The sequence below is a fragment of the Macaca mulatta genome, chromosome 5, assembly GCF_049350105.2.
Source record: "Macaca mulatta isolate MMU2019108-1 chromosome 5, T2T-MMU8v2.0, whole genome shotgun sequence".
Taxonomy (NCBI): domain Eukaryota; kingdom Metazoa; phylum Chordata; class Mammalia; order Primates; family Cercopithecidae; genus Macaca; species Macaca mulatta.
In genome coordinates, this window is record NC_133410.1 from 65,168,649 (window position 1) to 65,229,596 (window position 60,948).

Consider the following 60,948-nt stretch of genomic DNA (forward strand, 5'->3'; position numbering starts at 1 on the left):
TTTCTCTGAATATGAAATTAGTTTGCCAGTTTGTCTTCATGTCATAAACTTACTTAGTTACCTTTTTGCAGATTTTTCTTACCCTTATAATTCAGTTATAGTTCAGGGAAGCAAAATTAGATTTTCTTTCCATTGGATAATGAATCTTAAGCAAGTTTCTCTTGCAGATTTTACCACACTATGTAGTTATGTATCTACTGGTCATTTCTTCTGTAGTTTCGATTCCTGGATGGTCTGCTTTAATCAATTTTGTGCCCCAGGGCCTTGATACATGTTTAAATTAGTTGTTAATTACAAAGACATATTACGATACAATTCTTTCCCCAATTAAAAACAAACCTAGGACGGGCGTGGCGGCTCACGCCTGTGAGCCCAGCACTTTGGGAAGCCGAGGTGGGTGGATCATGAAGTCAAGAGATCGAGACCATCCTGGCCAACATGGTGAAACTCCGTCTCTACTATAAATAAAAAAAATTAGTTGGGCATGGTGGCGGGCGCCTGTAATCCCAGGTACTTGGGAGTCAGAGCCAGGAGAATCGCTTGAACCTGGGAGGCAGAGGTTGCAGTGAGCGGAGATGGAGCCGCTACACTCCAGCCTAGCGACAGAGCGAGAATCCGTCTCACAACAAACAAAAACTAGTAGGCTTTTGTGACTACAAAGGAGCTGGTTGCATGCTGCATTGCCTTTGGGTAAGAGTGGAACCCCAACTAAGAAAGCACATCTGGTAAACATAAAGGATTCACCCAGACTTGTCCTAAATAAGACTCCGATTTCCCGAACTGAATCAGGAGTCCTTTAGAGAGACTCTAGCTAAAAAGGCCTGGCAGGCATCCCACTAAGAGTTTCAGGTTGGAAAATTACGCCATCCGGGTATAGCCAGCACAGCCGGAACTCCATGAACAGCCTGGGCAACCTAATCTCTGCATAAGACTCCTTCCAGGTACCAGCGGGCTGAGAGCAGCGGGGTGACGCGCTGACGTCACGTCACGTTCTTTTGCACGTCCCGCCTCCCCGCCCCTCTCCGTACTGTGACGTTCCCAGAGAGGAACGAAGCGTAAACAGCGCACGGCATTTCGGGAGCGGGATTGTTTCGCGCAGGAAGCAGGCTCCATTTTAGCGCCGCCCGCCGTCGCCATCTGTTTCCCTTCCCTCCCCCATACCCTCGCTCGAGTCTGAGCCCTAACGAGAAGGCTGGGCCTAGGCGGCTGGAAGCTGGAGTGAAAGGAAGGGAGAAAGGGAAAAAGAGGGAAGAGTCGAGAAGGCTGAGTGTTAAAGAGGCCAAGTGCGACTCGCGCAGCCGGGCGGACGGACTGACGGACGGGCCCGTGCTTCTGCCGCGGCTGCGGCACCCGCGCGAGTCGCGTCTAAGCGGCGGCGGCGGCGGCGGCGGCGGCAGCGGCGGAAACCGAAGGGGAGCAATGGCGGCCGACAGTCGGGAGGAGAAAGGTTAGTGCGGAGAAAGGTGACGGGCGGAGGCGAGGCTGGGGCTCGGGAGTGGAGTGATGGAGCAGTGGTCGTCGTTGCGGGGCGGGAGTGGGGGTTGGGGAGGTTAGCTTGCCTCGTGAGGAGCCGGTCGCCCCCACCGAGACACTTGGACTCATTGGCGGAGACCAGGCCTGCCCTTTCGTCCTCGGTCTCCATATGGCCTAACACTTCATCTCGGTAGGGTTTTTCTTTGATCCGGATTTCAGGCTTGATTTTCCGTTTAGCTGTCTTGGGCTGAGAGGGGGCCCTTCTGAGTTGCAAGCTCCTAGGTTTATTTCCTGGTAGGATCATGCGGATGTAATGCGTATTTTCAGGACAACCATTTCTGTTAGACTACAATTTGAGAACCCCAAATGCCGCGATCAACACTAGTAGTGTGGTAAGTGAGCATGTTTAAGAAGTGGCACTGGCAGATTATTAATCTTGAGAAATATCTGCAAATAACTTCTGGCTGTTCCTGTTCAGTAGGCAAAGGGAACTAGCCGTTTTGTTCCTCGAATACTCATTTTGGAAAAACATAGTACTTGGAAAAATGAATACTTAGTTTGGAAAGATAACTATGTAACTTAGGCTGACAAAGAAATCCTGGGTCTATTATGCTAGAAAAACGTGTGTAGGTCCCAGAGGGTACAGTCAGAAACAGATGGATGCAAGTTATAGAGAGTTGGAGGGATAAATTTCAGTGACATGTAGGGAGAAGTGATGTTGCTATAATGGAAAGATATACTAAGTTCCCAAGCCCTAGAGATGTTAATGTAGGTCCTACATCAATATCTGTCTGGAGAGTGGTTTAGATTAAATGCTGCTTTAAGATCTTCTTCAACCCTAAGATTAACATAATAGTCTTGGAAAGATTTTAGTTAATAATATGACACGGTCGCTGCTCTGTGTCTCACACATCTCTTCTGTGTGCCTAACTGATTTGGGAGATTTTTGTGGGGGTTTGTTAAGTGGGCTCTAGAGTCAAGTTACTTAGGCCTGTGATCCTTTTTTCTTAATTTTTCTGGTTTCTACATCAGGAGAGTCTTCATGGTTCAGTGAACTGCCCTAGGATAGGGACAAGCTTGGAAAGTGGAGTGGGTGGGAATATGTTTAAGATACTGCCCTTATCCTAAAGCAGTTCTTTGATTAGGTTATAGCAGTTTGATGTTCCATCCTTAAACTAAATGCTAAAAAATCTCCCTGGGTTTGTGTTTTTTTGTTTTTTTCTGAGAAATCGAGAAGGAATGTGAACATAGGATTGCATGGTGTTAGTGAGTAAAAGAAACTGCTTTTACTTAGTTAACTCAGTTATTAAAAATACGTACTCTTAATTAGTAAGTATTCAGCAAACATCTGATTGTAATTTATGAGCTGTGGATATGGGAGTCTGTAGTGGTTGTGGTGGGCGAAATGAACCAAACACAAACATAAGTGAAATTCAGTACTTCTCAAGAATTCGTTGTCTAATGTGAAAATATTTACAAGTCATTGATAGAGTAGACGCAGTAATGCACATTGAAGAAGAAAAGTAGATGATTTTAAAAGTTTTGCTTTAGAAATGATTTAGTGGTGATAATGCAATACAAATACATAAACTGTATAGCTATTATTGGGAAGTAGTGATGTCACCTGTTGTCTATACATAGGATGCGTTTCCCCACTTTTGAGAAGGTTCTTTGCCTCACATTTGCTTAGTTTTTTTTTTTAATTTAATTTTCATAACTTTATTTAAAAAGTTTATATAAGTGCTTTATCTTTATAGTTTAGAACAAAGATTGTTTCTGGGCTACATGGAGAACTAGCACCTACCTACTGGAATTGTTTATTTGTTTTTGGGAGAGTTTTAGGTAACCTACAGGTTGTATCATTTACTTGATCATCATTGCATGCTGCCTAGCTTTATAGTTAGAATCAATACTTGGCTCTTCCTCTCTTAAGGAAAAATGGTACTCTAAGTGCTTTATTGCCTAACATGAAACAGGAAATTATGAGGATAAACCCTCTAAAAATCTCAGTCATGTCACAAACGTTAAGTTCCTTCTCAAATGATTCCATAAATGGTTTAAGATCTTGATAACGAATGAGTCTAAGTTGCAGAAATTGGCAATTATATTAATCACAGAACAGTGAAAAGACTCCTGTTCGTAGAGTTCTTGAATTAAGGGTTTTGCACCTATCTGGGTAATAAAAACATTAATTTCTTTTTTTTTTTTTTTTTTTTTGAGACGGAGTCTCGCTCATTCGCCCAGGCTGGAGTGCAGTGGCGCGATCTCGGCTCACTGCAAGCTCCGCCTCCCGGGTTCATGCCATTCTCCTGCCTCAGCCTCCCGAGTAGCTGGGACTACAGGCGCCCACAACCGCGCCCGGCTAATTTTTTGTATTTTTAGTAGAGACGGGGTTTCACCGTGGTCTCGATCTCCTGACCTTGTGATCCGCCCGCCTCGGCCTCCCAAAGCGCTGGGATTACAGGCGTGAGCCACCGCGCCCGGCAGACATTAATTTCTATAATCTATAATTATGCTTCTATAATACTCATACCTAGAAGCTGAAACCCATATAACTGGGCAGATTGCTAGCTCCCTGTCATTCCTGTGGTGATAATTTGCCCAATAAACTGGATTTGAAAAGTGTTACAATGTTGGTGTTAACTAATATTAAATGCTATTTTTCTATATAAGGAGGAAATACGCATCTTTTCTGTTATCGCAGACACCTTGTATAAATTTTATTAAGCTTTTACAAAGTTTCCTACAAAGAACAGTTAAAAAATAATCTATCCAAAACGTGTATGAGTAATGTGTAATGAGTTACTGCATTAAAAATAACATGTTTTCTACATTACCCAACTGGAAGCTCCCTGAGGGCTCAGAGTACATCTGTCTTGTTCACTGGGTTCCTTGTATACAGTAATTGTGTTTCAGTACCTTGAAGATTTACCAGGTTGGACTTCGTTAACTGATTGGTTATATGACATGTGCAGTGTGATAACCAAAGCTAAGAGTTTCTCAGTTTAAGTTATACAACACTTTTCCCCCCACCCCCAACCTCTACTAGCTTTATTCCTGATAAATATGTTCTAAGACTCACAGTGAATACCTGAAACAATGGATATTACTAAATCCGGTATATACTGTGTTTTTTTCTATATGTACATGTCTATGATGAAGTTTAATTTATAAGTTAGGGACTGTAAGAGATCAACCACAACAATAATAAAGTAGAACAGTCATTACAATATGCCACCATCACTACTCTTGTGCTTTGGGCCTCTTATTAAGTAAAATAAGGGTTACTTTGAACACTGGCACTGCCATATGTGGACAGTTGATCTACTACCCGAGACAGTTAGCTAAATGACTAATGGCAGGTAACATATGTAATGCAAATATTTGTTGACCAAAGGGATGATTCACTTCCCAGGTAGTACAGAGTGGGACGGTGCATAACTTCATCACACTACTTAGCGCACAGTTTAAAACTTATAAATTATTTATTTCTGGAATTTTCCATTTTTGTATTTTTGGACAGTGATTGACTCAGTTGACTGGGGGTAACAAACCCTCAAAAGCAAAACCTTGGGTAAGTGAGGGACTACTGTATATATACACACAGTTGTTGTTTTCAGACAGCCTCTATCGCCTAGGCCACAGTGCAATGGGGGGCAGTCATGGCTCACTGCAGCCTCAACCTCCCAGGGCTCAAGTGATCCTCCCATCTCAGCCTCTCTAGTAGCTGGGACTATAGGTGTGTACCAGCATGCCCAGCTAATTTTTTATTTTTAGTGGAGACGAGGTCTTCCTATGTTGCCCAGGATTATCTTGAACTCCTAGGCTTAAGCAATCTGCCCGCCTTAGCCTTCCAAAGTGCTGGAATTACAGGCGTGAGCCACCATGCCTAGCTGTTATACACATGGTTACATTCAGGCGTATACAAATCTGTATACACACACACAGAGTCTTGTGCACACACATAGTTATGTGTCATTTATCAGTGAAGGTGGGCATTGTTAGGTGGTTTCGTTGTGTTATCATAGTGTGTTTACACAAACTTCGGTGGTATATCTAGGCTGTATGGTATAGCCTATTGTCCCTAGGCAACAAATCTGTACAGCATGCTACTGTAGGCGGTAGTAACACAATGGGAAGTATTTGTGTATCTGAACATCAAAATGGTAAAGATGAGGCATTATAATCTTAAGGGAACCACTGTCGTTTGTATATGCATTTCATCATTGATCAAAATGTTGTGGCACATGACTGTGTAAATACTATGGCTCTCGCTATAGTAATTTCTTAGGATAAAATTGCCTTTCCTGGTTCACTTTAGTTTGGGCTGTGTAAAGCATAGAGTATGTAATTGATATTCCAATATATTCATTTTATCTATAGGAGAAGTAAGGTAGAACATTTTAAGTGCTTTCTTTGCACTTAAATTGTATATTTTTTAGAAGACAGCAATTTTGGATGGGAAATCCAAGTTTTTAAACTTCATTTGGAGGAATGAGAATTTTGAATGACAAAAACTGAGAAACTAGTCTAAACGTACAATGTACATTACAAGATATAGAAGGGGGAGGTTCTAGTAATCTTACTTCATTGCCAAATCCCACTAAAATTATATTAAATGAGTTAAAATATAATTTATTTTGGTACCTTGTGTTAGAAAAAAAATGTGTAATATATTTAATATTTAACTTTCTTTAAATACTAAATCTTAGTCTGATGCTGGAACCTCACATCTTAATAAATAGTGCAGTCCTCTGACCCAGAAGCTTCTGCAGTAAAAAATGACTGTCCCAGATAAAGGTTAATTTTCTACCCTGGTATCCCTGGAGTTAAGGTTTGTGACCTTCCTGGACAAGAATGTAAAGATTATGGTAAATTTTAAGTTTCCATGTTTACCTAAAACAAAAATCTCCCAGCCAAGCAACAAACAGCTAGCTTTGTTATTTCTAACATCTTGTCAGTTTTTGAACAGGCTTTAAAAATAATGATTTTTTTTTTAGTTGTAGGGGGACAGAGTCTTACTCTGTTGTCCAGGCTGAAGTATAGTAGTGCGATCAGGGCTCACTGCATCCGCGACCTCCCGGACTCTGGTGATTCTCCCACTTCAGCTTCCTGAGTAGCTGATAGTACAGGTGCGGTGCGCACCAGTAATTTTTGTGCTTTTTGTAGAGATGGGGTTTCGTCATGTTGCCCAAGCTGATTTCATGCTCCTGAGCTCAAGCTATACACCTGCCTTGGCCTCCCAGAATGCTGGGATTACAAGTGTGAACCACCATGCCCGACCTGTTACTCTTTTTATGTCCTTGTTTACTTCCTATATCCTGGGAATCTATACCTTTACCTCAAAACTCATTTTGCTAATAGTTTCTGATTATAATATTAATACAAAACATTCACACATGATTATACTTTCACAGAGGAATCTAGCAGCCAACTATGGAATCTAGCAGCCAACTGTTTCGTTTTTAATTGAGGCAGCACTTAAAAGTCATGCAATTCCAAATAAAAATCTGGGTTTCAGAGTCCTCTTGAAAATGTGGAAGATCTGACAACACAGTGCTTGCAACTGTCAGGGAAGTTAATCTGCAGTTGAGTAGGATTGTCCCTTTAGCTTTCCTCCTCTTTCCCAAAGTATTATATACTGTATACTAAAACTAGTTTGATGTTCCTGTGCCTTAGTATATTAAACTGAGCCTTGAGTTTTTTTGAAGTTTAAGATCAGTGTTATGCAGGGTTTGCAGATATGTGTGCATACCAGAATCTGGCAGATAAAGTACTTGCTTAATACATTAGGTAATGTATCATGGGTTTTTTGTTTTGTCTTTTTTTAAAGAGCCAGCATGCTCTTTGTTCAGGTAGTGATAGTAAATACACTGATTCACCAGATACAAACCCAGATTGTCTCATGCAAATCTTTGACATATGTTACCTTCTCTGTGTCTTAACAGAAGACTAGACTACTCCAGCTGGTTGTTTTCAGGTGAGAATCTGGGCCCCTAATAATCAAGTAGTATATTTTTAAGTGGGTTTTCATATTAAATCCTTAGAATTTTTTAAAACAGCATTGAAGAGCTGAGTTTATTCTATAGACTGCTAGTATAAAACTTTTGGATGGATTTGAATTTTAGCTCTAAATGTAAATACTGTTTAATGTAGGATTGTTTTATTAAGCTTATTTGTTGCACTGGCACATTATTAAAAAAATCCATCTTTTTGTGACATCTTAATTTTGGAACAAAATTTTATAGATTTTAACCTGAGGTCGGGAGTTCGAGACCAGCCTGGCCAACATGGCAAAAACCCTTCTCTACTAAAAATACAGAAATTTGGCTGGGCCTGGTGGCGGTTCCTGTAATCCCAGCTACTTGGGAGGCTGAGGCAGGGAGAATTGATTGAACCTGGGAGGTGGAGGTTGCAGTGAGTTGAGATCATATCACTGCACTCCAGCCTAGGCAACAGAGCAAGTCTGTCTCAAAAAAAAATTTTTTTTTTAAGAGATTTAAAGTGATTTTTTTTAAAGGCCAGGCGCGGTGGCTCATGCCTATAATCCCAACTTTGGGAAGCCAAGGCAAGTGGATCACCTGAGGTCAGGAGTTCGAGACCAGCCTGGACAACATGGCAAAACCCTGTCTCTACTAAAAATAACAAAAATTAGCTGGGCATGGTGTGGTGGGCGCCTGTAATCCTAGCTACTCGGGAGACTGAGGCAGGAGAATCACTTGAACCTGGGAGGTGGAGGTTGCAGTGATCCCAGATTGTGCCATTGCACTCTAGCCTGGGTGACAGAGCGAGACTCCGTCTACAAAAAAAAAAAAAGTTATTTTTAATGTCTGTATAGTTCTCTATATAGACCTCCAAAAAAAACTTTCAATGTGAAGTGCTTTGTGTCATAGAAATTAGGATTTTTGTAGTGCATGAATTGTATGTTTATAGACCTTTTCGTAACCTGGCATTTCTAATCTTTGTTTACTGTTATTATTCTTGGGTTGGGATGCTACTGTCAAACTATTGTGAAGTAATTGAAAGCATACATATTTCTATTTATATAGAATATCAATAATGTTAAATTTCAGGACAAAGGAAATGGTTAAAAACATTTGTTCAAGTAGGTTAAAGAAAGTCAACCTAGAACTAGTGGGTATTACTTTATATCTTAAAGAGATAATTCTTCTTAAAAATGGATATGCCAGTGATGATTATAGTCTTTAATAGCAGTAACTTGTGAGAGTATTAAAATGTTTCTGCTTTTGTAATTAATTCTACATTAAAAAAAATAATTAAAATGTATGGAAAGTGTACTTTTTCAAGTCAGTGAAGGTTATGGCCAGAGACTATAAGCTTTAACACTGACCTATTTAAACGAATTTTTTTGTTACTAAAAATGCACTTCACGTATATAATTAAAATATTTATCCTTAAAACTATTGTCATTTTGGAAACATCTGTCATGTATTATATATGACACTTCTGTCAACAGTGATTAGAGTATGTGTCCCCTCCCTTTGAACCTAGGTAAGCTTTTGTGATGAATAAATACTGTGATAGTGTTGCTGGATTTCTCCCTGGTCCTTTCTCTATTGGGACACGAATGTCCTAAACCACCATGTAAGAGGTCTGCCTACTTGTGGCTGCCATAGTAATGAGTAATCACACAGAGAGAATTGGAGAGGCTCCAGCTTTGAATCTTCCCAGCCTAGACATCAGCCAGACTTGTCAATGAACAAGGCTTCAGATGATTTCAGCCCCAGCCCTAGCCCCATTTAACAGCAGCCACATGGGAGACCCAGGTCGAGCCCCGGAACCATGAGCCATAATGAAAAATGTTACTGTTTTAAGTCAAGTTTTAGGGTGATCATCTTACACAGCAGTAGATAATTGGAACATGTATGTATATACCATACCTGTTTTGTTGAAGAAGGGATTTTGTTTTGTGTTCTGGACCAGGTTTTATATATATCATGTAGCCCATTAGCAAGAGGATTGGGGCAGGCAACCTCTTAAAGTCCGATAGTGATAAGGAAGGAGAGTCTTAAAGGTTGAAAACTCATAGAAGATTCAAATGTCCTCCTTTTCTTGTCCCCAAAACTGATCTTTTTTAAGTGCCTCTTATCAGAGGTGAAGAATCTTGAACTCAGAAAGACTGGGAATTTCCTGATACCTAAATGTAAGCTATAACCTGTATTTTCTTAACCTCCAAGACTTTTTCCCTTGTATATCATATTCCAGTATATATATAAGGAGTTTCAATGATGGAGAAAAGTAACTTAAAATTTGGTCATTTGTATTTTGTCAGGGGTTGGCAAAACTCTTTGTAAAGGGCCAGATAGGCTTTGTGGGCTGTAAGTGTTTTCTGACATATTCTTTGCTTTTTTTTTTTTTTTTTTCCTTGTTAATAAGCACCTTAAAAATGTAAAAACCATTCTTGCAGACCATTCTAAACAGGCAGTGGGCCACGTTTATCCTGTAGGTTTTAGTTTGCCAGTTTGTGGTAAAACCACACAGTTTATTGATGTTATGGACTGTAATATGGATAAAAGTGTGTACATCATTTAAGTGAGGATGTTATAGTTGATTTTGAATATTTCAGTAGATTTTAAATGTTGTAATGTTAAAGATATAGAGCTTTCTGGTGCACTAATTTGAAATTTATGTTCTAGTATATATATCCTTTTAATATTTTGCATTTGTGTTCTTTATACTTTGGTTAAAGGTGCTTTTATTGTTCCCCATCTAATTTAACTGTAGATTTGTAAAGCCAGAACTTCATACTAATCTGTTTGTTATTAGACAAGTGTATTTGGTGAACTAGAACATTTGCGCTTCTGTTTCTTTATCTGCTAAGTAATGAATGATTAAACATGCCTTACTTTATATGATTTGTATATATATTTTAAAAACGATAAGATTTTAAAGTGACAAAATATTTTTAAAAAGTAGTAAGGATTGGTTAATATTTGTTGTCTTGAAAAAGGTTACAGGTGCTTTGTAAAACTGCAACCAATGTCTGAATTTGAATTCATTAAAACTTTTTAAAACAGTAATACCCCCTTTTATAGGAAAACCAGGCTTTAAGTGTCTTTGAAACTTAAATTTATTTAAATTAACATTCTGCAGAATTCATTATTAAATTTAGCATGTCTAAAGTGTATAATATATAAATGTTCAGGGTTCGGGGGTGATATTTCCAAATAAGATCTAGTGATTTTATGAAAAGATTTGTATAGCATTATATTTGCCTATTTCATTTGATAGTCTTAAATTTTTTCTTTTTGTTTTCTGCAAATGTATTTGATTCTGTGAAGACCTGTTGGATCTACTTTTTTATTGATTAGTGAACTTTGACCCAGTACTTATTAAACATCTGTAAAACGTGGATTTACTTCTGTCAAACTATTTTTTTTTATTTATGATGTAGAGTCCAAAAATGGTGTTTGCCACCGTTCAGATCTTGAAGGAATTTTGTCTTAGCAAAAACATGAGTCTAGATGATGAGAGAAGCTTTTTTGTTTGACATGTCTGGATTTTAAATAAGATTTTTAAAAAGTAAACAAAAATGAAAACCCATGTAACCTGTTTTCATTTTAGAAAAATGATAGAAAGTACATATCAGCATTGGTACCACCCAAAATAATCAATTTTGCTATTCCAGACATAGTAGTTTACAGATATCTTTAGACTGTGTCTGTCCTCAAATATAAAGGAAAATGTTATCTTTTCCATTTCCCGTGTAACCTTCTTATCATTTGTATTAACTATTCTCTTCAGTCACTGATTTCTTTCCCACTTTGGGGAAAATTTGAATCCCCTTTAACCTGTTTATAGCCCCCAGGTTAATTAATAGACTTTGCTGTAATTCAAGTGGGCTTTGTTTTTTCCCTGAAGCCACAAATATAATTGTTCTGTCTCATCCGTTTTCATTGCTTTATACTTCCTCTTTGGCACAACTTAAATTTGGAAAAATTTTTTTGGTATTGGAATAATGTTTAAACATTTACTATTAGCATTAGCACATTATTTTAAAATTTAAAATGGTATTTGTGTGTATTTCTAAGGTTTGTCTTGTTGGACAAGGTGGAAGTGGGGACAAAACTGAGTTTTATGCTCTCATGATCGTTGAATATGTCAATATAGTCATAGTTCCCTTGTCTGAGTAAGTTTTATGCTTTTACAGTCCACACCAGCAGGCTCTAAACTTTTTTTATTATATAGCGCATTGATAATTTTTTCGTTTAACTTCCTTTTTGACATAATTTCACATAAACATAATAGCTACAAGTGCAGTGTGAAGAATTTTCTTTTAGTCTCCAGCCACATTCTGCGAATATTAGCATTTTGTCACGTTTGTCTCATTCTGTGTGTCTGTGTGTGTGTGTACGTGCGTATGTGCACATTTTTTCCTGAACCATTTGTAAGTTTTAGACATAATACAGCTTTGTCCCTGAATGCTTAAGTATGTCTTATAAGGACTTTCTTTGACTTAACCGTAGTACAGTCAAAATTAGAAAAATAACGTTGATATTTACAACCTTTTTCAAGACAACGAATATTAACTAATGCTTACTACTTCTTAAAAATATTTTGTCACTTTAAAATTTTATTATTTTAAAAATATATATACAAATCATATAGAATAAGACATGTTTAATCATTCATTACTTAGTAGATGAAGAAATAGACGTGCAGATGTTCGAGTTCACCAAATAACGTTGATAAACACGTTAAATGGGATACATTTACGTTGATATAAACTATTCAGATTTCACCAGTTTTTCCAGTTATCCAATATTGTGGGCTGTGTTCAGTTTTCATGCTTCTCTAGTCTGCTTTGATGTGTAATAGTTCTTACTCTTTGTTTCATGACAGTGACATATTTGGATACGCTTTAATTTGGGTTTGTCTGATTTTTCCTCATGTAGGTTCAGCTTTTCCATTTTGCATAGAACATTACAAAAGCATAGTTCTGTTCTCAGAGCATTGTAACAGGAGGTCCATGATATTGATTTGTCTCATTACTGGTGATGTTAATTAACTTTAATTATCTGGTTAATTTGGCCTGTGCGACATTTCTCCCCTGTAAAGTTGTTTTCCCTTTGTAATTGTGGAGTGCACATTTTTGGTAAATGTGTATTTATAGGTTGTACATATGTATTTCTATACTAATTTATTGTATACATTTTAAAGCCATCAGAAATTTTAGAAATTTAAGAATGAGGTAAAAATAGAGACATTCTTATATTTTCTTTTTATGCTCCAATATATCTTTTCATGCCTTCTGAGATGTATACTCCTGGCTTTGTAGACCAGATAGCCTAGACTTCTCTCTGTCTCTCTGTGTGTGTGTGTATGTGTGTGTGTGTGTGTGTATATATATGTATGTATATATATTTTGAGACACTCACTCTTACCGTCCAGGCTGGAGTGCAGTGGCGCGATCTTGGCTTACTGCAGCCTCTGCCTCCCAGGTTCAAGTGATTCTTGTGCCTCAGCCTTCCAAGTAACCGGGGTTAAAGGCATGTACTACCACGCCCTGCTAATTTTTATATTTTTAGCAAAGCAGAGTTTTACCATGTTGGCCAGGCTGGTCTCGAGCTCCTGGCCTCAAGTGATTGGCCTGCCTCAGCCTCCCAAAGTGCTGGGATTACAGGCATGAGCCACCATGACTGGCCAATTCTTTACCCTCTATTGTTTTATAGAAATTAATCTTGTGTCTTGATTCTGAAATGTAATGCTTTTTTGTGTAAAAGTGAAGTAAAAGCTCCCTGGGCACTTGTGACCTCACACTTAGTAAGTACTCAAAAGTACGTGCTTAATGATAGTGATTTTTCCCTATTAATTTTTTATTTGCAGATGGAGAACTTAATGTTCTAGATGATATTTTGACTGAAGTACCAGAACAAGATGATGAACTGTATAATCCAGAGAGTGAACAAGATAAAAACGAGAAAAAGGGTATGTAAGAGTTCTATTATTTTTGAAATAACAGTATAAATGAGGAGATTCAGTTTCTTAAGAAAATGACTTAAGTGCTTTTTTGTACTTGTTCCTAGAGGCAGTTAACACTAAATGTACATAACAAACTGATATCCATATGAATGGGGATAATCTGTTTTTTTTCTAATATGTGAAACTTTTCAAATATATGGATTTATTCCTGTAGTTGAAAGCTATGTTTTCTTTTAGATTAACTCTGGAGCAGAAATCTTTCAGAAGACTTTTAAAGAAATGAGGCCTTTTCCCCCCTTCCTGATGTATATTATTGTCAATCTTTGGTGAAATAAATGGAATACTACAAATACTACTACTACTTTTTTTTTTTTTTTTTTTTTGTATTTTAAAGGATCAAAAAGAAAAAGTGATCGAATGGAATCTACTGATACCAAACGACAAAAGCCTTCTGTCCATTCAAGACAACTGGTTTCTAAGCCACTGAGCTCATCTGTTAGCAATAACAAAAGAATAGTTAGTACAAAAGGAAAGTCAGTCACAGAGTATAAAAATGAGGAATATCAAAGATCTGAAAGAAACAAGCGTCTAGATGCTGATCGGAAAATTCGTCTATCAAGTAGTGCCTCCAGAGAACCTTACAAGAATCAACCTGAAAAAACCTGTGTCCGGAAAAGGGATCCTGAAAGGAGGGCCAAATCTCCTACGCCAGACGGTTCTGAGGTAGTAAATATTATTGCAGATATAAAACAGAAAGCCATTCTTTTTGAGGCTTTAGAACTGTTTATTCACCCTGACCTTGTCTTTTATATGACTGCTGATTCCCTTTTTCTTTAAACATCAGAGAATTGGGCTTGAAGTGGATAGACGTGCAAGCAGATCCAGCCAGTCTTCTAAGGAAGAAGTGAACTCTGAAGAATATGGCTCTGACCATGAGACTGGCAGCAGTGGTTCTTCTGATGAGCAAGGCAACAACACTGAGAATGAGGAGGAAGGAGTGGAAGAAGATGTGGAGGAAGATGAAGAGGTAGAAGAAGATGCAGAAGAAGATGAAGAGGTAGATGAAGATGGAGAGGAGGAGGAGGAAGAGGAGGAGGAAGAGGAAGAAGAGGAGGAGGAGGAGGAAGAAGAAGAATATGAACAGGATGAGAGAGACCAGAAAGAGGAGGGAAATGATTATGACACTCGAAGTGAGGCCAGTGACTCTGGTTCTGAATCTGTTTCCTTCACAGATGGGTCCGTCAGATCTGGTTCAGGCACAGATGGATCAGGTACTACTTTTTATTTGTAAAAGTTCATCTTTAAAAAAACTTGATAGGTTTCGGTCTTGAAAATGTTTAAATTATAAAATTGTTGAGGAGATGGGGGATATTAATAGGATTGTCTTGTGATCTTTTATAATTATATGCCATTGAATGTTATAAATACATTTGAATAATCTTGGATAAGATTTGCATATTTTAGTAAAGGCATTTCCTAGCTACAGATTGGTTGTGTTGTAAATGAGCACAAGTCCATTTGATTCAGTATAAGGAAATGTATTTCAGATTTCTGTAAATTCTTAGATTTTCATACCAGTCAGCAGTTTATTTAAACACTGATGTACTTGAAGTATATTCATATGAAACCTGTCCACTGGGTATTACAGTATTTCCTTGGTAAAATATCCCTGGATTTCCATCTTATGGCTTCAGAATCAAAACAAATTATTTCTTTTTTCCCTGGGAGCACAGACTTTTCTTCTAATTCTGTGTCTGTCAGTTGACTGGCTGAGACAGGGTCGACAGGAGGGCTGGGGTGTAAGGTATAAGATGGAGACGAAGACTATAAATAAAATTCTTGTGGAAAAATCAGGTAAGAGCTGTCTTGAGTCATTTCTTCAATGCTGTCTATCCTGCCTCTCTATACCTATGAGACAAAAATGTATGACTGTTAGGTAGTTGGAGGCACTAGGCTTAGGGGAACCTTTCCTGGGGGGAGGGTACAGCAAGGAGAGGTCAGGGTACTTACAGAGCACTGTATGACTCTCTTATGTAAAGATGCTACCAGATTGCTACATAAGCAAAATGTACTAAACATAAGAAAATTCCTATTTTTTGAAATACATTTACAGTTTCATTATTATAGAATTTGATCATTTATAATAGTACATTTTATATATATATAGTATAGAAAAGTACTTCAATTGCCAATCACTAGAAGATAACTGGCCATCTGCTCTACTTATACTACATATAGATAGTACATATCTATACTATATATATTACATATTTATACTATATAGATGGTTTATATCTATACTATATACAGTATAGGTAGAACAGATGGCCAGTTATTTTCTAGTGATTGGCAACTGAAGTGCTTTCAACCTTTTGTTCGCTAGAATTCTGGGTTTCGGAGTTAAGATAGGCTTTTCAAGGGAGGTAGAGATAAACGGAATGGATGAGTAGTTGGATTTGTTGTAAAAACTTGTGGAATCTTTAATTCTGTGCTTCCATCATGCCTTTTGCAAACTGATAGGATGTATTTTTTATAATTTAAGATAATAAGAAAAATTTCATTAGCATTATGTGTTGAATGTTCATTTATTGTGGAGAATGTGTGAAACCACTCCCGTGGGTAGGGAACATTTTGTTGTAGGAATCTTTTTTGTATCTGTGTTATTTCTTAGACTTTAATGTTTTTATTGTTTACATTAAACAAAGGGAACTTACTTAAATGGTAGGACCAGAAATCTGCAATTGTAACAGGCTCCTAGGTGATACCATAGTAAGGTAACTTGATTGATATACTTTGTTTTTGTGGAGAAGACATTTCAAATTAAATGGTAACTATAGTTTTATAACAAATCTTGATATCAAAACTCTGTTACTAGATTAGGTTTATTCTAAAAGAGATACCTGAAATTTTTATTTTCCTTATTAAAGGAAAATCCCTTATGTGGAACATGCATTAGGTACTATATTAATAAGCAGGAAATTTTTTTTTATACAATGGTTTATGAAAGAGAATGGAGTGGTTTTGGAACTTCTTCATTAGGAGACATCAGTTTTTAGATAAAAGTGATCACAATTTAGTTTCTGTGTCATGAATTTTCTAGATTCCAGTTCATTTTACCTTATTCTCAGAATGTTTGGTAAGTTTATAAAAGCAACAGGCTGATGGATAATGCTTTATTTATTAGATGATTTTCATTGTTCTTTTGACCTAAGAGTAACAGTTGGGGGAGAGAGCCATAAACTTAAGAGCATTGGGAGTTATTCATACAAAAATGATGAAAATTCCTTGGAGATTTCTAATGCTAATGCTAGATTTAGCATTATATAAAAACAATTGAGTAGGATCTTCTTCTGTTATTTTCCCTGCATTATCTCAGATCTTTTTAGTAATTTTTTTATTATTGTTTTGTCTTTATATAAAGAGGGTCTTGCTATGTTGCCGAGGCTGGGCTCAAACTCTTGAGGTCAAGTGATCCGTCTGCCTAGACCAAAGTGCTGGGATTATAGGCATGCGCCAGGCAGGCCCTTTTTGGTACTTTGGACCATAAAGTAATTCTTTTTTAACAGCAACAAGAGATAAATTACACTAAATCTGATCCATTCATAATGCTTAGACTGCTGAAAGAAATATCCATGGAGGAAAAATTAGAACATATCAGAACTTTTGAAAGGAACAATGAAAAAAGCCCCCCAGACCGGGTAAACCTGTAATCCCCTTTCAGAAATAGTTATAAAACATCCTTTCTACTTGCTCAAGCCAGAAGACCTGCCCTTGAGTCTAGGTTCTGCCACCCAGGAACTGTGGGACCCTAGTCTAGTTGCCTAACCACTTGTCTAATCCAAGGTTTCTTCATCTGTAATGAGAATATCTTGTAAACTTGATCTGAGAATTAAAGGAGATAAGTATTTAAAGCTTTTTAAATAGCTGTCATTATATAGTGGGTTATTGTATACATGGGCACTGATTATTCTTTTTCAGCTCTCCATTGTTTGTATAAAAATAAACATGCATTTTTTTTCTTCTTATTCCCTTATCTCTAAGCTGAAAAGTAAAAGGAGCTTATCATGGTAAAATTAAAATAAAAATAAACAGATAGGAGAGCTGTATTCCATTTCAACTCCTCATGTATATGCTTATAAAGTTCCAAACTAAGCTTGGGACTGGTTCTTAACATGACAGGTAATCCAAAACTTTTCTATTTACTGAAGATTTTCAGCTCTGTTACAGAAGTACACAGGCTACCATTAAAATTGTAGGGGTAAATTTTAAAATGAATTTGAAAATAAGAGCAGTAATCCAGGGAGGAAATGGCTAAGGAGAATGAAATAGAAGACACAGAAACAAGCAGTGACAACCAGAAGGGAATCACTAATTATGGTATATATATTTTTTCCATTTGTAAAGCTTTGGGTTCAGGGGTTTATCACATCTCTTAAGATAGAATCAGAATTGTAATTGTGATGAAGAATGGTAGTGGAGTTTTAAAAAATAAGGACTTAAGACAGTGTTACTTGGTGTGTAGAAAGGACACAGTTTTGAAAGAAATTGTTTTTGCTTTGCAAATTTTTCCCCCTCTTGGAAAACTGTATTCACGGTCACCTATATATGCCAGTTAAGGCCCTGACTTTGTAGTTATTTCATTTGTTTTTATTTGCTTGAAACTAATGAGAGAAATAAGATGCCTGTACTTTTAAAACAGTATTTTTAAAATAAAACATTCTTAGGAAATTGAGGGATCAGGAGAGGAGCACAGACTAATATAAGAGCTATGCAAAAACTAGACATGTAATGATACATTCTTGTTTGATTACTTCGTTTCTATATTGTGATTTAAAAAAAAAAAAACTCTTGTTCTTTTTAGATGAGAAAAAGAAGGAAAGGAAGAGAGCTAGAGGCATATCTCCAATTGTTTTTGATAGAAGTGGAAGCTCTGCATCAGAGTCATATGCAGGTATTCTCATTTTGTGATCATATCTGACTTGATTCTAATGTAATCTGCTTTAGAAAGCGTGTGGAGGCTGTAGTTTAGTGTGAACTTGTTGATGTCCATTAGTACTGATTTTTGGCATGTTCAGTGTAATAATTCTAGAGAAAAACTAAGCTTTTTCTTATTATTTTAATCCTGTTCTGTTACTGCTTAAGTGGAATTTTCACTTTTTTTTTCTTGGAAGATGATGATTCAGTGACTAGTTTTCTGAGTGGGAAACTGTTCAAACACATACTTTTAAAAAAATCCAAACAACCCAAAAAGCAAAACACTCGTACACATTGAGAAGTTTTTTTGTGTGTGTGGGTGCGCCAGGAAGAATAATTTGTCTTGAATGAGAATTTTATGTGACAAGACTGTAGAAATTTTGTCTTATCTCTATTAAAGCTCAATCTGAACAAATGTACTTTGGCTAAATACAGGTTCAGAAAAGAAGCATGAGAAATTATCATCTTCCGTTCGTGCTGTCCGAAAAGGTATCATTTAAATTTGAAATTGTTTTCATTGCATGCTGCACAGTTATTATTTTGCCTTATTGGTTCTCCATTAATAGCTGCTTTTAATGTAGTAATGTTCCGATATATTACATGAAGCAAAAAATAATATCTTACATTGAAAGCTCTCTGTCTGCTTCTTACTGCGTATCTTTTAGAATAATGCCAAACATTTCAGGATATTTTAGTTTTTGGACAAAATGGGATGGGTGTATATGTGTATATGTGTGTATGTGTTATATATAGATGCGTGTGTATATTTATGTATGTATATAATGGTCTATTATCACTGTTGAATCTGAGTAAGAAAATCTGTAAAACTTGGTAACCATTTTCATACTTAAATATGGATTTGATATATCGGAACATCACTAGGTTAGGTTTACTTTCTTGCAGTATGCTGGTTGTCTTTTCTTAGCTTTGCTTTATTACATGTCGTGGCTTAGCTTTCCAGGTTGAATGGGTGATTGTTTTAAAAGTTTAGCTGGGTTGTGGAGGGCTAATTTCAATTAGTACAGTTTTGATCCCTTTGTGTGATAATGGCCTGTGGTTAATTGATTTGGGTTTCTTTTTTTCAGATCAAACCAGTAAACTCAAATATGTGCTTCAGGATGCAAGATTTTTCCTCATAAAGAGTAACAACCATGAGAATGTGTCTCTTGCCAAAGCTAAGGTATTAGCATCAGTTCTGTTGAAACTATCCTAATATTAAAATTTTTAAATGGGAAAGTAGACTTGTATCAAGTAGCATAGGTATTACGGTTTTCATTACGGCTTTAAAGGTCTACATTGCAATTACCACTTAGGATCTGGGTTGTAGTCAGGATCTGGGTTGTAGTTAGGCAGCCTACTTGTAATTTTAGTTTTCTTTTTTTTTAAGATGATTTTAGGAGTCAGAATATTAAATGTTGAAGGCTATACAGTTTAACTTTTTGCTGTAAAAGATCCTGTTTCTGTTGATTTTTGTTTTTGTACTTCCTCAGTGGCTTGTTTATTGTGCTAACACTTCTAAAAGTACCTCGAGTTAACCAATTACTGTTTTATGTTGATGGTTGATGAATACTTTGAAGTTCTTTTGAAATCATTCTTTTATGGAGAGTTTTATTTTTTTAAATTAAGATCATTGGTGTTTAGAAGAAAAAGGAAGAATTAGTTTAAAGGCCCACTCCAGACTTTGCAAAAAGGATATGCATAGTTGCTGTAGGATGTTGTAAGATAGTAATTTTCTTTTTATATTTGGCTGCAAAAATACATTTGTGTGTTATACTAGCTATTATAATGTTTTGCTATTCTTGGTTTAAATTGAGTAACTGTACAGTTTCAACTGATTTTCAGAAACTTTAAAGTTAGACATTTTTCTAACGATATTTTTGTCAATATTCTGTATTTCTAACTTAAGGACTACCCATAAAACTTTACAAACAGAAGGAAACAGTACACCAAATAGCCTTATTCTGCTCTCTAGCTTAAGTGGATTTAGGCAGAAGTACACTTAGCCCTCAGTATCCACAGGATTCCCCATCTTTCGATTTAACTAACTGGATTGAAATAATAGGAGAAAAAGGAATGAGAAATAACACAACAGAAAATACAAACTTAAACACAGTATAACAACTGTTCACATAGCATTTACATTGTATTAGGTATAAGTATTCTAGAGGTGATTTAAAGTATATGGGAGTGTATGCATAGGTTATATGCAAATACTATGCCATTTTATATAAGGGACTTGAGCATCCTCAGATTTTGGTATCTGCATGGGTCCTGGAACCAGTCCCCAACAGAGACTGAGGAACAACTGTAAGCACTTAGTTTGAATGAGATGTCATTTGTATGAGCAGATTAGTGTGAGCTGAATGATAGCATCTGCCTTATTATTCCATTTCTTTTTATCTTTTATGAATGAAGAATTGGTTAAAATGCTTTAGAAATTAACAAATATCTTCCAGCTCTAGGTAGAACATAGGCCTTTTCAGTCAAACTATTGATACATAAAAATTTGAACTTAAAAACTGCTTTGAAAAAACGAAGTTAAATAGAAAAATGCTAGATTCTTGACTAATACAGTAATTTTTAATTATTTGATTAGGCACAGTTTTTCAAGAAGACAAACTTCTAAGTTGCAGTTCACCTTCAAACAGGATGTATTTACCACAGTAAATCGTTGTAATATTAAAATAATTGTAGGTGGTTGGTTTCAGTATGTAGAATTCTAGTCCCTTAGATTTGAACCTCGTCTCCATGTGTTTATTAGTTGCTTTAATAATTTTGTAAAATTGGTAATTGTCTACATTTTTTCCCTTAGGTTTTTATTATTTTGACAGCTGATAAATCTTCATTATAGCTTACTTAAATTGAAAGCACACCAAAATATATAGTTTTTTGTTGCAAACATAACTGGAAACACAAAAGAGTTGTAATTAATTTCACTTTGTGGTCTTTATGTTATTTATATAGGGTGTATGGTCCACGCTCCCTGTAAATGAGAAGAAATTAAATCTTGCATTTAGATCTGCAAGGAGTGTTATCTTAATATTTTCTGTCAGAGAGAGTGGAAAATTTCAAGGTAAGAATAAAAATAATTTGGACATATAAAAACATTAATTATATTAGCATCTACATATTATTATATGATTCTCTTAGGGTTTGCAAGACTTTCTTCAGAATCACATCACGGAGGATCTCCTATACACTGGGTGCTACCAGCAGGAATGAGTGCTAAAATGCTGGGAGGTGTCTTTAAAATTGACTGGATTTGCAGGTAAATTAACACTTGAGTATAGATAACTGAAGTTTTGAAAACGCTGCCAGTTTAGAATAATGTGTTAAAGTAAAAACATCATCATATGCATATCTTACCTTATTCAGTATCTTTATCTAATGTGGGACCCAACAAAGGTGTATTAAGTCTGAAGTTTTATGTATTTGATTTGTTTTGTATATTAGTAATACAGCAGTAAATGAATTGGACAATTGCTTGAAATGTTGTCAGGCATATCTGTATAATTTTAGTGATTTAACATGTCACTTAGCTATTGTGGAATAAGTACTCTGACTTGGCTAACAATTTCGGAGGTAACTAGTTTAGTTGTGGACAGTATTTTTTAAGGAGGTTAGCAAATGATGTTTAGTTGCCATTGTGATCTTTTAAAACTGAATTAAGATTTAACTATATTTATTAGAAAAATAATCAGGCTTATTTTGAACACTGAGTTGTCACTGTTTTTAGGTCCTTACTGCATACTGAATTATTGTACACAAGAAGCTCATTATTTAAGTGATCTTTATGTGGCATACACAAATCTGTTACCTATAAAATTAATTTTAGTTAAAAAGTGTCTGAAAGGAGATGGTTACTTTGTGAGTTTTAAGTTGTTTTTGGGTATTAGATCTTGATGAGCATGAAGGAGTTGGATGAAAAAAAAGAAAACTGCTATGCATATGAAAGAAAGCAGCCTAAGTCAAGAAAAGCATGGAAACAAACTATGGGCGGGGCGGGTGGGGAGGGCATGTGGTTGTGTGAGTGGGATAGGGAGCTACCTTTTTTTATGAAGGAGATGGTTAGGAAAAGAGAAGGACAAAGGGCAAAGATGGATAAGAATGAATGAATGTGAGTCAGCCTAAACGTTTATTGTAGGATAGTGAGGAGCTGTGAAGATAGAGGGGTGATATATTACAAATAGCATACAGTCACTTGCTGCGTAGTGACATATCCATCAAGAAAGAATCTTGTCCCATAAGACTGTAGGATTCGTAAGAGGTACCTATAATACCATATTTTACTGTACCTTTTCTGTGTTTAGATACACAAGTATTTTCATTGTGTTACAGTTACGTACGCTATTAAATACAGTAACATGCTGTGCAGATTTGTAGGCTAGGAGAAATAGGTCATACCATATATCCTAGGTATGTAGTAGACTATACCATTTAGGTTTGTGTACGTACATTCTGTGATGTTCACACAATGAAATCACCTGATGAGTGTATCCCTGTCATTAAGTGACACATAATTGTATTAGGTTGATAATAGCATAGCAAAAAGCTATGTGCAGAAAAAATACTCATCCCATTATTACTTTCTGTGGGGAAGAGTTGGAAATCATCTAAATTCTTTGAAATAGAAAATTAGTTAAACAGATTATAGTTTGTCTGTTAAATATATGTGGAAGTAATCTTGCACATATCAGCATAGAAAGGTATAACATGAAAAAATCCATAATTACGGTATTGGAATGCAGTGTTAGGTGGTGAGACTGTTAGTACTATGTCCCACCTCTCTATTACCCCCAGGGATTTTAAAATATAAATTTAATAGTTTTTTTGAAATCAAAATTAAAGTTGAAAATCTGGTGACAATTTATAGGGAAAGGGAGTGATTATTTTTCAGCAGAGAGATGCACATTTTTATTTATTTTTATTTTGTGAGTGTATGTGACTGCTCTGTAAAGGCTAGAGAAGCATTGTAATGTAACATATTTGCAGGTGTTGCTTTCTTGAGAACAGGAGAGAAAATAATTGCCCATTTTTATGTGGGTTGCAGCAGATTTTTGTTTTGAATGTTATTCTGTTAACTTTCATTTTTACATTATTGATAAGGAAATTTGTTTCTTAAGATGAATTTAATTTTTCATGGATTATTCATTCTGCATATTCTTCATTGACTTACTGACTATTCTACTGACTTGTTTGAAATGTATCAAGCAACTGAAGAGGTAGACAGACTCATGGAGCTACATGGGAGGCTAAGGCATTAGAATCGCTTGAACGCAGGAGGTGGAAGTTGCAGCAAGCCGAGATCATGCTGCTGCACTCCAGCCTGGGTAACAGAGTGAGACTGTCTCAAAACAAAAAACTGTGCACAATTTTACATTGTTTTGTTAAATTTGCTGTATTTGCAGAACCACTTAGGTCAGAGAGTCCCTTACATGTTCTCAAAGAACTCACAGTAAAGATAAGTTGTATCTGTATGCTTCATAACATAGCTGCTCAGAAGGTAACTGTTTGGTTGTTCTATGATTGCGATCTGAGAAGAAAGGATAAAGTAAGAAGGATACATGGATCACAGACCCTTCCATTTTCTTAATTCTGAGCCCTGTTTTGCCTCAGACTTCACAGTTTTCTGTGATGTTCTGGCTGAGATTAACTGTGTTGAAACAGTGCACAGATGTCTCTTGAATATAGTTGGAACCAGTGCCACCAAAGAATCTCAATCCCAAATGATACATCTAGCTTGGCCTATGCTTTTACTTCTACTTGGATCATGGGTATTTACTTGCTGATATTTAAATAACAGTGATAATCCCATTAATTTATAACCTTCTTATATTTTGTTGGCTGTAGATTTTCATTTATTCCTTTCCTATAACTGTTTTAAACTGGCAATTAGAAGAAAAATTTAAATTATTGAACATAATACAAAGAAAACTAGATATCTGCCTCTGGATATTCAAGCTTTGGTGTGGACTTGTTCTAGTCTTTCTGCTTCTGACATCCTGAAAAGGGGAAAAAAAAATTCAGTATTTTTGACTCACTCTTGATGGGTGAAGTAAGGTGTATATTAGAAAAAGAAACCAAGCTTTTAAGTGATACTTAGTGGGTATTTTCATTACTCACTGATCACTCTTCCATGTATATATATATCACTACCATCACAGAACATACCACCTTGTTAGTTTAACTCTAAAATACTTCTGTTTCCCTGGAAAATGTCAAAGTTTTTCCTGAGGTTTAAAAAAAGTTATATAAGATCTGAGCATTCAGGCCAGGTGTGGTGGCTCACACCTGTAATCCTAGCATTTTGGGAGGCTGAGGTGGGAGGATTGCTTGAGCCCATTTGTTCGCAACCAGCCAAGGCAAAATAGTGAGATCCAATCTCTAAAAAATTAAATTTAAAGAAAGATCTGAGCACTCAGTATTCACTTTCAAGAAAATTCATGTAAGGTTATGTGGCATATTCACTGGGTAAAGTTACTTATGTTTTCGTTTTTCCATTATACCTCTGTTCTAGCAGTTCTCTTTGTTTCAGATGTATTCCTGCCTTAGTTCTCTACATAAGGCTTTACCTGGGTTATTTTTCTTTCAAGCTTAACTCATGTACCACTTCTTTCATGAAGCATTTTGTGATTATTTTTCTTTCTTTGAAAATAGATATGACCACTCTTATTAAAAACAAAACAGATCTTCTGTATTGTGCACATAGTACCCATTCTCTTTGAAAATTGTGTGTGCTTGTTTTTTTTTTTTTTCTTTGATGGCTATGGAAGAAAGGTTAGGGATACAAACTCTTTTATCTTTCTTGTCTTTGTATGTCCTTTGGCTGAACAGTTTCATTTGTGTTGTAGGTACAGTGAATAGTTCTTTAAAGTATTTATTTATTTTGGCATTATTGTTTTATGCACAGGCAGATAAAACCTTAAATACTGTTAATTTACAATTATATCTTGGCAGCTAACAACTGTTGATTTTGTGTCATCTTTGTATTCATGTGACATTGTGTTAGGTTGACAAAGCACTATAAAAATACAAGGTATCCTTTTAAGTTTGGTGAGACCATTTTGTCCTATGGCTCAGAGATCTTAAAACCAGGTTTTTAATATTTAAATTATGTAGATACTGCCTTTGAGTTTCAGTAAAGGGCATAATTAATATAAATATACGCATTTATAAATAATTTATTGCACAACTCAAGCCATTCTATGGGTGGTGAAGAATATTGCCATATTGAATGAGGGAGTACACTTGAACAGGGAAAGCAGCCTCCATCCTCCAACTGAGAATAGGGGACACTTCTATTTTCATTTGGTTTTAATAGCTGGGTTAAGGTACAGCTTCTTTTTGGTCAGTTTTAAGTTTTTTGAGGTCGTAGAGGAAAGGGATATGCTGAATATTTTATGTGTCATTTCATTTGCAAACTGCGTAAAACAACTATAAAGTAGATGGTAATATTCTTTCTTATCAAAGGAATAGATTCAGGCTCAGAGAAGAGAGCAGGCTGGGGTTTAAGCCCCGAGTTATCTTGGTTCTCAAGCCCTTGCTCTTAAGTTTTTTTTAGAAAACCGGAGAATATGGAAAAAGTCTCTGAAGAGGCTTTCTGTAGGGAATAAACTCAACCACTGTAAGTGATTTTTAAAATTTTAGTCATATTTAAGTTACAATTAATACAGGAATTCACTGCTAGAAGTAGTATAAGGTCCTTAAAGGATTCTGCAGAAGAATGTAATTGATATTACTTTGTGTTTAGGCGTGAATTACCCTTCACTAAGTCGGCTCATCTCACCAATCCTTGGAATGAACATAAACCAGTAAAGATCGGACGTGATGGACAGGTTTGTGGTTTTAATTGATTCTTTAAGAAGCACATTTAATCGACCCTTTTAGAGGTCTTCCTTGATGTATTTGTTTTAACCATCTGAGATCATATGAGAATTTGAAAAAATAGTCTTATCTGAAGTTTATAATAACTGATTAAGACTAATAAGACATCCATTAATGTTGAAATATAGGCAGCTTTGTATGGTACTTTCATTTGATATAATTGAAGAAATATTTCTAAAGAGAATTTGCCAGATTAAAAAAATGTTTTAACTATATTATCACTGTTTAACAGATTCTTCAGTTTCTGTAATACATTTTAGAATTGCCATTTAGTATATGTGCTAAAGTTTTCTGAGTAGAAAGCAGCTTTCTGAAAAGATTAAATATATGTACTCAAGTTTTCAACTCTACAAATGGAATTGAAAATGTGGAGTAATTGAAAACCAAAACCTTTGATCCTTGTAATTGTCACATGTAACTCTGAACCAGAAGTTTTGTTTTATTTTATTTTTTAATTTTAATGTTTTTGGAGACCAGGTTATGAGAGTGGCAAATTTTTGTATTTTTGGTCAAGACGGGTTTCACCGTTTTGCGAGGCTGATCTCAAACTCCTGGCCTCAAGCCATCCACCTACCTGGGGCTTCCAAAGTGCTGGAGTTACAGGCATGAGCCACTGTGCCTGGCCACACAAAAGCAATATGACATTTTATTGCTCATAAGTAAAAATGTTTTCACTTTTTCAATTACAAATAACTGAAAATGATTTAATTTTAAAGAGCCCATAGATTGGTCTGCCTTTGTGGTAAATCTAATGTATTTCAGTGCACTTAGATCATAATTATCAAAGTTGTTGGTACACACACTAACATGTGTTTTTTCTCCATTGTATTAAATGACTTTGTCCTGGTATTTTTGTATTTTGCACAAAGAAATAGTCCCTTCTTTTCAGAGGGTGATTGTCACAGAATTTTAAGCAACTGCATTTGTGTGTTTAATTTTGGCGATTCTACACTTTCAGTTTTTACCCTTTATATAAATACACAAAACACTTTTGAAATGTTTCATAAATCTGGAAATCTTACTGGAATTGCATATGATCATCAACTTGGGAACAAAACCTCCAAGTCAGTTTTTGTTCTGGTATATCAGGAAAGTGCAAGTCTGTTGAAAGGGTCTGTTTTTGTTTTATAAATTACTGCTTTCCTATTCTAGGAAATTGAACTTGAATGTGGAACCCAGCTTTGTCTTCTGTTTCCCCCCGATGAAAGTATTGACTTGTATCAGGTCATTCATAAAATGCGTCACAAGAGAAGAATGCATTCTCAGCCCAGATCACGAGGACGTCCATCCCGTCGAGAACCAGTCCGGGATGTGGGAAGGTTAGAAACGTTCTTTGGACTGATAATAGGCACATGTATCAGAATAACATGATGGAGGAATATGATTCGTCAAAAGTTTGTTCTGCGGTAAAGAAGAAAGAGAAAATCCTCAAATCAAGCTGCATGGACTAGTTTGTGGCTTCATTGAGGATTTCACATGGTCACCTTGGTCTCAGTCATTTTTCAAGAGGAAAATGGGGATCTTTCCTTATTCTGAAAAAAGTATAACCAGTGATAACCAGTTTAGATTAGATAATACTCTGATAATACAATGTATACAATTGAAATGAGGTAGGCATTTGTTGCTAAGAACAGGCTAGAAAGGAGGAAGAGGAGGAAGTCTTTATTTGCAAAAATTGTTAATATTTTTTAAAAAGCCTTTTCTTTCAGGTATGTCTCTGGATAAGCCTTATCAGATATGGGACTTTTATAAAGGATCACTAATATTTTTTCAGAAGATGACGCCTCATTTAGAGGATAAAATATTTTAAGTTATTTTGATACTCAAGAGGAGCATTATTGGGACTATTTCAGATTTTATCACCGTGATGTGTTAATCCTATTGCCAAATATTCTCTAACATGTACCCAGTGAATTCATACATCTTGCTGAGCTTCTGAAAACAATAGGTTCTTTCCAAAGGGGATCAAGTGGCCCTGGGAGACCCGGCAACAAACCAAAAAGAAGGGCTGTTGCTGTGTCTGTTTACAACTTTTCCAGATGCTGGCAGTACCTGTGGACTTAAAGTGTTTTTTAGAGGATCGCCATGGTTATTGATCACTGCTTTATGAACTAAACAGCATTTTCCAGAAAAAGGGGGTTTAACTTGTTACAGAATTGGAGAAGTCTTTGCAAAGGACTGATTTAAGCCCTTCTACCCAACACCTTCCCCTGTGTAGATTTGCATACAGCTAAATCTAAAATATTCTGCTAAAGACTATTGGATGTATGGTTGATGGGATGAAACCTTTGGTTAAATTTCCTTTTGGTGGAAACATCCTGTGGTAGGTACAGATAATCCAACAAGAGTCCCCATTTCTTTGAGCTTAAAAAGGACACTGTCGAGTAGGTAGGAGGAAACCTGGCAGAGCCCCTTATTTTTGGCCTAAAAGGACTGAGCACCAAGATGTCTTTTGAAGTTTTAAACTAAGAGGTTTCCAGTGCAATACAGTATATACAAGTGAAGTTTTTACCTCAGTTTTGCAATGGACTGCAAACTATACTTATTACACCACTACACCTCCTCTCAAGCCTGCCAGGGCCTCCATTTATGTATGTGGCTTACAGCTTAAAGTCAGTAGTTGGACTACTATATGAACTGTTACTATCATGTTTTATACCGGTCGTAAATGCACTCCCCAAACTACAGGAAAGCGGTATGTTTATTTTTTAAACCAGCTTTTAATTTTCTTAGTATTATTTATTGTAGATGCAACTGTTCTTATTCTGTTGGGGGGGCTTGGGATTATTGCACTTAACTTTGCAGTTTGAATGAACTGTGTAGAAAAAGTTAATGAAAGTAGTTGGTATTCAGACAAATAGCTGAAAACTAGTGAATGCCAGGTTGTTATCAAGTTTTTATTTGACATTAAGGGTAAAAAGATTTATTTTCTAAATATTTTGGACTTTTTTTTTTTTGTTTAACTTTTATTAGCTGCTAAGTAAATTGAAGTGTATTTAATGATGTGTTAAGTAAACCCAATTTATGGAAGACAGTAAAGAAAAGCCCTCTGTAGTCAGTAAAATTTCACCTTCTAAAGAATATATTTTGAACTAGTTTTATGAACTCTGTTAAAATTCTGACCCATTACTTGCCGATTTATAAAAAGCCAGTTTTATTTCAAGGCATTGTCTCTGGAAAAAAAAATTCCCTTAATTCTTAAATGTCATTAAATGTAGAAAGAAAAACTAAATGTTATTAAGGAATATTAAGAAATTAGTTTTTTAAACTATTAAGATTTTAAAAATTTTCCTGTAAAGTTGCTTTTAATAAGTATCAAATTTTCTGTATGATCATGTAAAAATCATAATTTTGTGCAAAGCAGAGGAAAAATAAATTCTTAATTTTGTTTAGACTTAACCTAAAATGACATAAGTTTTAAATATATAGATTTTAGAGTTACATATTGTACAATGATGATAGGTTTTTCTAATTTTTATTTTTCAACTGAATGGAGACTTTATTTGGGAAAGTGTTTTAATTGTTAAACTGGTATTTAGTTTGAGAATGACTCTGTTTACTTTTGTTTAGACTACTAAAATGTGATTTACATGTTTTGATTGGATTAGCCTGCAATTTTCTCATCATAGCATGAGATGGCAGAGAATATCTACTTCCAGCATACATTTAAGGTTTGGTTTATAGGAATTAATTTGAGAATCAAAATGCAGGAATTTTAAAACTAAAAATTAAGGTGTTAAAGTAAATAATGGGTTATGTTTTGTACTTATCTCTGTCAGAAACTCTTACTTTACTATTTGTTCTCCCAGCAGTTTTTGGTTTAATTTCTAATGTGTCTAATTTGTGTAGGCGTCGACCAGAAGATTATGATATTCATAACAGCAGAAAGAAACCAAGGATTGACTATCCCCCTGAGTTTCACCAGAGACCAGGTTAATATTTTATAATCCTGCAGATATTTGATTTCAAATTATTGGAAAAAAAATAAAATAAAAAAATTATAAACAACCCTCACAATCCTGCAGTTTTAAAAGTGAAAAAAATTCAGGACCTGACTAAATCTTGGGAAATTTTAGTAGTTCTCATTAGTGTAATTCTTCCCTTTTTGTCCAGTTTATTCCAGTGTAGCTCATTATATCCTATTACCTGAAATTGCCAATTTTGCAAAAATGAAAACTTATCTGCACATGTGTTTAAGATTAAATGTAGTTATGAAAAGCAATTACCTTATATTCTATCAGGATTTTTCATAAAAATCTTTATGTCTTTGGAGAGGAATGGGAAATCTTTGGTACGTAATCTCTAAATGTAGCTTTTCAATTAATCTATCCCTTACTGGAGTTTGAGAGAGCAAACTATATTCAAGAAGGGATATCATGTATTTAGAACAGAGTCAGTGATGCACTTGTGAAACTTAGGCAGTTAGGAGATTGATGTTAGTGATAGTTGTAGCACTATTATGTAACAGGTGGCTTGATTAGCCTCATTCTTCCAAAATAGGATGTCCTGTTGTAGAAAGTGAAAATAGTTTTTCCCCAGTAACATGACCACTCAGATGTTTCTACATTTTAATTTGTTGGGTCCTTACTAAAAGAAGCAGAGGAAGGAATATTTTTCTAATCACCATCGATTTTTCATTTTCAGTGTATACATCTTCATTTTTGCAACTTTTGCAATTTTTTCCCTCCCCCTTAAGTTTACATTTTAAAAAGCTTATTGGTTTACTTGGTAAGGCCTACATATACCCAAGCTGGAAAGTAAACATTTAAGGAAGTCCTGTCATACTGTGTTCAAGATAGTTCCTCTGCCCTTACCTTCTCTGTGATGCAGAAAGAAGAAATTTTCTGATTAGCAAGATTTGGACTGTGAATGTAGAAGATACGTATATGAAAGCTTCTCTAGCAGTTTACAATTCTATGATATAATTAGTTATTTTCTAGATTATCATGTAATCTGAGAAGAAAATTTGAAAATGGGATAATAGTAACATCACTTAAAATACATATTTCATGGAAAGAATTGAAACGAGTGGTAAGGAAGGTTTAATTATAATGCCATAATAGAAAAATATAAATTTGATTTACTAAAATGCTTGATGTTTGAACAGGGTATTTAAAGGATCCACGATACCAGGAAGTAGACAGGTAAGTCGGGTTCACTCTTGCCTAGCTTTGAATTACATTCTTGGAACTAGTTTATGAATTACCTGAATTTAGTTTCACAAATCTTATTCCCAACAGACGATTTTCAGGAGTTCGCCGAGATGTGTTTTTAAATGGGGTAAGCATTTCATTTTATCTATTTAATGTAGATAAAATCAGGCTCTGATTTATTTTGCAGTTCTGTGATAATTTTTAATTATATTGACATTATCATCTTTCATTTTAGTCCTACAATGATTATGTGAGGGAATTTCATAACATGGGACCACCACCACCTTGGCAAGGAATGGTTTGTATTATTCTATTTTTATAAGTTACATAACTTCATTTGCCGTTCTAATATTTCAGGTGCTTACTCAGAATATGATTGTTACAGTTGCTCATTAAAGAGACATAAACTGGCTGGGCGCCGTGGCTCATACCTGCAATCCTAGCACTTTGGGAGGCTGAGGCGGGCAGATGACCTGAGGTCAAGAGTTCGAGACCAGCCTGACCAACACGGTGAAACCTCGTCTCTACTAAAAATACAAAAATCATTAGCTGGGTGTGGTGGCGCGTGCCCATGGTCCCAGTTACTCAGGGAGGCTGAGGCAGGAGAATTGCTTGCAATCCAGGAGGCAGAGGTTGTAGTGAGCTGAGACAGTGCCACTGCACTCCAGCCTGGGCAACAGAAGGAGACTCCATCTCAAAAAGACTTAAAATACAGATTTTTGGTGATAAATAATTGTGTGCTGTCTTTCAAACTAAAGACCAAAAGCTCATTTGTGTTAATAGTACAGGCTTCAGAACTGTAATAGCATATTATGGTAGTGATTAGTAGTGCAAAGTCTGCTTTGGTTCAGATATATTTCTTTTTCTTCCCATCTCTGTGACCTTGGGTAAATTTCTTAATACAACTCTTAGTTTTCCTCATCTGTAAAATTCCGTAGTTGGCTTATCAAATATAATATTTAGTACTTACTCTGTGGAAGGCACTGTGCTTGTTCTGATTATGTCATGGTGAATGAAATTGACATCGTGATTGTCCTGGTATAGCTTAACATTTAATGTAGTAGTGTCATTCTCATTGTCAAGAAGATAAATTTACAAAGTACATGTTAAGTTTAGCATAGTGCCTGATCTAATACTCACTAAATTTTCTGTGTAAAATAAGATTAATTAAACCCTGATTATTCCTGCTTTTTAACTATTTCCTTTAAGAAAACTTGTCTTCTTAGAGTATATTTTAAGATATTGAAGATAGCTGAAGCATTAATTTTCAAGAAATAAAAACCTGGAAGTTTAGCTTCTACTGTTTTCTTACATTTTTAATTTATCTCTTTATTTTAAATGCTATATGTTATATGGCCTCTTCATCTGACTTTTGTGTCTCTTTAAGGTATACAGTTTTATACTATTGTATGCAGATGATTATGAGACTTTTTCCCTTTATATTCTGGGAAATTTTAAAAATTTAATATATGATCTTGATAGTAACTGTGAAAGTAATCTTTAATTTACCCTCTATTCATTTTTTAATAGCATTTAAAAGTTAATTTGCTCCTGGACTTTTTTTCTTTTTCTTTTTTTTTTTTTTTTTTTTAAAGAGACAGGGTCTCATTTGGTCTCCCAGGCTGGAATGCAGTGGTGTGATCATAGCTCTGTGCAGTCTTGAACTCATGGGCACAAGTGGTCCTGCTGCCTCAGTTTCCTGAGTAGGTGGGACTACAGCACATGCCACTGTGCCTGGCTAATTTTTTATAGAGACAGGATCTCACTCTGTTACCCAAGTTAGTCTCCAACTCCTGGCTTAAGGGATTCTTTTCCCTCAGCCTCCCAAAGCATTGGGATGTGGGCATGAGCCACCACACTGGGCCTGTTGAAGTTTTTAAGAGTAGATACGTACAAAGTGATTAACCAGTTTACCAGTTGTAGAACTAGGATGCCTGATGCCATATGTCTGCTTCACCACTTAACAGTAGTGTGACTATAAGCAGGTTACTTAACTCCTTGTTGCCTCAGTTTTCCCTTTTGTAAACTGGGAACAATAGTATCTATCTCATAAGGTTGTGAGAATTAAATGAGACTAGTAAAGTGCTTAGAACAATGCCTGGCTCACAGTAAGCACCATGTGAGGGTTTGCTATTTCCCTTAGTATTTATATGATAGGAGTAGAAAAGTATAAACATGTTGTATCTTAGAAGATGTGTAATTTTCAACAAACAAAAAGGATATTTTGAAACACCTTAATGCCATAAAATAAATGTCTAGTACAGATTCACTTGTTTGGGATTGGCATTTTGGATGAAGGTTTCTAAGAATGGCTTGTTTACAAGGGTATTTGGTAGATTCTTAATGGGAATGGTTTTCCTTTTTTAGCCCCCTTACCCAGGAATGGAACAACCTCCACACCATCCTTACTATCAGCACCATGCTCCACCTCCTCAAGCTCATCCCCCTTACTCAGGACATCATCCAGTACCACATGAAGCAAGATACAGAGATAAACGAGTAGTAAGTGCACAAGGAGGCAAAGGTGTGAGGGAACTACTTAGAATTCTGTAGGTGATTTAAATATGGGGAGACCACAGTGTGGTGAATGACAGACCATTGCATATTCTTAAACTGCAGACTGTTTTGGAGTAATTCCTAGTTTGTTTTTATTAAAAATGCCTGATTATGCCCCTTTGGATTATATAGGTAGAATATATTTATTTTACTGATCAGATCACAAACTGCTTAAGGCAAATATCTACAAATAGAACCCCTTTTAGGTAGTACCTAGGCTATGTTCTTTCCATATTGAGACCTTAATTATGCCGTGTAATTAATATTGTTAATAGGTATTTCTGAACTTTTTGTGTATTCTGATTCAATTTTTGTAGGATAGATGGTGTATATTAAGTTAGCTGGTAAGCTGTAATCTCATTTAGTCATTTGTTTTTATTTTTACCAAGTGTTAAAGCTAGTAACTAATGAATTGTTTTACCTGTGGTTATTGTGATGTTAACAAAGAATAACTGGATGTTACGATATGTAGCAGGTATGTCCTTTATTCATTGATTCTGTTAATTATTTGATAAGATTGATGTGAAAGCTTTTTTTGATGGCTTCAAAACAGGACCAATGAAAAAAAGACTCTAGTTTGAGTTGTCTGGGTTTTTAACTAGTGGGGTTGAGTTTATTAAATGCTTTTTTTTTTTCCTCTAATATTAGGTACTTTTATTTTAAAAAGTGGAATTGTCTTCTGGCAGGTGTTGGAAGCATAATTCATATGCATATAAGATTGATAGCCTTAGAGAGGTAGTTTTGTTGTTAAACTAAGTAAGATATGCAAGTTAGAATTTTTTTTTCCACTCCCTACTTATGGTGATGAGTGTGTATGGGGCCAAATAAAGATATTTTTATTTTCCAGCTTAAGATGACGAGTGGGCCTATTTGTGAGAATCAGAGTAGCTTTCTGGCCTTTGAGACATTTTTATGTGTTGTCAGTAATTTCCTTATCCTCATAAAGATAGTAATTTTCTCTAAATCAAGTCATATCATGACCTTTAACATTGTGTAAAATAATTTGAGGGTACTAATTAACTGATTCACAAACTTTAAATTAGTAGTTTATTTTCAGTTAGGCATACAAGAAAGAAATACACAGTCTATAATGAAATCTTAGTTGACTAGATGGGTTGTGGTGTCTTAAAAATTCCCATAACTGATCACATGGCTTTTAAAATAGGAAGTCTAAGATTTTTTTTAATTTGTTTTCCTGAACTGTGTTTACCCTTTTTAACAAGTTCTATTTTATGGATCTTTATGTAGTGATTTTTTGGTTAGTATACATATTCTCTGCTTATACAATCACATATATAAAAGGTAATGTGGGATTGTGTTTTCAAATCCTATTTCAGGTAAATTTTGAGAAAAGACCAAAATCAGTAAGACGAGCTGAGAACTAAGAGCAGAAAGTTTAAAGTAGAGCAGAGGCCAAGTTTAGGAGCAGCCACAACTTTTCTTGCACATCACTTAGTTGTAACAATTTAGTTTGAAAGAAAATCTGGAGGCCGGGCGCGGTGGCTCAAGCCTGTAATCCCAGCACTTTGGGAGGCCGAGACGGGCGGATCACGAGGTCAGGAGATCGAGACCATCCTGGCTAACACGGTGAAACCCCGTCTCTACTAAAAAATACAAAAAAAACTAGCCGGGCGAGGTGGTGGGCGCCTGTAGTCCCAGTTACTCGGGAGGCTGAGGCAGAAGAATGGCGTGAACCCGGGAGGTGGAGCTTGCAGTGAGCCGAGATCCGGCCACTGCACTCCAGCCTGGGTGACAGAGCGAGACTCCGTCTCAAAAAAAAAAAAAAAAAAGAAAATCTGGAACATAATCCTCTCAGTTTGTAAAATTGAAGTTGGTAGAATTGGAGGAAAAATGTCGAGCTAGCCTGTGCCAGAAAAACATTGATGACATTTAGCATAATTGGCAGTATATATAGATAATAGTTGAAGGTCATCACTAATTTCTTTGGCCGAAATCTTATTGAAAGGATCAGATGGAAAAGTCATTAAAGTTAAGTAGAAAACTGCATAAAGAGATTTGAGTAATCTGTTGTAGATGTCTAATGAGACATCATCCTTTTTCTAAACCATGTCAGCATATTAACCTTCTGTGAATTAATTTATTATTGCATTTCTTTAGATTGTTCTCTCCGCCAATTATAATATAGAGACTTTTTTCTTTTTTTGTATTTTAAAATTGTTTATATAAATTTTTTTTTTCAAATCAGGGATCCACTTATACTGTTTGCATTTTTGACGTACCTAACACATTTCTTCCGTTTTCTAGCATGATTATGATATGAGGGTGGATGATTTCCTTCGTCGCACACAAGCTGTTGTCAGTGGCCGGAGAAGTAGACCCCGTGAAAGAGATCGGGAACGAGAGCGAGACCGCCCTAGAGATAACAGACGAGACAGAGAGCGAGATAGAGGACGTGATAGAGAAAGAGAAAGAGAGCGATTATGTGATCGAGACAGAGACCGAGGGGAGAGAGGTCGATATAGAAGATAATGGGCTTTTGGAAGCACTGATTGTTTAAAGATACAAAAAATCTTGTATTTTTTTTTGTGTGTGTTTACAAGTAGTAAATTTATTTTCAGCTGTCTACCTATAAAGTTCATTGTGTAGAAGGATTTATTATGACCCCCTTTGTTCCAAGCATGCAGTATCATAAGAACTGGAAAAACTCAAATCCGCCAAAAATCCACAGTTGACAGTTGAATTGACACTTTTATTGGGGCAGAATGGAACAGTCCAAGAATGTAGATATTGATTCTTTCTCCATAAATGTTCTTATAGTGTGTTCATCCTAGAGTTATTTTTTTGTTTGTTTTTTTCTTTTTGGATCTTGATTGATAACTGCCATGATATTTTGCTTTGATGTGTTTCTACATGTAGTTGCACACGGTTCAGTAAAAATAATGCTGCTATCAAGTATGCAAATGTTGAAGTATGATGGTTTGACTGTATGGCAGTGTTGTAGCAGCCTCTTGTTTTTTTCCCCATTGCCTCTTTTTTAAAAAACTTATAAAGTCACTTTTTATTTTTCCTCAGTCTTCAATGATGAGAGCAATATTAAGAAGACATTGCTATCTAATTTTTAATCTTTTTAAATGAAAAATTCCTATGTTCAGTAGCGTGGTTGATGCTATTGTTTAGCCTTCCCCTCCAAATTGTATACATTGGCTTGGAATGTTCACAACTTGCGTGCGTGGCAGCGGAAGACGATTCCCATATTCTACATTGCTACTGTTTTGTATAAAATAAATTGGTAAAGATTGACAGTTATCTTCTGTATTTTTTTCTTATCCAGTTACTGGTTTGCTTTATTATGCAATAATGGACATAAAAATACTTTTTGTTTAGGAATTTTAGGAACCCCATTTGCCTTTTTTGAGGCACATTTTAGCAGAAATGATTGACCTAGGCCTATTGTATTAAAAACTTCCTTCTACAAAACTTCCTTCTATTTCTAACATAAGATACACAGAGTTATGTTAGTAGTTTGGTTAAGTATTTATACACCTGATAACATTTTTGAGTCTACTCAGATCACAGAATCGTTTATTTAGGTTTTGTATTTGTTGTTTTAGTCTTCTGTAAGTGAACTACTTTGTACGTGCTTTCTACTTTACTTCATAAGTAGACTTTTAACCCTCTTATATTAGTTCTGTATTTTAAGTTAACTGTCCAGCTCTCCCAGTGGTAACCAGCTATAACATAGAGCCGCTCAAGAAAACAATCTGTGAAATAATTTTTTGAATCTTAATTTGAGTTATACCTGGAGTTTTGGCCTTTGGAATTTGGCCTTTATAAACATTAGGAATATTTGAATGTTTGACTAATTTTTTTATAGTATCAGATTTGTACTGTTTTATATTTATATTGACCTGAAAAGAACACAGGCACTTTACTCTTAAAGGATATTTAAAACTATAGTTTTAGTGCATTCATATTCATACCAGCATGTAGTATCTTCCCTGCATTCACATTAGTTTTATTTACAGTGACAAAACTAAAGCCTAAGGATTTGTTTTAAATCTGCATTGTGGTAGAGAGGAAAAAATACTTTTAAGGAAACCTGTGTTCTAGTTTTGTCATTGTCTTTAATTAAACCTGTTGATGATATACGGTAAGTCACTTCATTGGCATTTTGTTTGTATTCATCAGTAAGCTAGTCAAGATGATATCTACAGTTTTTTAAGAATTTCTGTAACCAGTTACACAAAACTAGTAGGTAATATTAAAGGTATTTTCCTGAAATAATAGTAATAAATACTGAGCACTTTGTATGCAATAGACACTTTGTGCTTTTATATACAGGCTCATTTAAATGGGCTCAGAGAGGCTAGTAAACTTGCCAAAGATCAGAAAGGTAGTAATTGTTGGGCCAATATTTTATCTATGTTTTTATTTGGTGTTTCTAAAGCCACCTCATCACTTTTGAAAAAATAGCATATAAATTAATATGCGTCATTGAGATGGAGTCTCTGTCGCCCAGGCTAGAGGGCAGTGGCACGATCTCGGCTCACTACAACCTCCGCCTCCCAGGTTCAAGCAGTTCTCCAGTCTCAGACTCCCAAATGGCTAAGACTACAGGCACTCACCACCACACCCGGCTATTTTTGTAATTTTAGTAGAGACAGGGTTCCACCATGTTGGCCAGGCTCGACTTGAACTCGACCTCAAGTGACCCACCGACCTCAACCTCCCAAAGTGTTGAGATTACAGGCGTGAGCCACTGCACCTGGCCTGAGATTTTTAAACATTAATATTTCCTTCAGGCTTAATTTGCATCAGAGGGTTTTTCTAAAGTGCCATCCAATTAGATGTTAAGTTATGCTTTGTGTGTTGAGTGTTAAAGAGCTTAGTATTGAGTCAATCTATTTTAAAAAGCCATCAAGTTTTTACCAGGTATCTGGCGTTACTCTAACAGTTGTGTTGGCTCATGTAATCATCACTGTTTTATCCTTTCCTGACTTTATTTTTAAATAAAGTTACAGGAACATTGTATAAAAAATGCAAGATACAGGAGAGTATATAAAAATCAGAATTTTTTATTTAATCGTACACATTTATGACAGCTTTTTGTCACCATGGGAGACATGGTTTCTTTCATGTACTGTACAGGGCTGTGATTCTAAAAATCTACATTAGTATGATGTGTTCAGGTGAAAAACAGAAAATTCAGTCATTCAGAGTTTAGAAATCCAGTCAAGGATTTTATTGGCTGGAGTAATAGTTCAAAGGAGTAACAATTCAAGCATGTAATTTTTGGATTTGATTTCCCCCATAATGGCTTTTTATCAAGCATGGTCTAATTTTTTAAAAAATGGCCATTATCTCCAAGCTTCCATTATCTATGTAGTTTCAGTGGCAGGAGAGAGACCATTTTCCTCCCAGTGTCCATGACAATTCCTCCGAAGGACTGAACAGCCATGTTCGTCCTGGAGCAAGCCCTAAACCAATCTGTATTTCCAGGGAAATGGGGTCCTTTGACTCCCAGCATGGGAAGCAAGAGAGGCAGATGATATGGTCACCTCTGTGAGGATTACATCAGGAAGGACAGTTTCCAAAACACATGGACAGAGAAAATGTAGCAGATGTCCATTAAATCAGGATCTCATACAAGTTACAACACCTGAATGTCTGACTTTTCAGAGTATTGGCCTCTTGCCTGTGGAGATATCTACAGTATTCTGCTGTAGAATGCCGTGGTCTTTCTGAGGGTCACGTACATCCTGTCTTGTTATAATGTTAAACATTGAGTCCTCAGGCATGTCAGGGGTATGGAATTGAAAGGAAGAAGGAACTGTTGCTAGCACTTAACTGACCAAGCTAGTTCTCTGACCCAATGTAAAGGTGACTGTGACACACATGGATAATTTTATCCTGATGTTTTAAGATTTTGTTATTTGGATAGGAAACATTCCAGATGCAGTTTGAAACATACTAACATTGAAGCACATAGAAAAGAACTGGCTGAAGTTTAGTCCCCAAGTTCCTTATAGTAGGAATAGGAATCCTTAGAGTATAAGCAATCCATGCATAGTATTCTGTTATCTATCATATGGATCATTTAATCTCTAATTTTTTGGGGTGGGGATTCTCTTGTTTCTAAATCTTACACTTTTTCTTTCCCTTTCAGTTTCTTCTGTGTCTTAAATATAGATTGACTATTTTCTTAAATACTAATCAATATATTAAATACTAATAAATACTATTGACTGTCTTAAACATAGACTATTGACTATTAAATATTTTCACTTGTAACCTTCATACTAGAGATTTGAAAGATAGTAAAAAAAATAATAGCTCTGAAAAGCTAAGGAATATACAACATAAAAAAAATGTCAGGCTGGGTGCAGTGGCTCAAGCCTGTAATCCCAACACTTTGGGAGGCTGGGGTGAGTGGATCACCTGAGGTCAGGCATTCAAGACCAGCCTGGCCAACATGGTGACACCACTCCTGTACTAAAAATACAAAAATTGGTGAGTCGGTGGTGCATGCCTGTAATCACACCTACTCACGAGGCTGAGGCAGGAAAATCGCTTGAACCCAGGAGGCAGATGTTGCAGTGAGCCAAAATTGTGCCATTGCCCTCCAGCCTGGGCGACAAAGAGTCGTCTTAAAAAAAAAAAAAAAAGTATGGCAACAATATACATTGGGAAGAGGGTAAAAATCTGGAATTATTCTATATGATCTGTGTTGTTGCTAGCATAAAATAGTGTATTACAACTATAACATGTTTTATGTAAGCCCATGGTGACCACAAAGCAAAAAATTACAGCAGATTCACAAACAACGATAAAGGACAAAGCTTATTAGCACTACAGAAAATTACCATATCACAAAGGTAAACAAGAGAGGAAGAAATGAACAAAGAATCTACAAAACAAGAAAACAATTTTAAAATGGCAAAATAAGTCCTTACCTATCAGTAATAACCTTGATTGTAAATGAATTAAATTATCCAATAAACAGAGTGATTGAATGGATTAAAAACAATATAACTACGGGCGGCCTAAAAGAGACGCACTTCAGCTTCCAGAACACACAAAAGTTGAAAGTATAAGAATGGAAAAATATATTCCATACAAATAGTAACCAAAAGAGAGCAGGTGTGGCATAATATACAATAGATAAAAGAAACTTCAAGGTAAAAACTGTTACAAAAACAAAGATGGTCATTAATGATAAAGTGGCCAATTCATCAAGATGACATAAGAATTATATATGCACCCAACAACAGAGCACCTAAACAGATATAGAAAGTATTGGCCAGGCGCGAAGGCTCATTCCTGTAATCTCAACACTTTGGGAGGCCGAGGCGGACAGATCACCTGAGGTGAGGAGTTCGAGACCAGCCTGACCAACATGGCAAAACCCCATCTCTACTAAAAACAAAAATTAGCTGGGCGTGGTGGTGGGCACCTGTAACTACTCAGGAGGCTAAGACAGAAGAATCTCTTAAACCCGGGAGGTGGAGGTTGCAGTGAGCTGAGATCACACCATTGCACTCCAGCCTGGGCAACTCCAACTCAAGCGAGACTCCATCTCAAAATAATAATTTAATGTACATGAAGAAAAAAAATAGCAATACTATTCAGTGATCTTAATACCCCGCATTAAACACTGAATAGCTCAACTAAACGGAAAATTAAGCAAATACTGGATTTGAACTGCATTCTACACCAAATGAACCTAACAGACATATAGAACTTACAATCCAAGAGCAGCAGAGTATACATTTCTTTTCTAGTGCACATACCACATTATGCCTCAAAAAGCTAGAAAAAGAACTAAAGCCAAAGTTAGCAAAAGGAGGAAAATAATACAAATCAGTAAAATAGAGAACAGAAACACAGAAAAAATAAAAGCCAAAAAGTAATCTTTGAAAAAATAAGATCAGCAAAACACTAGCTAGAGTATGACAAAAAGAGGGAAGACTCAAATAAATAAAACATGAAAATGGAGACATTACACCAGATGCCTCAGAAGTAAAGTATTATGAAGGCCTATTATAAATATATGCAACAGGACGGGCGTGGTGGCTCACGCCTGTAATCCCAGCACTGGGAGGCCCAGGTGGGTAGGTCATGAGGTCAGGAGATGGAGACTGTCCTGGCTAACATGGTGAAACCCCATCTCTACTAAAAGATACGAAAGATTAGCCGGACGTGGTGGCGGGCGCCTGTAGTCCCAGCTCCTTGGGAGGCTGAGGAGGGAGAATGGCGTGAACCCGGGAGGTGGAGCTTGCAGTGAGCCGAGATCATGCCACTCCAGCCTGGGGACAGAGCGAGACTGTGTCTCAAAATAAATTAAATAAATAAATAAATGCAACAAATTGGATAATCTAAAAAAAAATGATAAATTCCTAGAAAAAAATATAACCTACGAAGATTGAGTTAGGAAGTAGTAGAAAACTTGAACCAATCCTGAACAAATCAGTTGAAGAAGTCATTAAAACCCTTCCAACCAAGAATAGCCCAGGACCAGAAGGTTTCATGGCCAAATTATACCAAATGTTCAAAAAAGAATTTTTATCAATACTTCTTAAACTCTGTCAAAAAATAGAAATAGAGAAGATACTTCCAAACATTTTATGGCATCAGAATCCCCTTCATATCCAAGGCAAAGACACTGTAAGAAAAGATAGCTATAGGACAATATTTCTAATGAATATTTATACAAAATTCTTTACTAAAATATTAACAACTAAACCACACATCAAAAAGAACGTACATCATGAGCAAGTGAGGTTTAACCCTGGCATGCAAGACTGGTTTATCATACACAAACCAATGTGACACATGAATTATCAGAATGAAAGATTAAAAACCACATGTTCCTTTCAAATGATGCAGGAAAAGAAGTTAACAGTTCTGCATCTTTCCCAATAAAGACTTTCAGGTATAGAAGTAAAGTTTCTCAAAATAATAAAAGTCATTTATAAAAAACACACACAGATAATATATCAGTGGAGAATGACTGAAAGTTTTTCCAGTAAGATCTGGTATAAGGTGAGGATTCTCACGCTAATCACTTCTATTAAACATTGTACTTGAAATATTAGCAAGAGCAATTAAATAAGTGAAACAAAAGACATCTAAATCAGAGGTAAAACTATCCCTATTTGCAGATGATATGATCCTATATGTTGAAAATGCTTAAAGATGCTTAAAAAACACTGTTGGAGTAAATCAGAAAACTTGCAGGATACCAAATCAACAGAGAAACAAAAGTAACATTTCTATAGACAAATAATCACCTAGCCAAAAAAGGAATCAAGAAAACAACCCCATTTATAATAGCACACACAAAAACAAAAGAATACATTTAACCAAGAAGGTAAAAGATTTGTACAAGGAAAACTACAAAATACAGATGAAAGAAATTGAAGACACAAATAAATGGAATGATATATCTTATTTATTGATGGGATTAATATTTTTAAATGTCCATACTACACAGGGCAACACATGGATTCAACACTATCTGTACCAAAAGTTTAATGGCGTTTTTTACAGAAATAGAAACAAAAATTCTAAATTTTTTATGGAACCTCACATACACATATAGACAGACGCACACACACGAACTGAACAGCTAAAGAAATACTGAGAAAGATAAAGTTGGGGACATCATACTTCCTGATTTAAACTTATGTTACAAAGGTGTAATAAACAGAATTATACTGGTAACAAACAGAAACATGGACTAATGGAAGACAATAGAAAGCACAGAAATAAATGCAACATATACGGTCAACTAAATTTTGAGCAGGGCACCAAGTGGATACAAAGGGGAAAATATAGTCTCCAATAAACAGTGCTAGGAAAACTGTATTTCTACCTGCAAAAGAATGAAAATGAACTCTTATCTCACACTATACATGTGAGATACACAACAAAAATCAACTCAAAATGAATGAAACACCTAAATGTAAGACCTGAAGCCATAAAACTCCTAGAGGAAAACATAAGAGAAAATCTCTTCAACATTGGCCTTGGCAGTGATTTTTTGGATATCATACTAATAGTTCAGATTACAAAAGCAAAATATATAAATGGGATTACATCAAATTAAAATGTTTCTTCACAGCAAAGGAAACAATCAACAAAATAAAAACGCAGCCTCCAGACTGGGAAAAATATTTGCAAATTACATATCTGAGCCGGGCGCGGTGGCTCAAGCCTGTAATCCCAGCACTTTGGGAGGCCGAGGCGGGTGGATCACAAGGTCAGGAGATCGAGACCACAGTGAAACCCCGTCTCTACTAAAAATACAAAAAATTAGCCGGGCGCGGTGGCGGGCGCCTGTAGTCCCAGCTACTCAGGAGGCTGAGGCAGGAGAATGGCGTGAACCCAGGAGGCGGAGCTTGCAGTGAGCCGAGATCGCGCCACTGCACTCCAGCCTGGGCAACAACGTGAGACTCCGTCTCAAAAAAAAAAAAAAAAAAAAAAAAAAAAAAAAAAAATTACATATCTGATAAGGGATTAATACTCCAAATTTGTAAAGAACTCTTACAACTCAATACCAAAAAAAACCATGAATAACCCTATTAAAAAATGGGGAAAGGACCCGACCAGAAATTTCTCTAAAGGAAACAAAAGTAGCCAATAGGCATATTAAAAATTGCTCAACATCACTAATCATCAGGGAAATACAAATGAAACCACTATGAGATATCATCTCATATCCATAAGAATAGCTGTTATAAAAAAGACAAGAAACAAAAAATGCTGGTGAGAGTGTGGAGAAAATAGTGAACCCTAGTTCGCTATTTGTAAGAGTGCAGAATGGTGCAATCATTATGAAAAACAGTACGGAGGTTCCTAAAGAAATTAAAAATAGAACTACCATGTGACCCAGCAATCTCTCTTATGGGTATAAAACAAAAAATGAAAATCACCACTTTGTAAAGATAGCTGCACTCCCATGTTCATTGCAACAGTATTTACAATAGCCAAGATATGGAAACAACTTGTGTCCGTTGACTGATGAGTGGATTTAAAAATGTGTGTGTGTGTATATATATATATATTTTTATATATATATGTATGTATTTGTGTGTGTGTGTGTGTCTAATATTATTCAGCCTAAAAAGATGGAGATGTTAACATTTGCCACCACACGGGTGGACAGAGAGGACTTCATGCTAAGATAAATAAGCCGGAGATAGAAACAAAAATATTGCATGATTTCCCTTACATGTGGAACATATATTTTTAAAAAGATCTCAGATACACAGAGAACAAAACAGTGGTCGCCACCAACAGGGGTGGTGGGCGATGAGAGGAAATGGGAAGATGTAGGTCAAAGTATACAAATTGGCAAACATGCAGAATGAGCAAGTTTAGAGATCTAATGTATAAGATGAGGACTATAGTTAATAAAATTGTATTACGGACTTTTATAAAGTAGATTTTAGCAGCTCTTGTCACACCAATAATCAACAATATGAGATACTGTATAACAATCTATAACATCAAAAACAAAGAATAAAAGGACAAGCTTTCTGACATCGCTTCAAATCTTGCTTTCTCCAACTTGGTAACAACAGCTAATATTGCTAATGATTGCCATTATACTGCTATTACCGTTCTCTGTGCCTTTCTTCTCCTCCTCCTCTTTCTCCCTCCTTGCCAACATAATCACTTTCCCGTTATGCGCATGAAGAAATCTTTCAAGAATAGGAGTTAATTGGTTAGAAATTCTACCAATCCTGGCCGGGCGCGGTGGCTCAAGCCTGTAATCCCAAGCACTTTGGGAGGCCGAGACGGGCGGATCACGAGGTCAGGAGATCGAGACCATCCTGGCTAACACGGTGAAACCCCGTCTCTACTAAAAAAATACAAAAAAACTAGCCGGGCGAGGCGGCGGGCGCCTGTAGTCCCAGCTACTCGGGAGGCTGAGGCAGGAGAATGGCGTAAACCCGGGGGGCGGAGCTTGCAGTGAGCTGAGATCTGGCCACTGCACTCCAGCCCGGGGGACAGAGCCATACTCCGTCTCAAAAAAAAAAAAAAAAAAAAAGAAATTCTACCAATCCTACCTCAACCTTTTTACCTTGTGAAAGTTACCATATACAGCCTAAATAACTTGCAGTCAAAATAAACATTGAGTCTTAACACTTGAATAAGGTCTCACTTTTATATTGCTGCCAATAAGAACATAGACAAAAATAATATCTTAGATCATATAATACATAAAGAATGCTGCCTTTCTGCTTATATCTTTTTTTTTTTTTTTTTTTTTTTTTTGAGACGGAGTCTGGCTCTGTCGCCCAGGCTGGAGTGCAGTGGCCGGATCTCAGCTCACTGCAAGCTCCGCCTCCCGGGTTCACACCATTCTCCTGCCTCAGCCTTCCCAGTAGCTGGGACTACAGGCGCCCGCCATGTCGCCCGGCTAGTTTTTTTGTATTTTTTTTTAGTAGAGACGGGGTTTCAACGTGTTAGCCAGGATGGTCTCGATCTCCTGACCTCGTGATCCACCCATCTTGGCCTCCCAAAGTGCTGGGATTACAGGCTTTCTGCTTATATCTTAAAAGTATGATATTAAGTTAGAATATGTTGACTCATGTGTTTCTTCATAAGGAATATCATCCTATATGCTGACAGAACTGATACAAGTGGTAGAAATTATTTGATCTTTATTTTACATGCACTGTACATTTTTCTATGCTTCTCTATCAAGCAGTTATGATATAGCAAGACCCATGTTCCCTAAGCGAGCTTTACTGAGGTGTACTATAGTCTGGGCATAAGGCAGAAAACTCTCTGATATGGTAAACCACCATTGTATTCTCTAAGATGTGAAACTTTGAGATCTTAAGTAAGAATAGGTTTAAAAAAGAAATACTAGAATAAAAGAAAGTTTTAAAAAAAGTGGAATAAAACTGGAATAAAAGAAAGTAAATCCTGCCAGAGCCACCGCGGCCAACGACATGTTCAAAATAATTCAGAGATCCATGAGGCCAACCAGCCTACACTTGTTCACCTTCAAAGTCTATGCAGCACCAAAAAAGGACTCATCTCCCCAAAATCCCGTGAAGGTTGATGAGCTTTCACTGTACTCAGCTCCTGAGGGTCAAGCGAAATGTGTAGAAGAGTCAAGGAGCCAGCTTGAAGAAGGCATCTTACAGTTCTGACGCTATTGTGAGACATATACAAATTTGTGTCAGGAAACATACTCCCAAACTAAGCCTAAGATGCAAAGTTTGGTTCAGTGGGGGTTAGACAGCTATGAATATCTCCAAAATGCACCTCCTGGATTTTTTCCAAGACTTGGTGTTATTGGTTTTGCTGGCCTTAATGGACTCTTTTTGGCTAGAGGTTCAAAAATAAAGAAGCTAGTGTGTCCACCTGGTTTCACGGGATTAGCTGCCTTCATCTGTTATCCACAACAAGCCATCGTGTTTGCCAAGGTCAGTGGGGAGAGATTATATGACTGGGGTTTATGTGGATATATAGTAACAGAAGATTTGTGGAAGGAGAACTTTTAAAAGCCAGGAAATGTGAAGAATTCACCTGGAACTAAGTAGAAAACTCCATGCTCTACCCATTTTAATCAGTTAAAGGTAAACACTGGAAACTCCATACAATAAATCAGTATTTCTACAGAAAAATGGAGGATAAGTCAGTATTGAATGTATTAAAATGGCTTTCTTCTTCAGGAAAAAATATGTATATAATTAAAACCCAAGTGAAAGAAAGAAAGAAAGAAAGTAAATGCTAGTTTTGTCTGCAAATGTAGTTGAAGTCATATACTTATATTGTTGAGGAATGGTGTTTCTTTTAAGCTAAAATACAAGTGAAAAGCCTCAACCTTTCCAATAAAATTTTAGCATTTCCACTTGTTCATCTGATCCATACATTTACTTTATACCAATCCACAGGATATCTATTCTCTAGGATTTTGGTTGAGAATACAATGTTAATCTATTAGAAGACCAGTTTCTATAAAATGAGGAGTAATATCTAAAGTGTCTGGCACAAATTAGTGTTAGTAATATAAACAAAACAGCAGTAATGACAAGAGTCAATATTACTCTGGATCACTATGTACCAGAGATATTTCAAGTGTTTTATCTATATTAACTATTTTTTTCCACACACACAACACGAGGTTGGCCTATTACTGTATGAGTAGGCATAGTCATATCTATCAACATTCTTTTTTTTTTTTTTTTTTTTTTTTTAAAGACAGGGTCTCCATCTGTTGCCCAGGCTGGGATACAGTGGCATGATTATGACTCACTGCAGCCTTGATCTCATGGGCTGAAGTGATTCTCCTGCCACAGCCTCCCATGTGGCTGGGACCACAGGCATGTACCACCATACCCAGCTGACTTTTAAACATTTTTTTTTCTAGAAACAAGGGCTCATGTTTTTGCCCATGATGGTCTCAAACTCCTGGGCTCAAACCTGCCTCCCGCCTCCCCCTCCCAAAGTGCTGGAATTATACGTGTAAGCCATTGCGTCTTGCCTCTTTGAACACTCTAGTCTAGTTTTCTGTCACTTGTTGCCTGAATTCTTGCAAGAACATTCTTACAAAAGTTCTCTTTAGCGTGATTCCCCTTTCTATAGTCCTGCCCCACTACAATCAACCCAGTTACTAAACCTTGAGATTTTTTTTAAAAAGGAAATCTGATAATATCCCTTTTTTGTTTAACTCTTTTTCACTGTCTTCCGCATGCCCTTAACGTATGTTCAAACTCCTATAATTATCTGGCTCTATATTACCTCACCAGCATCATCTGCTTCATTACTCAACCTCTTCCTACAGAACTAAACTTTGGGTCTCTGGGAACTGTCCTTACTTTTCTACCTGCTTTTCTTTATGTTTCTTCCTCTCCCTCTCATCCCTTCACCTTGTTTAGGGCTCACGTTAATTATTAATGACTCAGAGATACTTGCTGTACTCTCCTCTAAATGCTTCGTTAGCATTGTAGTCTCTCCTTAAGATGACACTTTTCATGCAGTTTTTATTACTTGCTTATATTTTATCTTTCACAGTAGAAGATAAGATGTATAGGGTGCAGAAGCCATGTCTACTTTGTTTCTTTGCAAATCTGGCACTTCTGGTATATTTTAGTCACTATATTCTTTAAATGAATAATTGATTCTTACATGTTGAATAATAAGACCTTAAGTTAACTGACTGTATTCTCAAAGTCTCCTAGGTATCTCAGGTTATTCTGTAATGGTAATGCAATTCGCATACTTATGATGATACTGAAAACAAATATACCAGTTTCTAATTGGCAGGTCACTTTCCCCACTTTCCATATGTGTCTCACTATGAGACAAACACTCTGAACGAAGAATACAGTCATTCCCCCTGAAAATGCAAAGCAAACAGAATAAAACAACTAGGAATAGGTTTACCTTAGACAGGGGTTTGACAGGTTTGCAGTAGGGTCCTACAGCAAATTCAAAATTAGGTAAGGGTGGGTGAGGAAATTCCAAACACCAGTAGTTTTGAATGAGCCACATTTCAGCTTTTCCCATGATCTCAGATAATTGTAGTGCATTTTCCTGAAGCGGGGCAGGGAGAAGGCAAAAGAAATAAAATTGTCACATGAATATGCCAGGTAATTTTCTAAAATCATTGGAAATAATGTAGCCAAAATTGTTTATGTCTTGCTAAAGCAAATATAAATGTGCATATTATACATAATTTATATATTTTATAGATGTTGTTCATACATATGTAAATAAAGTGGGTAGACTCTAAGTCACATTAGTATATACATAATCATGAATGATTATTAACACAAGTCACTGTAGAATTAAACATAGATTTGTTTTTCTCTCTAAAATATAAAAGTAACCATTATAAATTTAAAAACTCTTTGTACTCCACCATCACTTAATCCTACCATAGCCATAGCCATGTTTTTCCAGAGTATTCAGTCTAGTTTCTACAATTTAGGAAGCGACATGCAAATGCCATTGGTCCCCGTGGAGATATTTTTAATAGCTCAGCCAGCAGCTCTCCACGGGAACCAATGGTATTTGCATGAACGACATCAGATCTTGATTATTGTAGGTTTATCATAAGTTTCTTTTTCAAAACTACATCTTTGAAGAACTTCTCAGTGTAACCAGAATATTCCCAAAGAAGTTCTTGCATTAGTGAAAAATATGTTCAAAATATATGTTTTGGAAGTCATGTATCCATTTAGTAATCTGTTGTGTGAGAAAAACCCTGCAAAATAATCTTTAATTACAGGTATAGAATTAACCTCAAATTTAGTAATGGATGTTATGTTGGGATAAACAAGAATAGAAGCTGACAATGTTAGAACAGTCACCTCATGACCTCTCTGCATAAGTTTATCCAGGATTGTATTTATATTCATCCAATGACTATATTCTGTGGGCCACACCAGCACATTTCCACAACTCCCAGAGCTAGAGTAATAGCTCAGCTGTATCAGTAGAAGAGCTGAAGTCCATTTCATAGCCATCTTGATAAAATACAATGCCTTTTTTTAAATTGTTGTTCCCTCTGCCATTCTTACGTTTTGTTTTTATGCAAGGATAAATCAATCCGGAAGTTAAAATGTAATTCTTATCCCTTGAAGTAAATACATTATATAAGTAGTCTGAACATGTCAATGGCAAATGGAAAAACAAAATGTAGATGACCCTGTGTTTACACAAATGTATTTAATGTCTCTTTATGTTTTTAAGTGCTTTCATCCAGCTGAGATCAATGATTTTGCATGAACACGTCATCACATTTATGTAATATATTTTAGACTACTACCAAAAGTAGTGGCAATAGAGAGGCTCTTTTGTCTTCAGTCTCCTTGACACACAACTAGAGATAAAATAATTATATGGATGAATCAGCATTTTTTAGAGTATTTTTATAAAAACACTTTAGTCATGATTTTTTGACATATAATTCACATGCTATGCAATTCACCAATCTAATATATGTATATTAGTCTGTTCTCATGCTGCTGGTAAAGACATATCCAAGACTGGGTAGTTTATAAAGGAAAGAGGTTTAATTGACTCAGTTCCACATGGCTGGGGAGGCCTCACAACCATGGCGACAGGCAAGACAGAGAGCTTGTGCAGGGGAACTCCCATTTATAAAACCATCATATCTCATGTGACTTATTCACTACCACAAGAACAGTATGGAGGAAACGACCCCCATGATTCAATTATCTCCACCTGGCCCCACCCTTGAAACGTGAGGATTATTACAATTCAAGGTGAGATTTGGGTGGAGAGATAGCCAAACCATATCAGTGTACAATTGAATGTTTCGTTGTATATTAACAGACTTGTAAAATCAGAAAATAATTTTAGAACAGGTTCATCTCCCAAAAAGAAATACTTTACCATTCGCTGTCAACCCCCACCCTGTGCAATTTCTGCATCTCTAGAGTCCTAGGCAACCACACACTAATCTACTACCTGTCTCTATTGGTTTTCCTTTTCTGGATATTTCACACTAATGAAATCATACAATATGTGGTCTTTTGTGGCTGGCTTTCACTTTTCATAATATTTTAAAGACTCATTCATGTTATTTAAAGTACCAATATTTCATTCATGTTTATTTCCAAATAACGTTGTGTAGTATGGATATACCACATTTTGTTTATTATTCATCAGTTAATGGACATTTGAATTTTTTCCAATTTTTGGCTATCATGAATAATGTTATTTATTAATGTTCATGTACAAGTTTTGTGTAGACATATTTTCATTTCTCTTGGGTTTATACCTAGAGATGGAATTGCTGGGTCACATATTAGCTTTATGTTTAACTTTTGAAGAATTACTAGACTGTTTTCCAAAGTGGTCATAACATTTTCCAGTCTCATTAGCAATGTATGAGGATTCCAATTCCTCCACATCCTTGACAACACGTGTTAATTGTCAAAACAAACAACATTTGTTTACTAGGCTCTTTCCCTATTGAACTGTTTTGGCACTCTTGTCGAATATCAGTTGACCATTAACATATGGTATATTTCAGGATTCTAAAACCTATTCCATCAATCTATACATCTATCTGTAGGCCTATGCCACATTTTTTTTATTACTGTAGATCTGCAGTTGACTTCAAAATCAGGACGTATAAGTCCCCAACTTTGTTCTTTTTAAGACCGTTTTGTTATTAAAAACGGCACTTTGGGAGGCCGAGACGGGCGGATCACGAGGTCAGGAGATCGAGACCATCCTGGCTAACACGGTGAAACTCCGTCTCCACTACAAAATACAAAAAACTAGCCGGGCGAGGTGGCAGGCGCCTATAGTCCCAGCTACTCAGGAGACTGAGGCAGGAGAATGGCGTAAACCCGGGAGGCGGAGCTTGCAGTGAGCTGAGATCCGGCCACTGCACTCCAGCCTGGGTGACAGAGCGAGACTCCGTCTCAAAAAAAAAAAAAAAAAAAAAAAAAAAAAAAGACATTACTTCACATTATGAGAGAGCTTTGGTGTTTTATAAATAGGTAGGAAATATCCTTTTGGGAAAAGGCAATAGCCATTATCTGAGAATACATGGCTCTTTTCATGTTTAAATCAGAGAAGCATGCTCTTGGCCACCTAGAAGGCATGTAAATATCCTCACCCCACACTGAGAGATAAGAGTCTTATGGGAGATGGACTGATTCCCTCTTTTGGGGATCCAGGTTTTGGTATAAAAATAGGACCCTTAATTTTGGGGGATCTGTTTTGCCTTCCAGCTGTGCCTGCTTATTAGGTCCTAGAAACTGCATTCTTTAAAGAGAAACTTACAAACTGGCAAACGATAAATCTTACAATTACTAGATCTTTTTTGTCTGTCTGTATACTTCTATGTGTTGTGTGTTTGATATTTATTATTTCTAAATAGGGAGATAGAAAACAATTATCTTATTACTATATAGACAGTTGTGCTAGAAATATGTTTGTAATTCAATAATGCATCTACGTTCATCTAGAGATAAAACTAAAACTATAATTAAATGAATCTGTAATTTCTGAAAGAAATCTGAAGTGCTTCAAGTTTCAGAGTCATGATTTCTTAGAGTGTCTTGTATGAGTGATGGCCACAGGGTTCTAACTGACCCTATAATGTAAGCCCCTTCAGAATATTTATGAGATTGATAGATCATTCTATATTTTCATTTCCTTATTTACCTATAAAAGAAAACTTTCTTTGATTTTTATATTCATGGAAGCTCACCTTCAAATGCACAAAGAAAATGGAATGTTTATGCTACCATATAAAAACATAGCATACTTAGTGATTCTCTGTAAAACTGATCTCATTTCTTTTCATAAAACGTTTGGAACCAAAAGTCAAAGTAAAGTACATATATCGTATTTTTACCTTCTCCATAAATTTAATTTGACCACTTAATTCAGGTATAACAACAGATATATAGGAAGGAAGGAATCAAAGTCCTCACCCATATTTTTTCAATGTATGGACAAGAGAGAAGCAGAGACTATACACAAAGGACATTTCAAGTATCTCAGACAGCAACTCACCACAGGGACCGCTGGCATCTCCAAGAAGGACATTGTCTTAGTCCATTTGCACTGCTATAACAAAATACCTGAGAGTGGATAATTTATAAAGAACAGAAATTTGCTTCACACAGTTCTGGAGGCTGGAAAGTTCAAGATCAAGGGGCTAGCAGGTTCATTGTCTGGTGAGGATCTCTCTGGTCTCTGCTTCCAAGATGGCTCCTGGAACACCGAGTCTTCTGGAGGGGAGGAATGCTGTGTCCACTCTTGGCAGAAGGCATAAAGACATAAAGGCGGCCGTGCGCCGTGGCTCAAGCCTGTGATCCCAGCACTTTGGGAGGCCGAGACGGGCGGATCACGAGGTCAGGAGATCGAGACCATCCTGGCTAACCCGGTGAAACCCCGTCTCTACTAAAAAATACGGAAAACTGGCCGGGCGAGGTGGCGGGCGCCTGTGGTCCCAGCTACTCGGGAGGCTGAGGCAGGAGAATGGCGTAAACCCGGGAGGCGGAGCTTGCAGTGAGCTGAGATCCGGCCACTGCACTCCAGTTCGGGCGACAGAGCGAGACTCCGTCTCAAAAAAAAAAAAAAAAAAAAAGACATAAAGGCAAAAAGGGGCAAACTGTCACTGTCCAGTTCTGTTATAAGGACACCTAGTCCCATTCACAAGGAAGAAGCCCTCATGGCCCAATCTCCTCTTAAAAGGTCTACCTCAATACTATCACATTGGCAACATTTGAATTTTGAAATGGAAATTCAACATTTTGAATTTTGAAGGGGACACATTTAAACCATAGTATATGTCAAACCTTGATTTTTGTAGTTTTGTCGTAAGTTCCTTGTTCAGAACTGCATCTCTATAGAGCTTTTCAAAGTAATCAGAACATTCACCCCCAAACATTTTTGCAGTAATGGAAAATATGCTCAATATGTGTCTTTTGGCAAATTATACACCCATTTCCTGACGCATTTTGTAAAAAAAAATTCCAGTTCAACTCTAGTATAAGATGTAGGAAAAATTTCAAATTTAGTAATAGTTTATTGAGATCAAGGGTAATGAAATAGGAAGGTGTCAGAACCTCATGAACTATCCTCATCAGCTATCCAGACAAGTTCATTCGGTAGTGTCTTTAAATTGCTCCATTGATTATATTTCATTGGCCACAATAGCATTTTTCCATAACTTTCTTTTTTTATTATTATTATTATACTTTAAGTTCTAGGGTACATGTGCACAATGTACAGGTTTGTTACATAAGTATGTATGTGCCATGCTGGTGTGCTGCACCCATTAACTCGTCATTTCCATAACTTTCAAAGCTAAAGTAATAATTCAACCCACTTCTTTATTGTGTTGTTTTCTTCTTGCATTTTAAGCTTTCTTTACATTTTCTTGATAAAAGTAACTTATCAGATATATGGTTTGCAAATATATTCTCCAATTTTGTGGCTCCTCATTTCACTTTCTTGATGGTATTCTTTGATGCACATAAGTTTTAATTTTTATGAAGTCCAATTTGTTCATTTTAATTTGGTTGTTTCTCTTTTTGGTGTCATATCTAAGAAACCATTGCAATTCCCTTCAACACAACTCAACAAAATTAAGAGGTTATATTAAGTTGGAAAATGAGACTAATATTAAAAAAACAGATACATAAAACAAGTGTAGCTCATTAGAAATTTGCTATAATTCTTTGCATTGTAATTATAATGATGTTTAACTCTTTCTTAAATATTTAAATTTGTCATTGATAATCTCATTTGTTTAAGACACCATTTATGAAACATCAAGGTTACATTTCATATCTTAATTGAATATATAAGTATGTACAAGAAATGTGAATATTTGTATTTACATCAGTATTTTAATACTTCTCATTACTCACCATCTCTCGTCCCCATTTCCTTGTCTGTCATATGAAAGGTGTTTAACTATGCAATCTCTTAATTTCTTTAGAGTTCCCGCACGCTATAAGGTATTTTCAGTAAGGTATTTTTGGAAGGAAACCAAATACCTTAGGATCCAATACTCACTGGCATAGGTGGATCCCACAGAATGAATGTCTTGATAAGACATGAAAAAATAAATACTGAAAACACGAGTAACAGCCAGAGTGATAGTAGTCAAACAGGAAATAATTTATTAAACACTTATTAATAAAAAATTTAAAAATAAAATGAACTTCTTCATATTTATTTTCTAGTTTTAGGGAGAAAAAGATACACTTGGCCGGGCGCAGTGGCTCAAGCCTGTAATCCCAACACTTTGGGAGGCCGAGATGGGCGGATCACGAGGTCAGGAGATCGAGACCATCCTGGCTAACATGGTGAAACCCCGTCTCTACTAAAAAATTAAAAAAAAAAAAACTAGCTGGGCCAGGTGGCAGGCGCCTGTAGTCCCAGCTACTCGGGAGGCTGAGGCAGGAGAATGGCGTGAACCCAGGAGGAGGAGCTGGCAGTGAGCCGAGATCCGGCCACTGCACTTCAGCCTGGGCAACAGAGCGAGACTCCGTCTCAAAAAAAAAAAAAAAAAAAAGATACACTTTTAAGGGGTTGTAGTTGTTGTTTCCTGAGATAAGGTCTTGCTCTGTAGCCCAGGCTGAAGCACAGTAGTATAATCATAGGTCACTGTAGCGATCCTCCTTTCTCAGCCTCCCCAGTGGCTGGGACTACAGGTGCACACCACCATGCCCGGCTAGTTTTTTTGTAGTAACAGGGTCTCACTATGTTGCCCAGGCTGGTCTTGAACTCCAGGGCTCAAGAGATCATCTAGGCTCAGACTCCCAAAGCATTGGGATTCCAGAAATGAGCCACTGTGCTCAGACTGGGTTGGTACTTTTTAAACCCAGAGTCACATTCTTTATGGCCAGAACCAAAGTACCTTATTTCAAATGCAGTTATATCTCACAGAGGAGTTTTCACTAACTTCCTGGATTGTCACATTGTCCTTTGTTCTGCAATCTTACACCTCTCTCTCCTACTGCCTCTGAAAAATAACAACACCTCTTTTATTATGAGTGACTGCATTTTCTATGAGAAAATACTTGACAACTTTATTATGAAATGGTAACATATTTCATGATAAAGTGTGGCCTGTCCTTCCTCTGATTCCAGCATACCCACTCAACTCCTGCTCTACATATCACGTTCAGTGTGACATCAGTGTTTCTTGAAGATAATGCATTTTTATTTTTCTTCCCTCTCCCTTTCTCACACTTGCTCTTTATTTATTGTGAATGTGCTCTTTCATTTTCTCCTTCTAGCAATCTTATACTCATTTTTCAAGTCTCAAGTCTCATGTCACACAGTACCTTTTTCATGTAGTCTTCACTTACCTCCCCAGTGGGCTTAGGTGTTTCTTCCTCTGAGATCTGAAAGCAATTTCAGGGCAGCTTCATGAATGCAATAACCTGTTACATAGAAAACACTTTATCTTTCATTGCCTTATATTGTGCATTTCTCATCTTATTCCTCAGACATACAATTGGTAATCTTGCTAAAACTCACCCAATCCTAGATCATTTCCAAACCAAAGCTTTTATAACTTATGGTGGAACAACAGCATATATGAGATGACCTACCATGGAGTCCCTCCACGGACATTCCTTTGTTTGTGGACCAACATGATAGCATTGCTCACATGAAGGCCAAGGAAGCAGCTGTTATATTGGACTTGAGCACAAAGTCAAGTACAGATCTGCTCGATATACAGAAGACAGTCATATATAACCCTTCATGAGTATAATTTTTTTACTCTATTTACATATTTTACAGGAAGGCCAATGTGGCAATAGTATGGCTGAAAATGAATACAGTAACTAGTACAAATTTGCTTAATTTTTGTCAATAAGTTTTTTTCCAGTGGTTTTAGTGAAAAAATTTTTAAGAGGTTTAGGGATAGTGGACAAATTTTGAAATAGTTACAGGCAGAATGAGAGGAATCACTGAAGTTGGTCACTAAATGATTACAAGAAAGCATTGAGAACAAAGTTGAAGTAGGGAACCATGAATATTATAATTATTAAACTGCAGAGTTATCATTTTCTTTCAGCATGAAAACTTTTCAAATATTTTAAAGTCTTCTAAAGTGGTTTAGGTTCCAGTAAAGGAACACAACATAATCAATCACTAATTCCCATTACATTTGATGCATCCTGAACCTCCTGTGTGAATATTTTGATTCCTTCCATGATAAGTAATAAACAACCAGGGATTTCAAATTTACCCAAATAAAACTACTGAAAAAAGAGGATACTGCTTATAAATGTAGGCATATTCTTAGCTCTTTTGGTTGTAGTTATTTTTTGTCCTATTTGGAAGAATTATAAAATCAAGGAGTATTTTACTTGGAAGAGATAAGTTGGAATTTTCCTGGTTAAAAGGCAAAATTTCTGAAACCAAAAATATTTTGTTTCCAAATTATTCAGTATATACATTAATTTGAGTTATAATATTGCTATTATTATTTTTAATCTTATTGTTATATATATGTTTTCCTTCTGTTTTATAATGACCTACATAAAAATACAATATTCTATTTGAGGATATATTGGCAATAATAATACACTGAACATGAAATATTCTTAAAGCTATGTTACTTTAATTTTAGCACAACTGATGTTCATCCTACTGAGTACCATGAGAAGCATGTTTTATTTTTGTTTTTGAGAAAAAAATATATCTTTCAATTAGTGGTTTAATGTAAAAGTACATCTCTCTAGCATAGATGTCTTTCTACACTTGTTGCTTTTTAATAAATCTAATGCTGGTGTACAAAAATGAAGATAATTTTTTTGAGACAAGGTCTCTATCTGTTGCCCGGGCTGGAGTGCAATGGTGCAGTCTCAGCTCACTGCAACCTCTGCCTCCTAGGCTCAAGCGATCTTCCCGCCCCAGCCTCCTGAGTAGCTCAGACTACAGGCACATGCCATATGTCACAATAAGTTTTATTATTTTTTAATTTTGTAGAGACAGGGTTTTGCCATGTTGCTCAGGCTGGTCTCCAACTACTGAACACAAGTAATCTGCCCACTTTGGCCTTCCAAAATGCCGGGATTACAGGCCTGAGCCACCATGACCAGCTGATAATTTCTTTACTAGCTGATACATATTGAATATTTATAATATGAAAGATATTGTATTCGTTTTTTAATGTATTAATTTCTTCATTTCCCCATTAAATTATAAAAATATAACAGAATTAATACCCATTCTCAAAAACCCAGTTCTCCCACTCTGTTTTTTAAATAAGAGGAAATGAGCTCCATTAGTATTGCTGTAGTGCCATGCTATAGCATTTTGGGGTTCAATGTTTGCAAGCCATATCCCTATATACACCTGTTTTCCTTATCTGTTAGTCCATAATCATTTCAATAGTAGAAAGAGATGCAACTGTAATGCCTCAAAGTAAAATGTTGAGCACTTTACAGATGCTAAAATAAGAATACTAACAAGAAAAACAATAATTACAATACCAAACATTAAGTGAGAGTCTACTATATAATAGAACTCTACTATATAATAAGAATAATTTTAAGTATTTTATGAATCAATATATTATTGCTCACAATAATCAAATAAGAAAGGTACTTTTCCTATATGTTACACTTAAAAAAACTGAGGAACAGAGAGAATAAAAAAAAAAAAACAAGACAACCCACCTTCATATATTTAAACCTTAATTCACCGTTATAAGGTCAACATCAAATCCTGGTCAGTACCAACTCCCGATCAGCCCTATTTGGATGTGGCCCTGCACCTCATCATAGACTTGCCTTCTACATCTGGATTTTGATACTGTTTTGAACCTTGTATTAGTCTTGAAGAAAGTCAAACCTGGAAGTTATACTTCCAGACATCTAGACTACAGCGGTATTACTTTTAGGATAGACAGATATATCTATAGAAAAGAGGATGGAGACCAGAAACTGACACATACATCTAGTCACCTAATTTTATTATGACAACTACACAACTACAATTTATTGGGCAAACAACTTTGTTTTTCAACAAGTGATTCCGAGTTAATAGGATATCCTATTAATATGGTTTGCCTCTGAATCCCCATTCAAATCTCATCTTGAATTGTAATTCCTGCATGTCTAGAGAGGGATCTGCTGGGAGGTGATTGGATCATGGGGGCAGTTTCTCCATGCTGTTCTTATGATACTCAGTGAGTTCTCATGAGATCTGATGGTTTAAAAGTATTTGGCAGTTCATCCTCTCTCCCTTTCTCTCTCCTGCTGTCTTGTGAAGAAGGTGCTTGCTTCTTCTTCAACTTCCACCAGGATTGTAAATTTCCCGAGGCTTCCCCAGCCATGAGGAAATGTGAGTCAATTAAACCTTTTTTGTTTATAATTACCCAGTCCCCAGCAGTTCTTTATAGCAGTGTGAAAACAGACTAATACACCTGCAATCCAAAAAGTGACTGAGGCAGATTTCATTGGATTCTGAGATCTGTTTTACAAAGGTGGAGGACATGCCTGGGAAAAAGAAATACAAGTTACAGTAGGATATGTGGCCTGAGTTTTTTCAAACAGGGTTTTGGGAACTTCAATATTTAAAGGGAAAAGAACAAGCAGGAGGGGAAGGAAAAAAAAAGGAGGGAGGATAGGCAATGAGTCAAGGGGTTACATTCTTGTGAAGCTCAGATTAATGCTTAGTGAATATACATTTTACATTTGGAAGGAAGACTGTGGGGGAAAGGTCAATTATTTGACTTTTATTTAGTAAATCTACATTTTACGTAAGATAAAGTAAGCCTATGAAATTACAGTTGTCTGTTTTGGAACAAAAGGCAAGTAGGGTTTTTTTTCTGTCTTTTTGCATTTTGTGATTTTTGCATGACTCAGTTGCCAAGATTAATTTTCCCTTTAGCATAGTGAGTTTGAAATTCTGAGATTTTTTTTTCATAATTCATATGGAAAAATGTGAAACTTGGCCTATCTTTCTTATACCATACAGTACAATCAATTCAGGTTACAGTACTATGAAAGGCAAAATAATTGCATTAGTCTCTTTTTACACTGCTATAAAGAACTAACCCAAATTGGGTAATTTATAAAGGAAAGAGGTTTAATTGCCTCACAGTTCTGCATGGCTGAGGAGGCCTCAGGAAACTTACACTCACGGCAGAAGGTGAAAGAGAAACAAGTATCTTCTTCATAAGGCAGCAAAAAAAGAAAGAAAGCAGGAAAAAACTACCACTGGTAAAACCATCAGATCTCATGAGAACTCACTCTGTTTCATAAGAACAGCATGGGAAAATCTGCCCCTATGATCCAGTCACCTCCCACCAGGAGGGAGATGATATGGTTTGATTCTGTGTCCCCACCCAACTCTCATCTGCAGTTGTAATCCCTCAACACCTGGGGATTATAATTGGAGATGAGAGTTGGGTGGGGACACAGAACGAAACCATATCGTTGTGTTCCTAGCCCCTCCCAAATGTCCCTTTCACATTTCAAAATATATAATGCCTTCTCAATAGTCCCCCAAA

General features: G+C 36.2%; 1 protein-coding gene and 1 pseudogene across 3 annotated transcripts; both read left to right on the plus strand.

Moving 5' to 3' along the window:
- Positions 1–1,071: 1,071 nt before the first annotated feature.
- On the plus strand, positions 1,072–37,250 carry YTHDC1 (YTH N6-methyladenosine RNA binding protein C1). 3 transcript variants are annotated; one of them, XM_015138613.3, is made up of 17 exons: positions 1,072–1,447; positions 13,321–13,422; positions 13,811–14,139; positions 14,261–14,687; positions 18,278–18,367; positions 18,826–18,879; positions 19,476–19,570; positions 21,355–21,463; positions 21,541–21,658; positions 26,141–26,225; positions 27,427–27,593; positions 30,124–30,206; positions 31,382–31,418; positions 31,491–31,554; positions 31,663–31,725; positions 33,795–33,929; positions 36,249–37,250. In XM_015138613.3, the coding sequence occupies exons 1-17, from the start codon at positions 1,420–1,422 to the stop codon at positions 36,471–36,473; spliced, it is 2,211 nt and encodes a 736-aa protein (XP_014994099.1). In that variant the 5' UTR covers positions 1,072–1,419; the 3' UTR covers positions 36,474–37,250. The 3 variants fall into 3 exon arrangements, with proteins under 3 accessions (XP_014994099.1, XP_001098270.3, XP_002804145.2); XM_001098270.5 differs by having other exon boundaries at positions 31,515–31,554; XM_002804099.4 differs by lacking the exon at positions 18,826–18,879 and having other exon boundaries at positions 31,515–31,554.
- A 9,659-nt stretch (positions 37,251–46,909) lies between these two features.
- LOC710871 (MICOS complex subunit MIC26 pseudogene) lies at positions 46,910–47,506 on the plus strand (annotated as a pseudogene).
- The last annotated feature ends 13,442 nt before the right edge of the window (positions 47,507–60,948 follow it).

Excerpts from the sequence above, each read along its gene's own strand:
- YTHDC1 (XM_015138613.3), top strand. The coding sequence starts at position 1,420 with ATGGCGGCCGACAGTCGGGAGGAGAAAG. Across the intron at positions 18,368-18,825 it reads TGCATCAGAGTCATATGCAG|GTTCAGAAAAGAAGCATGAG; the intron begins GTATTCTCATTT and ends GGCTAAATACAG. Across the intron at positions 33,930-36,248 it reads GATACAGAGATAAACGAGTA|CATGATTATGATATGAGGGT; the intron begins GTAAGTGCACAA and ends TCCGTTTTCTAG.